General features: G+C 32.4%; 3 protein-coding genes, 1 long non-coding RNA gene and 1 pseudogene across 4 annotated transcripts in view; 3 read left to right on the forward strand and 2 right to left on the reverse strand.

Moving 5' to 3' along the window:
- Nucleotides 1–1,649: 1,649 nt before the first annotated feature.
- Nucleotides 1,650–5,389, forward strand: LOC148610733 (fucolectin-6-like). Its single transcript, XM_088596036.1, has 4 exons — nt 1,650–1,861; nt 3,580–3,651; nt 4,536–4,751; nt 5,119–5,389. Exons 1-4 carry the CDS (start codon nt 1,756–1,758, stop codon nt 5,328–5,330), a joined length of 606 nt encoding a protein of 201 aa, XP_088452162.1. The 5' UTR covers nt 1,650–1,755; the 3' UTR covers nt 5,331–5,389.
- An 11,663-nt stretch (nt 5,390–17,052) lies between these two features.
- LOC148610734 (fucolectin-like) lies at nt 17,053–20,789 on the forward strand. Its single transcript, XM_088596037.1, has 4 exons — nt 17,053–17,278; nt 18,976–19,047; nt 19,934–20,149; nt 20,519–20,789. The coding sequence occupies exons 1-4, from the start codon at nt 17,173–17,175 to the stop codon at nt 20,728–20,730; spliced, it is 606 nt and encodes a 201-aa protein (XP_088452163.1). The 5' UTR covers nt 17,053–17,172; the 3' UTR covers nt 20,731–20,789.
- Nucleotides 20,790–35,086: 14,297 nt separating this feature from the next.
- LOC148610735 (fucolectin-6-like) lies at nt 35,087–38,820 on the forward strand. The gene is made up of 4 exons (XM_088596038.1): nt 35,087–35,308; nt 37,006–37,077; nt 37,965–38,180; nt 38,550–38,820. The coding sequence occupies exons 1-4, from the start codon at nt 35,203–35,205 to the stop codon at nt 38,759–38,761; spliced, it is 606 nt and encodes a 201-aa protein (XP_088452164.1). The 5' UTR covers nt 35,087–35,202; the 3' UTR covers nt 38,762–38,820.
- Nucleotides 38,821–52,481: 13,661 nt separating this feature from the next.
- Nucleotides 52,482–54,369, reverse strand: LOC148610736 (uncharacterized; annotated as a pseudogene).
- A 13,327-nt stretch (nt 54,370–67,696) lies between these two features.
- LOC148610737 (uncharacterized) overlaps nt 67,697–72,089 on the reverse strand; it is a 6,439-nt gene continuing 2,046 nt past the window's right edge. Inside the window, exons 2-3 of the long non-coding RNA XR_015914613.1 lie at nt 70,676–70,774; nt 67,697–67,805 (exon numbers count right to left, since the gene is read on the reverse strand). This is a non-coding gene — a long non-coding RNA (uncharacterized LOC148610737). The remainder of the gene's footprint in view (nt 67,806–70,675; nt 70,775–72,089) is intronic.

Here is a 72,089-nt window from a genome sequence, read left to right on the forward strand (position 1 = left end):
CTTACTCAAATTTACCTTTAATCTAATTTTTATTTATGATTTCGGTGAAACAGTCCAAATTCGATGTAACTGGTGTAGAAATATAAACTGATTAACATTTTGTTTTTGTGTAATTTTGATACAATATCTAGTATATTCATTAATTTTTTTTTTATGTCCATATTTAATAACTATAAAAATATTTAAATAGATTTTTTTTAAACTCATATCAACTTGACGACTTGAATTTCCACGAAAATACCGAATATAAAGTATCTATATTGTTTAATGGTTTCCACTTGTATCATTTTATCGAAATACGTTTTTTTTTTCCATTCAATTTAAAGGTAACACATTATTACTTGAAATTTAAGCATTAGATATGACATAAATACAAAAAATACCAGTTTTGTATATCGTAAATTTCAATATGCTGTGCACGTGTTTCAAGGAGTAACCTCTCATCAGCAGCATTAAAATCAAATATGTAGGAAGATCATAATAAAACAAAATAGTTGTATATAAGAAGTACTCATAACCAAATCTATCGAAAGAGAAAGCCAAATCCATCACCAAGAGGTTTTACCCTATGCAGCAATGCAAGGAATGAAGCCTCGGTGTTTTACGTATTTTTAAATTTGGAATACTGCAAGATTTAATACAAAACATACCAACAAAATCTTTTGTATACGCAAAGTCGCTCATAGTCCATAATTGTCAAAATATAACTATAGAAATAAAAAAAGGTATCACGCCAAATATTGTGCTGCATCAGATTAAAGTGTCTCTACTTTTTATGTTCAATGCACGCACAAGGGTTCAAAGTTTTACATATTTATAAGTTATTTATTTTTTCGAATAAAACATAAAGATAAATGCAATTATAAATTAGTTGCATACTTTAGCCTCAATATTAATTACTTCATTTGATTGCATACAACCGTAAAATTAGGTGTTTGTTACAAGAGTCAAGGGAACCAAAGTTCTAGTGGGAATGAAATAATGTAATCCAGGGACAAAGACCAGATATGGAAATCAGACACACACAGCAAAGAACATAACATTATCACATAATAAAAGGAAACAAAAGTAAATGAGCAACTCGTACTAAAACTGGGGGCATTGACCAGGTGCATCGGTAGGGTAAACATCCTCTGCATTTTATAGAACCACCCGACGAGTTGCCCATAAAGTCAAGTTCAGAGGAGATTAAACTAGATAGAAAACTAAAACACGTTAAACAAATCCGTTTTTTATGGTGCAGATGGATACACCGTATCGATCCACGACTTCATGATGACGACCATAAAATTTCTGTAGTGATGTCTTCAATTTTGTAGCAACATAACCCTATTCAAGAAGTCTAATTGTAAGACGTCCAGCGCCAATCAAAAAAGTGGTTAGGACAAGCTCTTTCCATATGAAAACTCCTCACGCACGTCTTTAAAAAAAATGTACTGATATCTATATGACATATTTATTACTTACAAAAATTATCATCAGATCAATGTTAACTTTATGGAATTTGTTTAACACGGTGGGTAATAGATACTTTGAAAATAACCCGATTTCAATAACGCAGCATGTGTTCAAATTATATCATAGCTTAGTCTTCATTGAATCAAATGACAACAAAACATATAAATACAGCCAGTGCCACTCATTCCACGTGTAAGTTGTTTACCTTTTGGTGCTTGTAGTGCTAGTCTCAAATAAGGATTCCCTTTCTTGTTTGCAAGAAGCTTCATCCAAGAACGAAACGTCGTTGCAGAGATAATGTTAGGTTTAGTTTTACTGCAGCTTTCTGTAATAACACTTCAGTTATGTGGACAGTGCTTGTCAACAACAAACACGATAGGAGTGTCACACGGGCGGTATGGAGGTAAGTCAGGAGGTTGAAGTCAGTTTGTCCTATTACGCGTTATCAACAGGAGTTATCCAACAATTATCCACACGCTAAACACCAATATGACAATTCTGGTCTGCCAAATCAGAGTAAATTATTCCTACACCATTGTTCTATAACTATTACTATCTGTAACTTATTAACTTGCATTTCAGATACGAACCAGTTAAAATGGGTTCATGGTTGGAAATTCTATCAATTTCTTTTTTTTGGTGTTTTGTTTAAAATGTTATAAGTAACAGAAAATAACATGTTTTTTTATGTAACATTTGTCGTTAAGAGGTAAAACATTTTATAGAGTGTACTAGTACTAGAATTCAAAATTAGGGGAGTAAATGACATTTATATCCAATAGCAACTGTTGGATTTTCAATGTGGATTATCCCGAATAGCAAACAAATAGAATGAATAATTGTATACTTCATCTTATAGACATATAAAGGAACTTAATAACAGAAATAAAAACATGTGTTGCCTGCTTTGGGATGTATAGCATATTACAGAATTTGCTATTTAACATGACAAATACTCTTCTTTGATCTGTATAAATAACTATAAAGGTAAGATACGTACTATCAACAGGAGTTACCTGTTAACAAAGTATTGACATGAACAGTTATTGCTCTCAATTTATTTTGGCTGTAAATGTTGTCTCTTACTACACTAAATACTCTATTTGATCAGGTCTTTCAATTAATGTAGATGAAAACAACAGACAAATATTTGATTTTAATTTTGTAAAATAAATCAACATACAACAAGTACTTGAAACGATTTCTAAATTGGAAACAGAAAAGGGGTGGCCGAGGTGTTGAGAAAAAAAAAAGTTAATTATCCCTTTAAGGGTCATATGCCTTACATTTTTTATTCAAGATTTTGTCGTGTGTATTTTATATAAAAATCTCCATTTGCGATATTAATCATTGTATTATCTGAAAATATAATTTTAAATCCACAAATTTGTCTTAAAATGTAACAGTCATTTCTGCTTGTTTGTATGAGATAGTATTGCATTTAAGTAAATATAAGAGAACGATTTCTGTAGCACTAATGATATAAATATGTACTGTTTCAACCACAAAAAATAGGAATATTTGTCAGGATGTCAGAATGACACAAAGCTTTTGATATTCATAGACCCAGTTAAGGCGGGATACAAAAAAGCAGGTTTGAAACGGTAATCAAATCATAATCAAGGAATAATGACTAGACAACGAAAACAGTAATACACACAAAAGACATGAAATGAACAGAATAACATGCACATCTAAACCCAACCATGTAGTCATAAAATAATATTTCTGTTGTGGGTATTATTGACCATTTACTACTCTTACAGCATCGTAAGCATCCGCATAAATCTAGATATTCAAAGCTATACAATTGAAAAAACAGTTGTTTACCATTTTTGGGATATGTTAATGTTTAAAATTTGTGTCCGAAATGATCGCTTTCTGCAAACTTTATCATACAAAAACAATAATGATTTCAAGAAAATGTAATGACAAATACAATAATAATAAATATTTCAATTTATTTTTTATTTTCGAACCGTCACGTTGACCAGAAGCTGCAATATTTATTTTTCTTTTCAAACGAGAGCACTATTTCTTTTGGAAGACATTCCTGCCGTAGAAAATGAAGAAAGTTGAAATCGTATTTGTTTATATGCATTGTCTGTTTTATTAAAACAGATGATAAAATCATACACTTGCTGAAACGCATAGATACTAAAGTGGATGAGATGTTCCATGCACTTAATGGAGGTAATATATGAATACGATTTTATATTGTTTTAATATAAAAATCAATGAAAATCTAAACCATATTGCTGTTCATTGCTTTGTGCTTGCCTTGACTATTTACTGTGACCGTAAATATTTTTTGCGCAAACGTAGATAGAAAAAAAAACATCGAAAAATGGCAGGTACATATAACAGTATTTATCCAAGACTTGGAGTTAAGAAATTAAGAAATTTTGAAAACATGGAGAATAGTGGGGAAGGATTTTTCGTCCTATTGTTGACATACACAGATATCTACGGTCATCGTCATGGCTTTATCTACCAACAGAGTGTTCCTTTCTATTATGTGTTAGACCTCCAACTGCAATCAAAGTTAATTTTTCTCTCTATCGAACTAGACCTTGACTGCAATGTTGTTGTCTTTTGAACATCTAAGCTCACTTCAATGTTAATAAGGTTTGCGTTCTTTGTTTTTCGTGATAACTTTTAATATTTTTTTCCTGTTGTGTTCATTTTGTTTGTTCGTGTATTATAATATGCTGATGATCCTGGGTTGTTCCTTCGTCTGAAAAGACAATAAGTCTTTGTTGCTCGTATATTCTTTGAAAAATAATCTATAAATCATAAATACACTTTGATTATCTAATAACTGAGACACGCAACATTTAAAATAAAAAACATATTATGTGTATTTATGTATCGTTATGGTATAATAAAGTATATTTACAACCGATTTTCGGAAAAAATAAAAAAAAATGTATATGCATGATTAGATGTGATGCATTATTTGTTCAAGCACATTAGTTAAATATACTAGAACGAAAATTCAAAAGGCTATATATAAGTATTATGACTTTTGGTTTATGGTTAATGAAATTTTCCTGAAGCTGTTTTATCTTTTAAAGGCAATGGTTTAAAGCATCTGCGTGAAGTTGCATTCAGAAAAACTGCTCAACAAAGTTCTCAGTGGTCTGCTGCATATCCTGCAAAAAACGCATTGGACGGTAATTATAATAGTGTTCAACACACTTTAGAAGAAACAGGACCGTCTTTAACCATAGACTTGGGTCGGAACTATAAAATCGTTAGAATCGATGTATACAATAGAAAAGACTGTTGTGGTAAGTTTACCTACATTATGTCTTTCATGAAATGTATATTCCATTAAGAAAGGTACTTACCTCGTCAGACAAAAAAAAAGATACACATGATGTTTGATTCACAATACATGTATTTTTTTTCTTATTTCATAATTCATTATGTTTGTGTTTGAGTTCCTTTGACAATTAGATAAGTACATTGTTTATTTTTTCCTTACATTGCATTTATTATTCTTGATTTTTTTGAACGATTGTCTTCATCGTGAAGATTTAATTTCGAACGTAACTACGCTGTCAACCAAACAGAAAAACATATTTGTTAGTGCCTTAAGAAAAAAAAATTCACCTGAAGAAAGTAAACGAATTCTTGAATTTGATTTTTGTACAGGGGAAAGACTTCGTGATCTTGACATTTTGCTTGGTACGACGTCCAATGGACACATGTCATTATGTGCACATTACATAGGACCATCAGAAACTGGATCCCACTTAGTTTTCTATTGCAACAATACAAGATATGCACGATACGTAAAACTGAATATAAAAGGATTCGGGTATTTGCAAACCGCTGAGGTCAAAGTTTATGCTAGAGATAATTAGATTTTGTTTAATAATGTCTGAATATTTATTAAATAAATCCTTCGTTTATTTTGTCATCATTCATTGTTATGTATCTATCATCATGGGATAGTGTCTTTTATTATTGTAAACTGTCATATTTTCGTACAAAATTGTATTTTTTTTTTTGTGGTTTGTTCCAACCAATTTACTTCTGCATAGCATAAAATCTGTTGTTTTTGTCAAAATATACAATAATTAACATCGAAAACGATATTTGCGCAATCTTTATGCTTGGTTTAACCGCGAAAAGAGTGAAAATAAAACTGCTGCGAAAGTATCCCACTTCCGAGATATTTTTTTACGTTGGAAGTCCGGTTATCTAGACGGACTTTACAATTGAGTAATTTCAACTTGCACATTGATTGACACAAGATCTGTAGATCTGCAGGAATAACTGAACTCTTTTAACATTTGATTTGATACAGCTTACAAGAATCAATTTAATTGTCCACAAAAGTTATTTTATCTCGACCCCAAATAAAAATGCCGTCTGTTGAAAAGAAGTACTAGACCCCACTATTTTACGGAAACGGAGGTTTGCACTGTAAAAGCCTAGCCCATATTCTACCAATAACCTTACATGACAAATTTTAACAATATTCTCTAAAGATAATCTACCTTTATTTATTAGTGAGAATTGAGAGTTCAAAACATATATACAAAGTAAAAAAAAATGAGCAACCCTCAGGTGTACCGATATTTAATGGTCAGATACCAATAATTCTATGACAGATGGATAGAACTGGTGTAACTGTTCATTCTTAAATTATATGTGACACATTACATTGTATTTGCAGAAGCTATAAATGTTCCCATTTCAAGTATCACGAATCCTCTGCTAAAATATACGTTGAACGATAACCGATCGATCAATACCTTACAGTTTTGTTAAATATCCTTTTAGTCCTAGTAGGTAGTATGATTTAATCTAAGCGTTACACGATTTGACGGATGGATGAACGCTGATAAGTTGATCGCCGACGAATCGATAACCGATGACTGGGGACCGATCTTATTGCAGTTTTGTTATGTAAAGTGACGGATGATCTGTACAAAATAAAAAAAAAGTTAAATAGAAGTATTATTTGATGTTCAAATCTATGGCATCAAGAGAATATGTGTAAAATTGACCATGAAAACAACGAAAACTGTAAAATGAAGTGACAGATCTGTAGTCACATGATGTGATCGTCGGTTAAATGGATCAGTTTGACGGATCGATAATGGATCGGAAACAGATCGGTGATCGATGACCGATCGCAATTTGTGTTGCATGGATCTGTTCAGGTATTTTGAAAATAGGTTGTTAATAAACACGCTGAGAAATGTCATAAATTGCCATATTTTTATCAACGAAAACGAGCTACTTTTAAACTCAACTTAATACGTGAAAGGATAAGGGTACATAAGGTGATGTAGCGCCTACTAGAAGAAATGACTTTATCTCCTTTTAATAAACTCAAAATTGTTCCATTTTTGAAATTGAAAAAAAAAATTCACCTGCGTTATTAAAAAAAAATCAAAGGAGAAAATTCATTTTCGTTTATAAAAGAATTAAACAGTTATATGCATATTCAGTCAGTATATGTGGAATAAAGTAAAACAAAATAATTACACCTTAGTGTTATGTTTTATGCTATCTGTTAGATATATATATTAACAACCAGTTGACGCACTCCTAGACAGTTAGAGTCGGTAACCGCGCTCGCACCCACGTGGGGTCTGGGAGTACACAAGAGCGTCAACACAGCAGCCCAGCCGCTAGTAGGACATATTCTGACTGAGTAACTCGGTCAGGTATCCCGAAGACTGGGTTCCGCTTCCTTCTACCACTAACTGGCATCACTAACAGAATTCCAGTATGGGGTAGTAGTGCAAAATCCGTAAGGATAGTCAAGACCGTAAAACCCCTCTAATCATCATGTGGGGAAAATCTGGTCACAGAGGCATACGTATGATAACTTTTTCTTAGCCATGTGAAGAATGTTTGCATTCGTACCTTTACTTCTACATTTCATAAAGCTTTGGGCAATAAATCATTTTGTCTCCCCTTCCGTAAAAGAGCGTTTTACTTTACTCAAACTTATTTAAAAAATCGGTGATCATCGAGTCTACGAGTATGTTCCGCTGAAAACAGAATAAATAGAGATGGGGCAAATATACAAATCACGTGTTTCCGATTCTTTCTCAACTACATACAACAATATATGAGTGACTATATGTATATATATCTTCATATCCAGTTAGGAGTCACTAAGGCTTTTCGTGCTTAACTACAGCCAGACAGACAGATAGACAAACAGACAGATCCCTGAGCAATGCGTTAAAAAGTACAATAGCTGGAACATAAAAAGCACGTACATGCACAAATCATTGTTGATAAACTTATCATTACTTTAAGTTAAATCAACAATTCCTATAATATTTGCGAAGTTTTAAATGAGATATATAACAATAAAAATAAAACTTTTTCATAAAAGTTTATGATTACGCATAATAGTAAATTAATGTGGGAAAGTTTGAAGTAAATGCATCTATATAGGTTTTAAACCTCCCGCTATCGACCGCTTTCGGATAGAGCCTCCCGATATTTTATCATACTTTCAGTAATCTCCAACAGTCTTGTCCGCCTCCCGATGGGAGCTCAAATCCTGTCCTTTCGAAATGTTTGCTATTCATCAGTCATAGTAATGTGGATGAATTTGGGAAGTTAAGAAGCCCAGAAGTGACGTACTTCAATTTTGAATAGATATAACAGGGGTCTCCTTTTGTAGAGTTTCCGAAGATTAACATCAATGCTAATCGTAACTCCGCCAAAATGCATGAACGCTTGGCACATGTTTAATACAGGTTCGAAAACTAATTTCAATAAATGTCAGGTAGATATTCATACCATGCATCCATGATCCTCCTGAGCAGTGCATCATAGTACTTCCTTATGTAACAGGTTTGATATATGTACGGGTATTTTAAGTGTCTGCATGTTTTTGGCATATGTGTAGGTGAACATTAAATACGCAAGAAATGTTGGAAAATGTACTTTATATACAAGAAACTTAGCAACATTATTTTATACACCCAAAATTGCGTACAATTGACCAGTATTTTGCATACGTTAATTTTGCAACATTAAATCCAAATGAAAGGACAAGTTTGATATGTGCACATTGTTAATATATATGTATTGAAGATTTTTTTCCGGATAAAGAAAGCATTGTTGAAAGAACTTTGTTATATAGAACTTTGCTTCATCATTGCAATAACTACATACCCAGAGCCTGGATTTTTTACCAGCAAACAAAGCAAACGGCTCCTACTTTCAAAATGAAAACAGGAGCGAGTAAAAAGATTTATTCGCGCTTGATCTTAGAACAGTGTTTGCAACTTGCAGGTTCGCATAATGGAATTAAATGCATTGCAACATTTATTATAAACAAAATTATCATTAAACAGCGTGCTACAGGTTTCTATACATTAATGCTTTTACGAGCTTATTTAAAGCCTCTCATTTCTGTACTGCATTCCACGCAAAAGTAAATCATAATACAGAACGATTTTTCATCGAGGAGATTTAAACGGATATCAGAGAAAACACATATTGAAAACTATTAGATTCAAATATTAAATCTATGGAAAAAAAATCCCACGTAAATGACAGCAAAGCGGTTCAAAGTAAGTGCATTCACGTACATGCAAGCACGTTCATAGCAGTTCTTGGACCTTTCACATTCCAGAGAGAATATTTTTACTCCTGTTCTGTAGTCCTTCATCACTTACTTCCTTAACTTATCAGGCGCACCCCCCCAAAAAAAGCCAAAAAAAACCCCAAAAAAAAAAAAACAAAAAAACAAAACAAAACAAAACAATAAACAAAACAAAAACAAACAAACAAAAATGATCCCATGAGTCTCACATGGTTAAGGTTTTGCCTGTTGTTGTTAAACAATTTTGACTTGAAAAAAAAAAAAAAAAAAACTTTGATAAAACTTATCATGAGGATCATTTCATCAATTGAAAGTTTTTTTTTTACCTATTGTAGTTTTAAAGACATTAGTTGAAAACTGTAAAAATACTTCATTTTTCACCTTTCAAGGGCAATAACTCTAAAAAGGAGTGTGCTCGAGTTTTTAATAGATAACTTTTTTGTCCAGTATGGTGGACGTGTGTTTCAAAAAATGATCGGCATTTCAACGGGAACAAAGGGTGCTCCTCTACTCCCTGACCTATTCTTTCACTCTTATGATGCTGACTTTATAGTTGATCTGATCCGAAAGAAGGAATATAAATTAGCCAGATCCTTCTATCTCACTTTCCGCTATATAGATGACGTTTTATCGTTTAATAATCCGAATTCCAGTCATTTCATACACCGCATCTACCCTAAAGAACTTGACGTGAAAGACAGTACAGACACTGTGAAGTCAGCCTCATATCTTGACCTATACTTAGAGATCGATGGAAAAGGAAAACTATTGACTAAACTATACGACAAACGTGATGGCTTTTTATTCCGTCATGTCAACTTTCCTTTCATATGCAGCCATATCCCTAGCACCTGCGTGTGGATATTCCATATCACTAATCATACGTTATGCCAGAGCTTGTCGTAATTATGCAGACTTTTTTTTATCGCGCTAGACTTCTTATAACTAGACTTCTTGAAGTAGGTTATGTTGCTACAAGATTGAAGTCTTCTCTACTGTTATGGTCAAATTTTACCTTTTATGACGATCACATCTGGGGACAAAATTTATTTATTTATTTATTTGTAATTTGTGATGCTTAATTCCCCATCATAAAATTTTCACTTTAATAATCATGTGTTTACAAGTTCTTAACCAGTTAAAATGATTTGTTCTGTACTGATATTGGGAGAATACTTCTGTTTTTTGGTGAGTTAAACTTAGTTATAGATATAATATTTACCATTACGATATATTAACAAATGTGTGGGTTTATTGTGATTGAACTTTTCAAAGCTTTTTGAAGTTGTGTTATATTTTAAATACGTTGCAAATATCATGTTTTGCCTTGGAAATTCATCACGCATGATTTGTGATAGTGACAATGTCTGTTTTCGTAAACTCATACCATTGCAGTTTCAAGCAGTGACTACATAAAGAATATTTTGTAACAGTAGGAATTTTTTGTTGTGGCTACAAACACACGGTGTAGTACGACGATATGAAAAACCCCAAAAAATTATGGTATCATGTATTGCAACTTGAAATGTGTTTTACGTGAATTCTACATACAAATTCTTACCTGGTTTATGATTATAACCAATTCACCTTTTACTTATATCGATAAAATAACTTTTTGTATTTTGATAAAATATTTTCTAGCATTGTTATGTGTTATATTTTTCTAGGCAAATTAAGTGTTTTTTGTTATTCTTGTTTCTTTGGATGTATACATTGAGACGTATTCGATGTATCACCATTTCTAGATAACTCAAATAACTACACATAAACTGTTTAATGTTATTCTCCACATTCCACATTTCCTGGACAGTACAAATATTGAAATGGCCGTCATTATGAACTCGTGGATCGTTACGTAACGTTACATCTACACCATGAAAACCGATTTGTTCAACGTATCATAGTTTTCCTTCTTCTTTTGTCTTACCCAGACTTGACGTTTATTAGCAACTCGATATGTGTTTCTAGAAAAGCAGAGGACACTTACCCTACCTGTGCACATGGTCCATGCACCCAGTTTTTAGTGGAGTTGCTTATTTACTCTATTGTTTTGTACGTATTATATTGTCTATTGTACAAATGTATGCATTTTGTTCTTTTTTTTCTGTGTGGTCCGAATTATATTCTTTTGATTTCCGCTAGAATCTTGGTTCCTTTGATTACTGTTTCATCACATAATAATACAATACCTGAACCCGATCCGTGCAACAAAAAATTGCGATCGGTCATCGATCACCGATCAGTGTTCGGTCAGTCATCGATCCGTCAAACATATCAATTTAACTGTTGATCGCATCACGTGACCAAAGAGCGGTCAATGTATTTTACGCTTTTTGTTGTTTTCTTTGTCAATTGTACACATAGATTTAAACATCAATTTATACTTTCATTTAAAATTTATTTAAAACAGATCTTACGTCATGTTGCATAACAAAACTGCGATCAGATCGGTCACCGGTCATCGATCCGTACAATCGTCGCGCGGATCGGTTCAAGGACTGTATATGTCAACTTGCACAAATAGGTGAAAATGCATGCACTAAAAATAAGTTGATTGTACTCAAAACATTAAACATTAAAAAAAAACAAATAATAGACGAAAATGACTGGAATTGAAATTAAACAAAACACTTCATTCACAAAAAGGTGTAATATGGGTATATAATATGAGTATTATAGGTTAATAGAGTCAGAAATCGTGAGTAATTTATTAAGATCAGTTAATCTATAAGTAACACTAGTTGTATATATTAAAGCACAGTTCTGATTAAATTTTATAGCACGAGTAACATGAAAATAGTGTTTTTTTTATTTTCTTCTAATAAAAAAAAACCAAAGAAAATATTTATTCATGTTTTGACATTTTAAAAAATTGCGGAGATCATCTTTAACCTTAACTCGTTATATTGACAGAAACCTTAAACTCTTTTTACTAGCTTCTAGACTTCTATTTCAGAGACTTGACCAAAATAATTGGATCAGCTTTAGTTTATAGTTTTCCTACTTGTTCGATACCTTTGACTGCATCGGATTTAAAACACAACATTTGAATGAAAAATCACTCAATTAATGACTCCGTTTTTGTGAACACGATATACTCACTTGTATATGCAAATTGTTATTAAGTTACATACAAGTTTGTAACATTCAGTATATGAAATAAAAAAAAAATATCTCGCATAAAACTACATTTAAGAATATGTTTGCATTTAGATGCAGTAGTGCTTTACAGAATATCTTATTTTATTCAAGCCACCATTATAGAGTTGAAAATGAAGTTTAACAAGACAAAGTATAATCATCAGCCATTCGGGGCTTTTTGGAGGAAAGAGGGAAAAATCCAATCGAATCATTTCCGACATCGATTCTAAATTTACAATGAACTAATCAATGCATTTTCGCTCGACTGTTTCAAAGTGACTGTTTCATATATATCATTCTACTTTGAGAACTCTACATGTATCTGAAATAACGATTTTTTTATCCATACATTTTTCTTCGGAGGCTTACTTAAACTGAAATCATTAAGCTGTGTGACTTAAGTTCGATAAAAGATGTACAAAAGGCACCTGTTCAACGGACTTTTCATATTTAAATTAGAAAAAAAAAAAAAATATTACCAGCGCCGAATAAAAGAAAATGGATTAGGTAGGCGACATGAATTACACGCATACAATATAAGAAAAAAAATAAGCACATCATGTCTCAATAAAAATCTCAAATCATGAGTGACTTTCAATTTTCTACGAACATATGACCAGGTGAAATTCACAAGGTTAAAAAAGAAACATGATAACCTGTTTAATCCGTCACAACAGTAGGAGTTGGCTGTATTTTGGTTTAACTAATGTGTATACACATGTATGCAGTTTTGGTAGAGATTCCTCATACTTTGTAAAAACAAATTCAAATCATCCAAATTTACTGATGAAGATAATAACAAATACTGGATTTTGTGATCGACAACATATTTTTCCGGTGTTGAGGACGCGTTTTAACAAACAAGCTGCATTCAAATAAGATAAATTGGGCTCCTCTACTTGCTGACCTATTTCTTTTCTTTTATGCGGCTGTCTTTATAGCTGATCTGATCCAAAAGGAGGAACATCATTTAGTTGGATCCTTTATATTTTTGTCTTTGTTGTGTGTGTCCGTTTTCCATGTCTGGTCTTTGTCCCTGGATTTCTTACTTTTAATTTCTGTTAGAATGTTGGTCCCCTTGATTACTCTTAAGTCGCAGTGTCCGCTATATCGGTGAGGTATTATCATTAAACAATCATACTTCCAGGGATTGATACATCGCATCTATCCCAAAGAGCGTGATCATATGAGATAAAGGATACTACAAACTCTGTGAAGTCAGCCTTATTTCTGTACCAAGACTTAGAGATCGATCGATGGTAAAGGAAAACTATTGACCAATCTATACGACAAACGCAATGACTTTTCTTTCCGTATTGTCATCTTTCCTTTCATCTGTGACAACATCACTACATCACCTGCGAATGTTCATATCACTCATACGTGTTATGCCAGAGCTGGCCGTTACTACATTTTGTATTGCGCTAGACTTCTTACAATTAGGTTTTTTGAACAGGGTTGCTACAGGATTGGTCAATACTACTGAAGATTCATGGTCGTCATCATGAACTCGTGGACCGCTACGTTGTATCCATCTGCACCATGATTTGTTCAACGTGTCATAGTCTTCCTTTCATCTTTTGTCAACCCCTAACCGGACAATTATTAGCAACTCGGCGGGTGTTTATGGAAAAGCAGAAGACGCGTTCCTTACTGGTGCACCTGGTTCATGCTCCAAGTTTTATTGTTTTGTTTTTGTTGTATTTTTATTGTTGCTTAGTTATGGTTTTTACTTTGTATGTATTATTTTTGTTATTTTTTATTTTCTTTGTTGTGTTTGTCTGTTTTCCATATTTATTCTTTGACCCTGGATCACATTCTTTTGTATACCGCTAGAATCTAGGTTCCCTTGATTACTATCAGAAACGATTATTTATTTCATATTTATTAATAAAACCAAACATAATGTTACAGGCTATTTATTTCCTCAAATTTACACGCAGCTAGCTAGAGCGGTGTTTGACTCTGATAAAGAAGTAATGCTTGTTCAGTGATATAATGAAATCATTTCTTTTGAAAACTGAGATCTTAGCACGATGAATAAAATATGCATTAAGGAAAATAAATAAGATTTGCATATAAATTCAAATAAACAAAAAACATAAAAAAAAACAATCGACGAAGAAATATTCTTATAATTTCAAAAAAAAACAATTGTCAATAAAATATACAGAGTATTCCTAGGTAAACTATAGGGGTGAATAACATAAATATTTCTATATAACGAGAATAGGTATGGTGCATATATGTCAAAAAGACAATGACCCAACAAGGATTACAATGCCAGCCTAAGGTCACCCATTGGTCTTCAATGAAAGACGATAAAACATAATACAACTTGTATTTTCTTTGAGATATTATCGGTATTAATAAATGTTTGGTCCTTATAATGCCAGTGGACTTATGGAAGAATTCTTGTCAGGTACTTAAAAAATGTGATTAATAGACCATATCAGCAGCATTACAATAAAGATAGGAAATTCTAAGCTAGACAACATTGTATAAAAGAAGTCTTAAAACCAATTCCATCAAAATAGGAAGCCAAATCCTTCGGTGTTTTAGGCATATTGAATTTTGTAAAACTGCAAATTGTGATAAATATGAAAATAAACTTTGAAATGAATCGGGATCAGACAAGACTGACTACAGAATGGGTGAATACCAACAATATCGAAATAGGAAGCCAAATCCATCATCTAAATGCTTTATCATGGGTTATACAAAAGAAGGAAGCACCAGCCAGAAAGCCAAATTCATCACCTGAAGGTTATACCTTTGTTTTTACAAAAGAATGAAGCACCAGGAAGCCAAATCCATCACCTGAAGGTTCTACCATGGTCTTTCAAAAGAATGAAGCACCAGGAAGTCGAATCCATCACCTGAAGGTTCTACAATGGTATATATAAAAGAATGAAGCACCAGGAAGTCAAATCCATCACCTGAAGGTTCTACCATGGTCTATACAAAAAGAATGAAGAACCATTCTTCATTAAAGCTAAATATGATCATCTCATTTAAGTATTTATTGCTTGATTCAAGCATTTCTTCCACAAAGAAAGATTTCTTATTGCATGTATTATAATTCTGATATATATGTTCCCAGTACTATATAAAAATGCAGCTTTCAATTTTCTTTATGTTACAGCCGTGAGTAGTATAAAGTAGTAGTAGTTGTATAAAGCGTGAACTAATTACGATTGAGTTCGAATCTCTGTCTACTGTCTTAGTTACTTTGTATCGTATATTATATCAGAAACTTTTTTTAAATTTGGATTATCTCCCTTTTTTGAAAGGGGTAAATGTTTAAGTCGTAACGATTTTAATGCGTTTCTTTTTCTTGTAGTAAATTTCATAATTGTGTTAAAATATGAATTTATTATTAATGATCAATAATATAAGTCTATATTGATATCAAATCAAATCAATAATCAAAATAAAGACATCATTAACTTTAAAATGTCAGTTACATGCACACTTACTCAAATTTACCTTTAATCTAATTTTTATTTATGATTTCGGTGAAACAGTCCAAATTCGATGTAACTGGTGTAGAAATATAAACTGATTAACATTTTGTTTTTGTGTAATTTTGATACAATATCTAATATGTTCATTAATTTTTTTATGTCCATATTTAATAACTATAAAAATATTTAAATAGATTTTGTTTTAAACTCATATCAACTTGACGACTTGAATTTCCACGAAAATACCGAATATAAAGTATCTATATTGTTTAATGGTTTCCACTTGTATCATTTTATCGAAATACGTTTTTTTCCATTCAATTTAAAGGTAACACATTATTACTTGAAATTTAAGCATTAGATATGACATAAATACAAAAAATACAAGTTTTGTATATCGTAAATTTCAATATGCTGTACACGTGTTTCAAGGAGTAACCTCTCATCAGCAGCATTAAAATCAAATATGTAGGAAGATCATAATCAAAAAATTAGTTGTATATAAGAAGTACTCATAACCAAATCTATCGAAAGAGAAAGCCAAATCCATCACCAAGAGGTTTTACCCTATGTAGTAATGCAAGGAATGAAGCCTCGGTGTTTTACGTATTTTTAAATTTGGAATACTGCAAGATTTAATACAAAACATACCAACAAAATCTTTTGTATACGCAAAGTCGCTCATAGTCCATAATTGTCAAAATATAACTATAGAAATAAAAAAAGGTATCACGCCAAATATTGTGCTGCATCAGATTAAAGTGTCTCTACTTTTAAAAGCACTTTTACGTTCAATGCACGCACAAGGGTTCAAAGTTTTACATATTTATAAGTTATTTATTTTTTCGAATAAAACATAAAGATAAATGCAATTATAAATTAGTTGCATACTTTAGCCTCAATATTAATTACTTCATTTGATTGCATACAACCGTAGAATTAGGTGTTTGTTACAAGAGTCAAGGGAACCAAAGTTCTAGCGGGAATGAAATGATGTAATCCAGGGACAAAGACCAGATATGGAAATCAGACACACACAGCAAAGAACAAAACATTACCACATAATAAAAAGAAACAAAAGTAAATGAGCAACTCGTACTAAAACTGGGGGCATTGACCAGGTGCATCGGTAGGGTAAACATCCTCTGCATTTTATAGAACCACCCGACGAGTTGCCCATAATTGTACTGATATCTATATGACATATTTATTACTTACAAAAATTATCATCAGATCAATGTCAAATTGAATTTGTTTAACACGGTGGGTAATAGATACTTTGAAAATAACCCGATTTCAATAATGCACCATGTGTTCAAATTATATCTTATATCATAGCTTAGTCTTCATTGAATCAAATGACAACAAAACATATAAATACAGCCAGTGCCACTCATTCCACGTGTAAGTTGTTTACCTTTCGGTGCTTGTAGTGCTAGTCTCAAATAAGGATTCCCTTTCTTGTTTGCAAGAAGCTTCATCCAAGAACGAAACGTCGTTGCAGAGATAATGTTAGGTTTATTTTTACTGCAGCTTTCTGTAATAACACTTCAGTTATGTGGACAGTGCTTGTCAACAACAAACACGATAGGAGTGTCACACGGGCGGTATGGAGGTAAGTCAGGAGGTTGAAGTCAGTTTGTCCTATTACGCGTAATCAACAGGAGTTATCCAACAATTATCCACACGCTAAACACCAATATGACAATTCTGGGCTGCCAAATCAGAGTAAATTATTCCTACACCATTGTTCTATAACTATTACTATCTGTAACTTATTAACTTGCATTTCAGATACGAACCAGTTAAAATGGGTTCATGGTTGGAAATTCTATCAATTTCTTTTTTTGGTGTTTTTTTAAAATGTTATAAGTAACAGAAAATAACATGGTTCTTTTATGTAACATTTGTCGTTAAGAGGTAAAACATTTTATAGAGTGTACTAGTACTAGAATTCAAAATTAGGGGAGTAAATGACATTTATATCCAATAGCAACTGTTGGATTTTCAATGTGGATTATCCCGAATAGCAAACAAATTGAATGAATAATTGTATACTTCATCTTATAGACATATAAAGGAACTTAATAACAGAAATAAAAACATGTGTTGCCTGCTTTGGGATGTATCGCATATTACAGAATTTGCTATTTCACATGACAAATACTCTTCTTTGATCTGTATAAATAACTATAAAGGTAAGATACGTACTATCAACAGGAGTTACCTGTTAACAAAGTATTGACATGAACAGTTATTGCTCTCAATTTATTTTGGCTTTAAATGTTGTCTCTTACTACACTAAATACTCTATTTGATCAGGTCTTTCAATTAGTGTAGATGAAAACAACTGACAAATATTTGATTTTAATTTTGTAAAATAAATCAAAATACAACAAGTACTTGAAACGATTTCTAAATTGGAAACAGAAAAGGGGTGGCCGAGGTGTTAATTATCCCTTTATGGGTCATATGCCTTACATTTTTGATTCAAGATTTTGTCGTGTGTATTTTATATAAAAATCTCCATTTGCGATGTTAATCATTGTATGAACTGAAAATATAATTTTAAATCCACAAATTTGTCTTAAAATGTAACAGTCATTTCTGCTTTTAGTTTGTATGAGATAGTATTGCATTTAAGTAAATATAAGAGAACGATTTCTGTAGCACTAATGATATAAATTTGTACTGTTTCAACCACAAAAAATAGGAATATTTGTCAGGATGTCAGAATGACACAGAGCTTTTGATATTCATAGACCCAGTTAAGGCGGGATACAAAAAAGCAGGTTTGAAACGGTAATCAAATCATAATCAAGGAATAATGACTAGACAACGAAAACAGTAATACACACAAAAGACATGAAATGAACAGAATAACATGCACATCTAAACCCAACCATGTAGTCATAAAATAATATTTCTGTTGTGGGTATTATTGACCATTTACTACTCTTACAGCATCGTAAGCATCCGCATGAATCTAGATATTCAAAGCTATACAATGGAAAAAAAACAGTTTTTTACAATTTTTGGGATATGTTAATGTTTAAAATTTGTGATCGCTTTCTGCAAACTTTATCATACAAAAACAATAATGATTTCAAGAAAATGTGATGACAAAAATAATAATAATAAATATTTCATTTTATTTTTTATTTTCGAACCGTCACGTTGACCAGAAGCTGCAATATTTATTTTTCTTTTCAAACGAGAGCACTATTTCTTTTGGAAGACATTCCTGCCGTAGAAAATGAAGAAAGTTGAAATCGTATTTGTTTATATGAATTGTCTGTTTTATTAAAACAGATGATAAAATCATACACTTGCTGAAACGCATAGATACTAAAGTGGATGAGATGTTCCATGCACTTAATGGAGGTAATATATGAGTACGATTTTATATTGTTTTAATATAAAAATCAATGAAAATCTAAACCATATTGCTGTTCATTGCTTTGTGCTTGCCTTGACTATTTACTGTGACCGTAAATATTTTTTGTGCAAACGTAGATAGAAAAAAAAACACCGAAAAATGGCAGGTACATATAACAGTATTTATCCAGGACTTGGAGTTAAGAAATTAAGAAATTTCGAAAACATGGAGAATAGTGGGGAAGGATTTTTCGTCCTATTGTTGACATACACAGATATCTACGGTCATCGTCATGGCTTTATCTACCAACAGAGTGTTCCTTTCTATTATGTGTTAGACCTCCAACTGCAATCAAAGTTAATTTTTCTCTCTATCGAACTAGACCTTGACTGCAATGTTGTTGTCTTTTGAACATCTAAGCTCACTTCAATGTTAATAAGGTTTGCGTTCTTTGTTTTTCGTGTTAACTTTTTATATTTTTTTTCCTGTTGTGTACATTTTGTTTGTTTGTGTATTATAATATGCTGATGAACCTGGGTTGTTCCTTCGTCTGAAAAGACAATAAGTCTTTGTTGCTAGTATATTCTTTGAAAAATAATCTATAAACCATAAATACACTTTGATTATCTAATAACTGAGACACGCAACATTTAAAATAAAAAAAATATTATGTGTATTTATGTATCGTTATGGTATAGTAAAGTATATTTAGAACCGATTTTCGGATAAAACTAAAAAAAAATGTATATGCATGATTAGATGTGATGCATTATTTGTTCAAGCACATTAGTTAAATATACTAGAACGAAAATTCAAAAGGCTATATATAAGTATTATAACTTTTGGCTTATGGTTAATGAAATTTTCCTATAGTTGTTTTATCTTTTAAAGGCAATGGTTTAAAGCATCTGCGTGAAGTTGCATTCAGAAAAACTGCTCATCAAAGTTCTCAGTTTTCTACTGCATTTCCTGCAAAAAACGCATTGGACGGTAATTATAATAGTGTTCAACACACTTTAGAAGAAACAGGACCGTCTTTAACCATAGACTTGGGTCGGAACTATAAAATCGTTAGAATCGATGTATACAATAGAAAAGACTGTTGTGGTAAGTTTACCTACATTATGTCTTTCATGAAATGTATATTCCATTAAGAAAGGTACTTACCTCGTCAGACAAAAAAAAGGAACACATGATGTTTGATTCACAATACATGTATTTTTTTTTCTTATTTCATAATTCATTATGTTTCTGTTTGAGTTCCGTTGACAATTAGATAACGTACATTGTTTATTTTTTCCTTACATTGCATTTATTATTCTTGATTGTTTTGAACGATTGTCTTCATCGTGAAGATTTAGTTTCGAACGTAACTACGCTGTCAACCAAACAGAAAAACATATTTGTTAGTGCCTTAAGAAAAAAAAATTTCACCTGAAGAAAGTAAACGAATTCTTGAATTTGATTTTTGTACAGGGGAAAGACTTCGTGATCTTGACATTTTGCTTGGTACGACGTCCAATGGACACATGTCATTATGTGCACATTACATAGGACCATCAGAAACTGGATCCCACTTAGTTTTCTATTGCAACAATACAAGATATGCACGATACGTAAAACTGAATATAAAAGGATTCGGGTATTTGCAAACCGCTGAGGTCAAAGTTTATGCTAGAGATAATTAGATTTTGTTTAATAATGTCTGAATATTTATTAAATAAATCCTTCGTTTATTTTGTCATCATTCATTGTTATGTATCTATCATCATGGGATAGTACCTTTTATTATTGTAAACTGTCATATTTTCGTACAAAATTGTAATTTTTTTTTGTGGTTTGTTCCAACCAATTTACTTCTGCATAGCTTAAAATCTGTTGTTTTTGTCAAAATATACAATAATTAGCATCGAAAACGATATTTGCGCAATCTTTATGCTTGGTTTAACCGCGAAAAGAGTGAAAACGAAACTGCTGCGAAAGTATCCCACTTCCGAGATATTTTTTTACGTTGGAAGTCGGGTTATCTAGACGGACTTTACAATTGAGTAATTTCAACTTGCACATTGATTGACACAAGATCTGTAGATCTGCAGGAATAACTGAACTCTTTTAACATTTGATTTGATACAGCTTACAAGAATCAATTTAATTGTCCACAAAAGTTAGTATTTTATCTCGACTCCAAATAAAAATACCGTCTGTTGAAAAGAAGTACTAGACCCCACTATTTTACGGAAACGGAGGTTTGCACTGTAAAAGCCATATTCTACCAATTACCTTACATGACAAATTTCTAGAAACACCCGCTGAGTTGCTCATAAAAAGTAATAGGGATAAAGTGATTTTCACTGCAAAAGTCTAGCCTATATTCTATTACTGACCTTAATTTTAACAATGGTCTACATATAACATATCTTTATTATGAGTGAGAATCGAGAGTACAAAGGTAAATATAACTTCTTTTATTTGAAACCACTTTCATTAATCAAGAAAAAAACTAAAACAAGTTGTCAACTGTAGGTTTACATTTGCCTTCACAAAGGAAATAGGAACAACTGAAAAGTAGAATAAGTACTGTTCATCGAATAAACAAAAAAAGCAAAAAAACAAATGAAGGTTCAATTCATGTTATACTGATTCCGGAGTTGAATCCGGTTTTCGACAAACATTTATGACGTTAATGTCATTCATCTGTTACGTCATTGCCATCGCTCATGAATGGCGAACAGTTTTCTTGTAGTTTGTGATATTTGGAAATTAAGGAGTGAATCATTTAGATTCGTAAACGCTTTTTTTGAAACTATACTCAAAAGTTAAATCATCTTTAAAATTTGCAATAATACTATTGTGTAGGTAAACTATGAAATAAGTTTTGTTTCCGTCGAAGGTGGTGCAGGCGATTTTGCTGAGTTAAATGGGTATGTAGATTTTGCAAATGGATAATCTTTTTCTCTACATGTATGCCAAGCTGACATTTATCGTATATACTCTTTTAAAAGCAACAGTTGTGTTTCTAAAAACGTACACACGTGTCCGCATACATGTATGTGGCATTTACGGCCTTATTGCATTATTGGAATGTGACTTACTGGCCCACATTTGGCCTCTTCCAGAAGCCACTATGTAGTAGATATTTGGTTGTCGAAATAAAGCTGTCAAGTAGAGATTCCTAGTTTTCCCCTAGAGGATTGATGAAGAAATATGTATATGTTTTTTATCATCCGCAGAAGTACACATAACATGTTTTTTTTTAATGCCGGGAACCTGAGAGTTGTTCCCAAGATAAGAACTAGAAGCTAGGTATTGACTATCCCTATGGACTGGATCTAAAACCAAAAGGAAAAAAATGCAAAATTAGAAATTAAACTTACAACAGCATTTAAGGGAAAACATGATTATTTAAGGCTTTCCAATGTAAAGCTAATTCCTTCGGTGGACCCGTTTATTTTTAGAAGAGTGAACATAATGAAATGGGACTGAAATATTCGAAATACCTTATTTACAATTCAATTTGCCAGGTTCTTAATAGGTTAAATATTCTTTTGTCATTTCGTCACGTTATGAGCTTCTACAGTGGAATTCTCCTATTGAAGATGCAAACTTGGACACATCTAAGAAGTTAAGGAACGTTATAACTGTATAATGCGTAAAGAATGTTAGTTGTGATTTCACATGTTGAATTGTGCACGCATTTGTACGAGACTGTTTATCTTATCTAATATCTACTATGTTAGAAGAGGTGGGTAATTGAATATAATAATTTTCGGATTTGACATCTACAGATTCGAACAGACCTAGGGTGTTCTTACTTAGGTCTAAATTTCAATTGCTATTATATAGTTCCTTTTATTTATCTATTTATTTATTTTCGAACACAACAGTGACCTTGAACCAGATACTATCCAGAAAAATATGGTAATACTGCCCCTTTACAAAACATATAAATGAAGTAGCAGAGAAAATTGAAAAAAAAACAAAACAAAACAAAACAAAAACAAAACCAAAAACGAGTTAATTCAGTTGATAGAAATTATTAAACATTACAACAGTACGGAATATGGAAACAAGAAAATCAGTATTGCTTTCAAGAAGCAGCTTAGATATTTATGCTGCACTAAAACATATATTTTGTAGCAGAGAAAAACAATTGAGTAATGTCACTTGCTAAAGAAAATGAAAACGATGGCAAACACAAACATACATGTGATATGATAAAAAAGTTAGTGTAACTGGCTCTCTTTTCATGCGTTTTTGGAGATGAACATATTTGGAAATGCTGACCTTACGTTTGTGAGGATCGATCCACCTGTTCACCCAGTAATGAACGGATGAACTTCCTTGATCACTGTTAGCAGCGAAACGCCTACGTTAGCCAATGTATTTCATGACGGTTTGTACCACCTTGCCAGATTCCGTCTTTTCTGCAGCATTTCAAGTTTTATTGGATCTTTTTATTATATATAAAATGAACTATTTATTTTTTCTAGTTCTATAGATATTAAACCTTTGGTATTGACAATATTGTAACCATCATATTCATCATTTTCAGTCCTCTATAGTCATGATCTTGAACTGCTGTCGTACTTGAAGATTTGGAGTATCTACCAAGTAATGTACTGTCATTATTTTATGATTTAACATGACACACAAATAACCGAAATTTTAATATCCTATATTGTATATCTTCGTAGAATGTTATAAATAAAGGCATAATTTTCAGTATGAATACAATTTAAAGGGTTTTGTACATGTGAACATATTTTTATAGGGAATTCCTTTACATCCCGCTAGATCAATTTTCTTTGAGAAACAACAAAATACCTATTTGGGAATTTGTTTTTTGTGTTTCAATATTCAAAGTTATAGCAAAAGAAAACGTTTAGCTCTTACTGTGAATGCTCAGAATAAGTGGTATGAGATCAGTCGTTGTTTACTCTGATGTACACACACACATGAGCCAACATTCAATAGATATAATTGTTGGTTAAAGTTTGTCCTTTGGATATTTAATGGTCAGATACCAATAATTCTATGACAGATGGATAGAACTGGTATAACTGTTCATTCTTAAATTATATGTGACACATTACTTTGTATTTGAAGAAGCAATAAATGTTCCCATTTCAAGTATCACGAATCCTCTGCTAAAATATACGTTGAACGATAACCGATCGATCAATATCTTACAGTTTTGTTAAATATCCTTTTAGTCCTAGTAGGTAGTATGATTTAATCTAAGCGTTACAGTCTGAACCGATCCGTGCAACGATTTGACGGATGGATGAACGCTGATAAGTTGATCGCTGACGAATCGATAACTGATGACTGTTGACAGATCTGATTGCAGTTTTGTTATGTAAAGTGACGGATGATCTGTACAAAATAAAAAAAAAAGTTAAATAAAAGTTTAATTTGATGTTCAAATCTATGGCATCAAGAGAATATGTGTAAAATTGACCATGAAAACAACGAAAACTGTAAAATGAAGTTACCGATCTGTAGTCACATGATGTGATCGTCGGTTAAATGGATCAGTTTGACGGATCGATAATTGATCGGAAACAGATCGGTGATCGATGTCCGATCGCAATTTGTGTTGCATGGATCTGTTCAGGTATTTTGAAAATAGGTTGTTAATAAACACGCTGAGAAATGTCATAAATTGCCATATTTTTATCAACGAAAACGAGCTACTTTTAAACTCAACTTAATACGTGAAAGGATAAGGGTACATAAGGTGATGTAGCGCCTACTAGAAGAAATGACTTTATCTCCTTTTAATAAACTCAAAATTGTTTCATTTTTGAAATTGAAAAAAAAAATTCACCTGCGCTTTTAAAAAAAAAATCAAAAGAGAAAATTTATTTTCGTTTATAAAAGAATTAAACAGTAATATGCATATTCAATCAGTATATGTGGAATAAAGTAAAACAAAACAATTACACCTTAGTGTTATGTTTTATGCTATCTGTTAGATATATGTATTAACAACCAGTTGACGCACTCCTAGACAGTTAGAGTCGGTAACCGCGCTCGCACCCACGTGGGGTCTGGGAGTACACCAGAGCGTCAACACAGCAGCCCAGCCGCTAGTAGGACATATTCTGACTGAGTAACTCGGTCAGGTATCCCGAAGACTGGGTTCCGCTTCCTTCTACCACTAACTGGCATCACTAACAGAATTCCAGTATGGGGTAGTAGTGCAAAATCCGTAAGGATAGTCAAGACCGTAAAACCCCTCTAATCATCATGTGGGGAAAATCTGGTCACAGAGGCATACGTATGATAACTTTTTCTTAGCCATGTGAAGAATGTTTGCATTCGTACCTTTACTTCTACATTTCATAAAGCTTTGGGCAATAAATCATTTTGTCTCCCCTTCCGTAAAAGAGCGTTTTACTTTACTCAAACTTATTTAAAAATTCGGTGATCATCGAGTCTACGAGTATGTTCCGCTGAAAACAGAATAAATAGAGATGGGGCAAATATACAAATCACGTGTTTCCGATTCTTTCTCAACTACATACAACAATATATGAGTGACTATATGTATATATATCTTCATATCCAGTTAGGAGTCACTAAGGCTTTTCGTGCTTAACTACAGCCAGACAGACAGATAGACAAACAGACAGATCCCTGAGCAATGCGTTAAAAAGTACAATAGCTGGAACATAAAAAGCACGTACATGCACAAATCATTGTTGATAAACTTATCATTACTTTAAGTTAAATCAACAATTCCTATAATATTTGCGAAGTTTTAAATGAGATATATAACAATAAAAATAAAACTTTTTCATAAAAGTTTATGATTACGCATAATAGTAAATTAATGTGGGAAAGTTTGAAGTAAATGCATCTATATAGGTTTTAAACCTCCCGCTATCGACCGCTTTCGGATAGAGCCTCCCGATATTTTATCATACTTTCAGTAATCTCCAACAGTCTTGTCCGCCTCCCGATGGGAGCTCAAATCCTGTCCTTTCGAAATGTTTGCTATTCATCAGTCATAGTAATGTGGATGAATTTGGGAAGTTAAGAAGCCCAGAAGTGACGTACTTCAATTTTGAATAGATATAACAGGGGTCTCCTTTTGTAGAGTTTCCGAAGATTAACATCAATGCTAATCGTAACTCCGCCAAAATGCATGAACGCTTGGCACATGTTTAATACAGGTTCGAAAACTAATTTCAATAAATGTCAGGTAGATATTCATACCATGCATCCATGATCCTCCTGAGCAGTGCATCATAGTACTTCCTTATGTAACAGGTTTGATATATGTACGGGTATTTTAAGTGTCTGCATGTTTTTGGCATATGTGTAGGTGAACATTAAATACGCAAGAAATGTTGGAAAATGTACTTTATATACAAGAAACTTAGCAACATTATTTTATACACCCAAAATTGCGTACAATTGACCAGTATTTTGCATACGTTAATTTTGCAACATTAAATCCAAATGAAAGGACAAGTTTGATATGTGCACATTGTTGATATATATGTATTGAAGATTTTTTTCCGGATAAAGAAAGCATTGTTGAAAGAACTTTGTTATATAGAACTTTGCTTCATCATTGCAATAACTACATACCCAGAGCCTGGATTTTTTACCAGCAAACAAAGCAAACGGCTCCTACTTTCAAAATGAAAACAGGAGCGAGTAAAAAGATTTATTCGCGCTTGATCTTAGAACAGTGTTTGCAACTTGCAGGTTCGCATAATGGAATTAAATGCATTGCAACATTTATTATAAACAAAATTATCATTAAACAGCGTGCTACAGGTTTCTATACATTAATGCTTTTACGAGCTTATTTAAAGCCTCTCATTTCTGTACTGCATTCCACGCAAAAGTAAATCATAATACAGAACGATTTTTCATCGAGGAGATTTAAACGGATATCAGAGAAAACACATATTGAAAACTATTAGATTCAAATATTAAATCTATGGAAAAAAAATCCCACGTAAATGACAGCAAAGCGGTTCAAAGTAAGTGCATTCACGTACATGCAAGCACGTTCATAGCAGTTCTTGGACCTTTCACATTCCAGAGAGAATATTTTTACTCCTGTTCTGTAGTCCTTCATCACTTACTTCCTTAACTTATCAGGCGCACCCCCCAAAAAAAAAAGCCAAAAAAAAACCAAAAAACAAAAAAAAAAAAACAAAAACAAAACAAAACAAAACAATAAACAAAACAAAAACAAACAAACAAAAATGATCCCATGAGTCTCACATGGTTAAGGTTTTGCCTGTTGTTGTTAAACAATTTTGACTTGAAAAAAAAAAAAAAAAAAACTTTGATAAAACTTATCATGAGGATCATTTCATCAATTGAAAGTTTTTTTTTTACCTATTGTAGTTTTAAAGACATTAGTTGAAAACTGTAAAAATACTTCATTTTTCACCTTTCAAGGGCAATAACTCTAAAAAGGAGTGTGCTCGAGTTTTTAATAGATAACTTTTTTGTCCAGTATGGTGGACGTGTGTTTCAAAAAATGATCGGCATTTCAACGGGAACAAAGGGTGCTCCTCTACTCCCTGACCTATTCTTTCACTCTTATGATGCTGACTTTATAGTTGATCTGATCCGAAAGAAGGAATATAAATTAGCCAGATCCTTCTATCTCACTTTCCGCTATATAGATGACGTTTTATCGTTTAATAATCCGAATTCCAGTCATTTCATACACCGCATCTACCCTAAAGAACTTGACGTGAAAGACAGTACAGACACTGTGAAGTCAGCCTCATATCTTGACCTATACTTAGAGATCGATGGAAAAGGAAAACTATTGACTAAACTATACGACAAACGTGATGGCTTTTTATTCCGTCATGTCAACTTTCCTTTCATATGCAGCCATATCCCTAGCACCTGCGTGTGGATATTCCATATCACTAATCATACGTTATGCCAGAGCTTGTCGTAATTATGCAGACTTTTTTTTATCGCGCTAGACTTCTTATAACTAGACTTCTTGAAGTAGGTTATGTTGCTACAAGATTGAAGTCTTCTCTACTGTTATGGTCAAATTTTACCTTTTATGACGATCACATCTGGGGACAAAATTTATTTATTTATTTATTTGTAATTTGTGATGCTTAATTCCCCATCATAAAATTTTCACTTTAATAATCATGTGTTTACAAGTTCTTAACCAGTTAAAATGATTTGTTCTGTACTGATATTGGGAGAATACTTCTGTTTTTTGGTGAGTTAAACTTAGTTATAGATATAATATTTACCATTACGATATATTAACAAATGTGTGGGTTTATTGTGATTGAACTTTTCAAAGCTTTTTGAAGTTGTGTTATATTTTAAATACGTTGCAAATATCATGTTTTGCCTTGGAAATTCATCACGCATGATTTGTGATAGTGACAATGTCTGTTTTCGTAAACTCATACCATTGCAGTTTCAAGCAGTGACTACATAAAGAATATTTTGTAACAGTAGGAATTTTTTGTTGTGGCTACAAACACACGGTGTAGTACGACGATATGAAAAACCCCAAAAAATTATGGTATCATGTATTGCAACTTGAAATGTGTTTTACGTGAATTCTACATACAAATTCTTACCTGGTTTATGATTATAACCAATTCACCTTTTACTTATATCGATAAAATAACTTTTTGTATTTTGATAAAATATTTTCTAGCATTGTTATGTGTTATATTTTTCTAGGCAAATTAAGTGTTTTTTGTTATTCTTGTTTCTTTGGATGTATACATTGAGACGTATTCGATGTATCACCATTTCTAGATAACTCAAATAACTACACATAAACTGTTTAATGTTATTCTCCACATTCCACATTTCCTGGACAGTACAAATATTGAAATGGCCGTCATTATGAACTCGTGGATCGTTACGTAACGTTACATCTACACCATGAAAACCGATTTGTTCAACGTATCATAGTTTTCCTTCTTCTTTTGTCTTACCCAGACTTGACGTTTATTAGCAACTCGATATGTGTTTCTAGAAAAGCAGAGGACACTTACCCTACCTGTGCACATGGTCCATGCACCCAGTTTTTAGTGGAGTTGCTTATTTACTCTATTGTTTTGTACGTATTATATTGTCTATTGTACAAATGTATGCATTTTGTTCTTTTTTTTCTGTGTGGTCCGAATTATATTCTTTTGATTTCCGCTAGAATCTTGGTTCCTTTGATTACTGTTTCATCACATAATAATACAATACCTGAACCCGATCCGTGCAACAAAAAATTGCGATCGGTCATCGATCACCGATCAGTGTTCGGTCAGTCATCGATCCGTCAAACATATCAATTTAACTGTTGATCGCATCACGTGACCAAAGAGCGGTCAATGTATTTTACGCTTTTTGTTGTTTTCTTTGTCAATTGTACACATAGATTTAAACATCAATTTATACTTTCATTTAAAATTTATTTAAAACAGATCTTACGTCATGTTGCATAACAAAACTGCGATCAGATCGGTCACCGGTCATCGATCCGTACAATCGTCGCGCGGATCGGTTCAAGGACTGTATATGTCAACTTGCACAAATAGGTGAAAATGCATGCACTAAAAATAAGTTGATTGTACTCAAAACATTAAACATTAAAAAAAAACAAATAATAGACGAAAATGACTGGAATTGAAATTAAACAAAACACTTCATTCACAAAAAGGTGTAATATGGGTATATAATATGAGTATTATAGGTTAATAGAGTCAGAAATCGTGAGTAATTTATTAAGATCAGTTAATCTATAAGTAACACTAGTTGTATATATTAAAGCACAGTTCTGATTAAATTTTATAGCACGAGTAACATGAAAATAGTGTTTTTTTTATTTTCTTCTAATAAAAAAAAACCAAAGAAAATATTTATTCATGTTTTGACATTTTAAAAAATTGCGGAGATCATCTTTAACCTTAACTCGTTATATTGACAGAAACCTTAAACTCTTTTTACTAGCTTCTAGACTTCTATTTCAGAGACTTGACCAAAATAATTGGATCAGCTTTAGTTTATAGTTTTCCTACTTGTTCGATACCTTTGACTGCATCGGATTTAAAACACAACATTTGAATGAAAAATCACTCAATTAATGACTCCGTTTTTGTGAACACGATATACTCACTTGTATATGCAAATTGTTATTAAGTTACATACAAGTTTGTAACATTCAGTATATGAAATAAAAAAAAAATATCTCGCATAAAACTACATTTAAGAATATGTTTGCATTTAGATGCAGTAGTGCTTTACAGAATATCTTATTTTATTCAAGCCACCATTATAGAGTTGAAAATGAAGTTTAACAAGACAAAGTATAATCATCAGCCATTCGGGGCTTTTTGGAGGAAAGAGGGAAAAATCCAATCGAATCATTTCCGACATCGATTCTAAATTTACAATGAACTAATCAATGCATTTTCGCTCGACTGTTTCAAAGTGACTGTTTCATATATATCATTCTACTTTGAGAACTCTACATGTATCTGAAATAACGATTTTTTTATCCATACATTTTTCTTCGGAGGCTTACTTAAACTGAAATCATTAAGCTGTGTGACTTAAGTTCGATAAAAGATGTACAAAAGGCACCTGTTCAACGGACTTTTCATATTTAAATTAGAAAAAAAAACAAATATTACCAGCGCCGAATAAAAGAAAATGGATTAGGTAGGCGACATGAATTACACGCATACAATATAAGAAAAAAAATAAGCACATCATGTCTCAATAAAAATCTCAAATCATGAGTGACTTTCAATTTTCTACGAACATATGACCAGGTGAAATTCACAAGGTTAAAAAAGAAACATGATAACCTGTTTAATCCGTCACAACAGTAGGAGTTGGCTGTATTTTGGTTTAACTAATGTGTATACACATGTATGCAGTTTTGGTAGAGATTCCTCATACTTTGTAAAAACAAATTCAAATCATCCAAATTTACTGATGAAGATAATAACAAATACTGGATTTTGTGATCGACAACATATTTTTCCGGTGTTGAGGACGCGTTTTAACAAACAAGCTGCATTCAAATAAGATAAATTGGGCTCCTCTACTTGCTGACCTATTTCTTTTCTTTTATGCGGCTGTCTTTATAGCTGATCTGATCCAAAAGGAGGAACATCATTTAGTTGGATCCTTTATATTTTTGTCTTTGTTGTGTGTGTCCGTTTTCCATGTCTGGTCTTTGTCCCTGGATTTCTTACTTTTAATTTCTGTTAGAATGTTGGTCCCCTTGATTACTCTTAAGTCGCAGTGTCCGCTATATCGGTGAGGTATTATCATTAAACAATCATACTTCCAGGGATTGATACATCGCATCTATCCCAAAGAGCGTGATCATATGAGATAAAGGATACTACAAACTCTGTGAAGTCAGCCTTATTTCTGTACCAAGACTTAGAGATCGATCGATGGTAAAGGAAAACTATTGACCAATCTATACGACAAACGCAATGACTTTTCTTTCCGTATTGTCATCTTTCCTTTCATCTGTGACAACATCACTACATCACCTGCGAATGTTCATATCACTCATACGTGTTATGCCAGAGCTGGCCGTTACTACATTTTGTATTGCGCTAGACTTCTTACAATTAGGTTTTTTGAACAGGGTTGCTACAGGATTGGTCAATACTACTGAAGATTCATGGTCGTCATCATGAACTCGTGGACCGCTACGTTGTATCCATCTGCACCATGATTTGTTCAACGTGTCATAGTCTTCCTTTCATCTTTTGTCAACCCCTAACCGGACAATTATTAGCAACTCGGCGGGTGTTTATGGAAAAGCAGAAGACGCGTTCCTTACTGGTGCACCTGGTTCATGCTCCAAGTTTTTATTGTTTTGTTTTTGTTGTATTTTTATTGTTGCTTAGTTATGGTTTTTACTTTGTATGTATTATTTTTGTTATTTTTTATTTTCTTTGTTGTGTTTGTCTGTTTTCCATATTTATTCTTTGACCCTGGATCACATTCTTTTGTATACCGCTAGAATCTAGGTTCCCTTGATTACTATCAGAAACGATTATTTATTTCATATTTATTAATAAAACCAAACATAATGTTACAGGCTATTTATTTCCTCAAATTTACACGCAGCTAGCTAGAGCGGTGTTTGACTCTGATAAAGAAGTAATGCTTGTTCAGTGATATAATGAAATCATTTCTTTTGAAAACTGAGATCTTAGCACGATGAATAAAATATGCATTAAGGAAAATAAATAAGATTTGCATATAAATTCAAATAAACAAAAAACATAAAAAAAAACAATCGACGAAGAAATATTCTTATAATTTCAAAAAAAAAAACAATTGTCAATAAAATATACAGAGTATTCCTAGGTAAACTATAGGGGTGAATAACATAAATATTTCTATATAACGAGAATAGGTATGGTGCATATATGTCAAAAAGACAATGACCCAACAAGGATTACAATGCCAGCCTAAGGTCACCCATTGGTCTTCAATGAAAGACGATAAAACATAATACAACTTGTATTTTCTTTGAGATATTATCGGTATTAATAAATGTTTGGTCCTTATAATGCCAGTGGACTTATGGAAGAATTCTTGTCAGGTACTTAAAAAATGTGATTAATAGACCATATCAGCAGCATTACAATAAAGATAGGAAATTCTAAGCTAGACAACATTGTATAAAAGAAGTCTTAAAACCAATTCCATCAAAATAGGAAGCCAAATCCTTCGGTGTTTTAGGCATATTGAATTTTGTAAAACTGCAAATTGTGATAAATATGAAAATAAACTTTGAAATGAATCGGGATCAGACAAGACTGACTACAGAATGGGTGAATACCAACAATATCGAAATAGAAAGCCAAATCAATCATCTAAATGCTTTATCATGGGTTATACAAAAGAAGGAAGCACCAGCCAGAAAGCCAAATTCATCACCTGAAGGTTATACCTTTGTTTTTACAAAAGAATGAAGCACCAGGAAGCCAAATCCATCACCTGAAGGTTCTACCATGGTCTTTCAAAAGAATGAAGCACCAGGAAGTCGAATCCATCACCTGAAGGTTCTACAATGGTATATATAAAAGAATGAAGCACCAGGAAGTCAAATCCATCACCTGAAGGTTCTACCATGGTCTATACAAAAAGAATGAAGAACCATTCTTCATTAAAGCTAAATATGATCATCTCATTTAAGTATTTATTGCTTGATTCAAGCATTTCTTCCACAAAGAAAGATTTCTTATTGCATGTATTATAATTCTGATATATATGTTCCCAGTACTATATAAAAATGCAGCTTTCAATTTTCTTTATGTTACAGCCGTGAGTAGTATAAAGTAGTAGTAGTTGTATAAAGCGTGAACTAATTACGATTGAGTTCGAATCTCTGTCTACTGTCTTAGTTACTTTGTATCGTATATTATATCAGAAACTTTTTTTAAATTTGGATTATCTCCCTTTTTTGAAAGGGGTAAATGTTTAAGTCGTAACGATTTTAATGCGTTTCTTTTTCTTGTAGTAAATTTCATAATTGTGTTAAAATATGAATTTATTATTAATGATCAATAATATAAGTCTATATTGATATCAAATCAAATCAATAATCAAAATAAAGACATCATTAACTTTAAAATGTCAGTTACATGCACACTTACTCAAATTTACCTTTAATCTAATTTTTATTTATGATTTCGGTGAAACAGTCCAAATTCGATGTAACTGGTGTAGAAATATAAACTGATTAACATTTTGTTTTTGTGTAATTTTGATACAATATCTAATATGTTCATTAATTTTTTTATGTCCATATTTAATAACTATAAAAATATTTAAATAGATTTTGTTTTAAACTCATATCAACTTGACGACTTGAATTTCCACGAAAATACCGAATATAAAGTATCTATATTGTTTAATGGTTTCCACTTGTATCATTTTATCGAAATACGTTTTTTTCCATTCAATTTAAAGGTAACACATTATTACTTGAAATTTAAGCATTAGATATGACATAAATACAAAAAATACAAGTTTTGTATATCGTAAATTTCAATATGCTGTACACGTGTTTCAAGGAGTAACCTCTCATCAGCAGCATTAAAATCAAATATGTAGGAAGATCATAATCAAAAAATTAGTTGTATATAAGAAGTACTCATAACCAAATCTATCGAAAGAGAAAGCCAAATCCATCACCAAGAGGTTTTACCCTATGTAGTAATGCAAGGAATGAAGCCTCGGTGTTTTACGTATTTTTAAATTTGGAATACTGCAAGATTTAATACAAAACATACCAACAAAATCTTTTGTATACGCAAAGTCGCTCATAGTCCATAATTGTCAAAATATAACTATAGAAATAAAAAAAGGTATCACGCCAAATATTGTGCTGCATCAGATTAAAGTGTCTCTACTTTTAAAAGCACTTTTACGTTCAATGCACGCACAAGGGTTCAAAGTTTTACATATTTATAAGTTATTTATTTTTTCGAATAAAACATAAAGATAAATGCAATTATAAATTAGTTGCATACTTTAGCCTCAATATTAATTACTTCATTTGATTGCATACAACCGTAGAATTAGGTGTTTGTTACAAGAGTCAAGGGAACCAAAGTTCTAGCGGGAATGAAATGATGTAATCCAGGGACAAAGACCAGATATGGAAATCAGACACACACAGCAAAGAACAAAACATTACCACATAATAAAAAGAAACAAAAGTAAATGAGCAACTCGTACTAAAACTGGGGGCATTGACCAGGTGCATCGGTAGGGTAAACATCCTCTGCATTTTATAGAACCACCCGACGAGTTGCCCATAATTGTACTGATATCTATATGACATATTTATTACTTACAAAAATTATCATCAGATCAATGTCAAATTGAATTTGTTTAACACGGTGGGTAATAGATACTTTGAAAATAACCCGATTTCAATAATGCACCATGTGTTCAAATTATATCTTATATCATAGCTTAGTCTTCATTGAATCAAATGACAACAAAACATATAAATACAGCCAGTGCCACTCATTCCACGTGTAAGTTGTTTACCTTTCGGTGCTTGTAGCGCTAGCCTCAAATAAGGATTCCCTTTCTTGTTTGCAAGAAGCTTCATCCAAGAACGAAACGTCGTTGCAGAGATAATGTTAGGTTTATTTTTACTGCAGCTTTCTGTAATAACACTTCAGTTATGTGGACAGTGCTTGTCAACAACAAACACGATAGGAGTGTCACACGGGCGGTATGGAGGTAAGTCAGGAGGTTGAAGTCAGTTTGTCCTATTACGCGTAATCAACAGGAGTTATCCAACAATTATCCACACGCTAAACACCAATATGACAATTCTGGGCTGCCAAATCAGAGTAAATTATTCCTACACCATTGTTCTATAACTATTACTATCTGTAACTTATTAACTTGCATTTCAGATACGAACCAGTTAAAATGGGTTCATGGTTGGAAATTCTATCAATTTCTTTTTTTGGTGTTTTTTTAAAATGTTATAAGTAACAGAAAATAACATGGTTCTTTTATGTAACATTTGTCGTTAAGAGGTAAAACATTTTATAGAGTGTACTAGTACTAGAATTCAAAATTAGGGGAGTAAATGACATTTATATCCAATAGCAACTGTTGGATTTTCAATGTGGATTATCCCGAATAGCAAACAAATTGAATGAATAATTGTATACTTCATCTTATAGACATATAAAGGAACTTAATAACAGAAATAAAAACATGTGTTGCCTGCTTTGGGATGTATCGCATATTACAGAATTTGCTATTTCACATGACAAATACTCTTCTTTGATCTGTATAAATAACTATAAAGGTAAGATACGTACTATCAACAGGAGTTACCTGTTAACAAAGTATTGACATGAACAGTTATTGCTCTCAATTTATTTTGGCTTTAAATGTTGTCTCTTACTACACTAAATACTCTATTTGATCAGGTCTTTCAATTAGTGTAGATGAAAACAACTGACAAATATTTGATTTTAATTTTGTAAAATAAATCAAAATACAACAAGTACTTGAAACGATTTCTAAATTGGAAACAGAAAAGGGGTGGCCGAGGTGTTAATTATCCCTTTATGGGTCATATGCCTTACATTTTTGATTCAAGATTTTGTCGTGTGTATTTTATATAAAAATCTCCATTTGCGATGTTAATCATTGTATGAACTGAAAATATAATTTTAAATCCACAAATTTGTCTTAAAATGTAACAGTCATTTCTGCTTTTAGTTTGTATGAGATAGTATTGCATTTAAGTAAATATAAGAGAACGATTTCTGTAGCACTAATGATATAAATTTGTACTGTTTCAACCACAAATAATAGGAATATTTGTCAGGATGTCAGAATGACACAGAGCTTTTGATATTCATAGACCCAGTTAAGGCGGGATACAAAAAAGCAGGTTTGAAACGGTAATCAAATCATAATCAAGGAATAATGACTAGACAACGAAAACAGTAATACACACAAAAGACATGAAATGAACAGAATAACATGCACATCTAAACCCAACCATGTAGTCATAAAATAATATTTCTGTTGTGGGTATTATTGACCATTTACTACTCTTACAGCATCGTAAGCATCCGCATGAATCTAGATATTCAAAGCTATACAATGGAAAAAAAACAGTTTTTTACAATTTTTGGGATATGTTAATGTTTAAAATTTGTGATCGCTTTCTGCAAACTTTATCATACAAAAACAATAATGATTTCAAGAAAATGTGATGACAAAAATAATAATAATAAATATTTCATTTTATTTTTTATTTTCGAACCGTCACGTTGACCAGAAGCTGCAATATTTATTTTTCTTTTCAAACGAGAGCACTATTTCTTTTGGAAGACATTCCTGCCGTAGAAAATGAAGAAAGTTGAAATCGTATTTGTTTATATGAATTGTCTGTTTTATTAAAACAGATGATAAAATCATACACTTGCTGAAACGCATAGATACTAAAGTGGATGAGATGTTCCATGCACTTAATGGAGGTAATATATGAGTACGATTTTATATTGTTTTAATATAAAAATCAATGAAAATCTAAACCATATTGCTGTTCATTGCTTTGTGCTTGCCTTGACTATTTACTGTGACCGTAAATATTTTTTGTGCAAACGTAGATAGAAAAAAAAAACACCGAAAAATGGCAGGTACATATAACAGTATTTATCCAGGACTTGGAGTTAAGAAATTAAGAAATTTCGAAAACATGGAGAATAATGGGGAAGGATTTTTCGTCCTATTGTTGACATACACAGATATCTACGGTCATCGTCATGGCTTTATCTACCAACAGAGTGTTCCTTTCTATTATGTGTTAGACCTCCAACTGCAATCAAAGTTAATTTTTCTCTCTATCGAACTAGACCTTGACTGCAATGTTGTTGTCTTTTGAACATCTAAGCTCACTTCAATGTTAATAAGGTTTGCGTTCTTTGTTTTTCGTGTTAACTTTTTATATTTTTTTTCCTGTTGTGTACATTTTGTTTGTTTGTGTATTATAATATGCTGATGAACCTGGGTTGTTCCTTCGTCTGAAAAGACAATAAGTCTTTGTTGCTAGTATATTCTTTGAAAAATAATCTATAAACCATAAATACACTTTGATTATCTAATAACTGAGACACGCAACATTTAAAATAAAAAAAATATTATGTGTATTTATGTATCGTTATGGTATAGTAAAGTATATTTAGAACCGATTTTCGGATAAAACTAAAAAAAAATGTATATGCATGATTAGATGTGATGCATTATTTGTTCAAGCACATTAGTTAAATATACTAGAACGAAAATTCAAAAGGCTATATATAAGTATTATAACTTTTGGCTTATGGTTAATGAAATTTTCCTATAGTTGTTTTATCTTTTAAAGGCAATGGTTTAAAGCATCTGCGTGAAGTTGCATTCAGAAAAACTGCTCAACAAAGTTCTCAGTGGTCTGCTGCATATCCTGCAAAAAACGCATTGGACGGTAATTATAATAGTGTTCAACACACTTTAGAAGAAACAGGACCGTCTTTAACCATAGACTTGGGTCGGAACTATAAAATCGTTAGAATCGATGTATACAATAGAAAAGACTGTTGTGGTAAGTTTACCTACATTATGTCTTTCATGAAATGTATATTCCATTAAGAAAGGTACTTACCTCGTCAGACAAAAAAAAGGAACACATGATGTTTGATTCACAATACATGTATTTTTTTTTCTTATTTCATAATTCATTATGTTTCTGTTTGAGTTCCGTTGACAATTAGATAACGTACATTGTTTATTTTTTCCTTACATTGCATTTATTATTCTTGATTGTTTTGAACGATTGTCTTCATCGTGAAGATTTAGTTTCGAACGTAACTACGCTGTCAACCAAACAGAAAAACATATTTGTTAGTGCCTTAAGAAAAAAAAATTTCACCTGAAGAAAGTAAACGAATTCTTGAATTTGATTTTTGTACAGGGGAAAGACTTCGTGATCTTGACATTTTGCTTGGTACGACGTCCAATGGACACATGTCATTATGTGCACATTACATAGGACCATCAGAAACTGGATCCCACTTAGTTTTCTATTGCAACAATACAAGATATGCACGATACGTAAAACTGAATATAAAAGGATTCGGGTATTTGCAAACCGCTGAGGTCAAAGTTTATGCTAGAGATAATTAGATTTTGTTTAATAATGTCTGAATATTTATTAAATAAATCCTTCGTTTATTTTGTCATCATTCATTGTTATGTATCTATCATCATGGGATAGTACCTTTTATTATTGTAAACTGTCATATTTTCGTACAAAATTGTAATTTTTTTTTGTGGTTTGTTCCAACCAATTTACTTCTGCATAGCTTAAAATCTGTTGTTTTTGTCAAAATATACAATAATTAGCATCGAAAACGATATTTGCGCAATCTTTATGCTTGGTTTAACCGCGAAAAGAGTGAAAACGAAACTGCTGCGAAAGTATCCCACTTCCGAGATATTTTTTTACGTTGGAAGTCGGGTTATCTAGACGGACTTTACAATTGAGTAATTTCAACTTGCACATTGATTGACACAAGATCTGTAGATCTGCAGGAATAACTGAACTCTTTTAACATTTGATTTGATACAGCTTACAAGAATCAATTTAATTGTCCACAAAAGTTAGTATTTTATCTCGACTCCAAATAAAAATGCCGTCTGTTGAAAAGAAGTACTAGACCCCACTATTTTACGGAAACGGAGGTTTGCACTGTAAAAGCCATATTCTACCAATTACCTTACATGACAAATTTCTAGAAACACCCGCTGAGTTGCTCATAAAAAGTAATAGGGATAAAGTGATTTTCACTGCAAAAGTCTAGCCTATATTCTATTACTGACCTTAATTTTAACAATGGTCTACATATAACATATCTTTATTATGAGTGAGAATCGAGAGTACAAAGGTAAATATAACTTCTTTTATTTGAAACCACTTTCATTAATCAAGAAAAAAACTAAAACAAGTTGTCAACTGTAGGTTTACATTTGCCTTCACAAAGGAAATAGGAACAACTGAAAAGTAGAATAAGTACTGTTCATCGAATAAACAAAAAAAGCAAAAAAACAAATGAAGGTTCAATTCATGTTATACTGATTCCGGAGTTGAATCCGGTTTTCGACAAACATTTATGACGTTAATGTCATTCATCTGTTACGTCATTGCCATCGCTCATGAATGGCGAACAGTTTTCTTGTAGTTTGTGATATTTGGAAATTAAGGAGTGAATCATTTAGATTCGTAAACGCTTTTTTTGAAACTATACTCAAAAGTTAAATCATCTTTAAAATTTGCAATAATACTATTGTGTAGGTAAACTATGAAATAAGTTTTGTTTCCGTCGAAGGTGGTGCAGGCGATTTTGCTGAGTTAAATGGGTATGTAGATTTTGCAAATGGATAATCTTTTTCTCTACATGTATGCCAAGCTGACATTTATCGTATATACTCTTTTAAAAGCAACAGTTGTGTTTCTAAAAACGTACACACGTGTCCGCATACATGTATGTGGCATTTACGGCCTTATTGCATTATTGGAATGTGACTTACTGGCCCACATTTGGCCTCTTCCAGAAGCCACTATGTAGTAGATATTTGGTTGTCGAAATAAAGCTGTCAAGTAGAGATTCCTAGTTTTCCCCTAGAGGATTGATGAAGAAATATGTATATGTTTTTTATCATCCGCAGAAGTACACATAACATGTTTTTTTTAAATGCCGGGAATCTGAGAGTTGTTCCCAAGATAAGAACTAGAAGCTAGGTATTGACTATCCCTATGGACTGGATCTAAAACCAAAAGGAAAAAAATGCAAAATTAGAAATTAAACTTACAACAGCATTTAAGGGAAAACATGATTATTTAAGGCTTTCCAATGTAAAGCTAATTCCTTCGGTGGACCCGTTTATTTTTAGAAGAGTGAACATAATGAAATGGGACTGAAATATTCGAAATACCTTATTTACAATTCAATTTGCCAGGTTCTTAATAGGTTAAATATTCTTTTGTCATTTCGTCACGTTATGAGCTTCTACAGTGGAATTCTCCTATTGAAGATGCAAACTTGGACACATCTAAGAAGTTAAGGAACGTTATAACTGTATAATGCGTAAAGAATGTTAGTTGTGATTTCACATGTTGAATTGTGCACGCATTTGTACGAGACTGTTTATCTTATCTAATATCTACTATGTTAGAAGAGGTGGGTAATTGAATATAATAATTTTCGGATTTGACATCTACAGATTCGAACAGACCTAGGGTGTTCTTACTTAGGTCTAAATTTCAATTGCTATTATATAGTTCCTTTTATTTATCTATTTATTTATTTTCGAACACAACAGTGACCTTGAACCAGATACTATCCAGAAAAATATGGTAATACTGCCCCTTTACAAAACATATAAATGAAGTAGCAGAGAAAATTGAAAAAAAAACAAAACAAAACAAAACAAAAACAAAACCAAAAACGAGTTAATTCAGTTGATAGAAATTATCAAACATTACAACAGTACGGAATATGGAAACAAGAAAATCAGTATTGCTTTCAAGAAGCAGCTTAGATATTTATGCTGCACTAAAACATATATTTTGTAGCAGAGAAAAACAATTGAGTAATGTCACTTGCTAAAGAAAATGAAAACGATGGCAAACACAAACATACATGTGATATGATAAAAAAGTTAGTGTAACTGGCTCTCTTTTCATGCGTTTTTGGAGATGAACATATTTGGAAATGCTGACCTTACGTTTGTGAGGATCGATCCACCTGTTCACCCAGTAATGAACGGATGAACTTCCTTGATCACTGTTAGCAGCGAAACGCCTACGTTAGCCAATGTATTTCATGACGGTTTGTACCACCTTGCCAGATTCCGTCTTTTCTGCAGCATTTCAAGTTTTATTGGATCTTTTTATTATATATAAAATGAACTATTTATTTTTTCTAGTTCTATAGATATTAAACCTTTGGTATTGACAATATTGTAACCATCATATTCATCATTTTCAGTCCTTTATAGTCATGATCTTGAACTGCTGTCGTACTTGAAGATTTGGAGTATTTACCAAGTAATGTACTGTCATTATTTTATGATTTAACATGACACACAAATAACCGAAATTTTAATATCCTATATTGTATATCTTCGTAGAATGTTATAAATAAAGGCATAATTTTCAGTATGAATACAATTTAAAGGGTTTTGTACATGTGAACATATTTTTATAGGGAATTCCTTTACATCCCGCTAGATCAATTTTCTTTGAGAAACAACAAAATACCTATTTGGGAATTTGTTTTTTGTGTTTCAATATTCAAAGTTATAGCAAAAGAAAACGTTTAGCTCTTACTGTGAATGCTCAGAATAAGTGGTATGAGATCAGTCGTTGTTTACTCTGATGTACACACACACATGAGCCAACATTCAATAGATATAATTGTTGGTTAAAGTTTGTCCTTTGGATATTTAATGGTCAGATACCAATAATTCTATGACAGATGGATAGAACTGGTATAACTGTTCATTCTTAAATTATATGTGACACATTACTTTGTATTTGAAGAAGCAATAAATGTTCCCATTTCAAGTATCACGAATCCTCTGCTAAAATATACGTTGAACGATAACCGATCGATCAATATCTTACAGTTTTGTTAAATATCCTTTTAGTCCTAGTAGGTAGTATGATTTAATCTAAGCGTTACAGTCTGAACCGATCCGTGCAACGATTTGACGGATGGATGAACGCTGATAAGTTGATCGCTGACGAATCGATAACTGATGACTGTTGACAGATCTGATTGCAGTTTTGTTATGTAAAGTGACGGATGATCTGTACAAAATAAAAAAAAAGTTAAATAAAAGTTTAATTTGATGTTCAAATCTATGGCATCAAGAGAATATGTGTAAAATTGACCATGAAAACAACGAAAACTGTAAAATGAAGTTACCGATCTGTAGTCACATGATGTGATCGTCGGTTAAATGGATCAGTTTGACGGATCGATAATTGATCGGAAACAGATCGGTGATCGATGTCCGATCGCAATTTGTGTTGCATGGATCTGTTCAGGTATTTTGAAAATAGGTTGTTAATAAACACGCTGAGAAATGTCATAAATTGCCATATTTTTATCAACGAAAACGAGCTACTTTTAAACTCAACTTAATACGTGAAAGGATAAGGGTACATAAGGTGATGTAGCGCCTACTAGAAGAAATGACTTTATCTCCTTTTAATAAACTCAAAATTGTTTCATTTTTGAAATTGAAAAAAAAAATTCACCTGCGCTTTTAAAAAAAAAATCAAAAGAGAAAATTTATTTTCGTTTATAAAAGAATTAAACAGTAATATGCATATTCAATCAGTATATGTGGAATAAAGTAAAACAAAACAATTACACCTTAGTGTTATGTTTTATGCTATCTGTTAGATATATGTATTAACAACCAGTTGACGCACTCCTAGACAGTTAGAGTCGGTAACCGCGCTCGCACCCACGTGGGGTCTGGGAGTACACCAGAGCGTCAACACAGCAGCCCAGCCGCTAGTAGGACATATTCTGACTGAGTTATTCGGTCAGGTATCCCAAAGGCTGGGTTCCGCTTGCTTTTACTACTAACTGGCATCACTAACAGAATTCCAGTATGGGGCGGTAGTGCAAAATCCGTAAGGATAGTCAAGACCGTAAAACCCCCCTAATCATCATGTAGGGAAAACCTGGTCACAGAGGCATACGTATGATAACTTTTTCTTAGCCATGTGAAGAATGTTTGCATTCGTACCTTTACTTCTACATTTCATAAAGCTTTGGGCAATAAATCATTTTTGTCTCCCCTTCCGTAAAAGAGCGTTTTACTTTACTCAAACTTATATAAAATTCGGTGATCATCGAGTCTACGAGTATGTTCCGCTGAAAACCGAATAAATAGAGATGGGGCAAATATACAAATCACATGTTTCCGATTCTTTCTCAACTACATACAACAATACATGAGTGACTATATGTATATATATCTTCATATCCAGTTAGGAGTCACTAAGGCTTTTCGTGCTTGACTACAGCCAGACAGACAGATAGACAAACAGACAGATCCCTGAGCAATGCGTTAAAAAGTACAATAGCTGGAACATAATAAGCACGTACATGCACAAATCATTGTTGATAAACTTATCATTACTCTAAGTTAAATCAACAATTCCTATAATATTTGCGAAGTTTTAAATGAGATATATAACAATAAAAATAAAACTTTTTCATAAAAGTTTATGATTACGCATAATAGTAAATTAATGTGGGAAAGTTTAAAGTAAACGCATCTATATAGGTTTTAAACCTCCCGCTATCGACCGCTTTCGGATAGAGCCTCCCTATATTTTAACATACTTTCAGTAATCTCCAACAGTCTTGTCCGCCACCCGATGGGAGCTTAAATCCTGTCCTTTCGAAATGTTTGCTATTCATCAGTCATAGTAATGTGGATGAATTTGGGAAGTTAAGAAGCCCAGAAGTGACGCACTTCAATTTTGAATGAAAATAACAGGGATCTCCATTTGTAGAGTTTCCGAAGATTAACATCAATGCTAATCGTAACTCCGCTAAAATGCATGAACGCTTGGCACATGTTTAATACAGGTTCGAAAACTAATTTCAATATATATCAGGTGGATATTCATACCATGCATCCATGATCCTCCTGAGCGGTGCATCATAGTACTTCCTTATGTAACAGGTTTGATATATGTACGGGTATTTTAAGTGTCTACATGTTTTTGGCATATGTGTAGGTGAACATTAAATACGTAAGAAATGTTGGAAAATTTACTTTATATACAAGAAACTTAGCAACATTATTTTATACACCCAAAATTGCGTTCAATTGACCAGTATTTTGCATACGTTAATTTTGCAACATTAAATCCATGAAAGGAGAAGTTTGATATGTGCACATTGTTAATATATATGTATTGACGATTTTTTTTCCGGATAAAGAGAGCATTGTTGAGAGAACTTTGTTATATAAAACTTTGCTTCATCATTGCAATAACTACATACCCAGAGCCTGGATTTTTTACCGACAAACAAAGCAAACGGCTCCTACTTTCAAAATAAAAACAGGAGCGAGTAAAAAGATTTATTCGCGCTTGATCTTAGAACAGTGTTTTCAACTTGCATGATCGCATAATGGAATTAAATGCATTGCAACATTTATTATAAACAAAATTATCTTTAAACAGCGTGCTACAGGTTTCTATACATTAATGCTTTTACGAGCTTATTTAAAGCCTCTCATTTCTGTACTGCGTTCCACGCAAAAGTAAATCATAATACAGAACAATTTTTCTTCGAGGAGATTTAAACGGATATCAGAGAAAACACATATTGAAAACTATTAGATTCGAATATCAAATCTATGGAAAAAAATTACACGTAAATGACAGCAAAGCGGTTCAAAGTAAGTGCATTCACGTACATACAAGCACGTTCATAGCAGTTCTTGGACCTTTCATATTCCAGAGAGAATATTTGAACTCCTCTTCTGTAGTCACTTACTTCCTTAATTTATTAGGCACCCCCCCAAAAAAAAAAAAAAAAATCAAAAAAAAAAAAAAAAAAAAAAAAATTAACACAAACAAAAAACAAAAACAAAACAAAAAACTAAAAACAAAAAAACAAAAAAAAAACAATAAACAAAACAAAAACAAACAAACAAACAAAAATGATCCCATGAGTCTCACATGGTTAAGGTTTTGCCTGTTATTGTTAAACAAACTTTGGTAAAACTTATCATGAGGATCATTTCATCAACTGAAAGTTTCTTTTTTACCTATTATAGTTTTAAAGACATTAGTTGAAAACTGCAAAAATACTTCATTTTTCACCTTTCAAGGGCAATAACTCTAAAACGGAGTGTGCTCGAATTTTTAATCGATAACTTATTTGTCCAGTATGGTGGACGTGTGTTTCATAAAATGATCGGCATTTCAACGGGAACAAAGGGTGCTCCTCTACTCCCTGACCTATTCTTTCACTCTTATAGTTGATCTGATCCGAAAGAAGGAATATAAATTAGCCAGATCCTTCTATCTCACTTTCCGCTATATAGATGACGTTTTATCGTTTAATAATCCGAATTCCAGTCATTTCATACACCGCATCTACCCTAAAGAACTTGACGTGAAAGACAGTACAGACACTGTGAAGTCAGCCTCATATCTTGACCTATACTTAGAGATCGATGGAAAAGGAAAACTATTGACTAAACTATACGACAAACGTGATGGCTTTTTATTCCGTCATGTCAACTTTCCTTTCATATGCAGCCATATCCCTAGCACCTGCGTGTGGATATTCCATATCACTAATCATACGTTATGCCAGAGCTTGTCGTAATTATGCAGACTTTTTTTTTTATCGCGCTAGACTTCTTATAACTAGACTTCTTGAAGTAGGTTATGTTGCTACAAGATTGAAGTCTTCTCTACTGTTATGGTCAAATTTTACCTTTTATGACGATCACATCTGGGGACAAAATTTATTTATTTATTTATTTGTAATTTGTGATGCTTAATTCCCCATCATAAAATTTTCACTTTAATAATCATGTGTTTACAAGTTCTTAACCAGTTAAAATGATTTGTTCTGTACTGATATTGGGAGAATACTTCTGTTTTTTGGTGAGTTAAACTTAGTTATAGATATAATATTTACCATTACGATATATTAACAAATGTGTGGGTTTATTGTGATTGAACTTTTCAAAGCTTTTTGAAGTTGTGTTATATTTTAAATACGTTGCAAATATCATGTTTTGCCTTGGAAATTCATCACGCATGATTTGTGATAGTGACAATGTCTGTTTTCGTAAACTCATACCATTGCAGTTTCAAGCAGTGACTACATAAAGAATATTTTGTAACAGTAGGAATTTTTTGTTGTGGCTACAAACACACGGTGTAGTACGACGATATGAAAAACCCCAAAAAATTATGGTATCATGTATTGCAACTTGAAATGTGTTTTACGTGAATTCTACATACAAATTCTTACCTGGTTTATGATTATAACCAATTCACCTTTTACTTATATCGATAAAATAACTTTTTGTATTTTGATAAAATATTTTCTAGCATTGTTATGTGTTATATTTTTCTAGGCAAATTAAGTGTTTTTTATTATTCTTGTTTCTTTGGATGTATACATTGAGACGTATTCGATGTATCACCATTTCTAGATAACTCAAATAACTACACATAAACTGTTTAATGTTATTCTCCACATTCCACATCTCCTGGACAGTACAAATATTGAAATGGCCGTCATTATGAACTCGTGGATCGTTACGTAACGTTACATCTACACCATGAAAACCGATTTGTTCAACATATCATAGTTTTCCTTCTTCTTTTGTCTTACCCAGACTTGACGTTTATTAGCAACTCGATATGTGTTTCTAGAAAAGCAGAGGACACTTACCCTACCTGTGCACATGGTCCATGCACCCAGTTTTTAGTGGAGTTGCTTATTTACTCTATTGTTTTGTACGTATTATATTGTCTATTGTACAAATGTATGCATTTTGTTCTTTTTTTTTCTGTGTGGTCCGAATTATATTCTTTTGATTTCCGCTAGAATCTTGGTTCCTTTGATTACTGTTTCATCACATAATAATACAATACCTGAACCCGATCCGTGCAACAAAAAATTGCGATCGGTCATCGATCACCGATCAGTGTTCGGTCAGTCATCGATCCGTCAAACATATCAATTTAACTGTTGATCGCATCACGTGACCAAAGAGCGGTCAATGTATTTTACGCTTTTTGTTGTTTTCTTTGTCAATTGTACACATAGATTTAAACATCAATTTATACTTTCATTTAAAATTTATTTAAAACAGATCTTACGTCATGTTGCATAACAAAACTGCGATCAGATCGGTCACCGGTCATCGATCCGTACAATCGTCGCGCGGATCGGTTCAAGGACTGTATATGTCAACTTGCACAAATAGGTGAAAATGCATGCACTAAAAATAAGTTGATTGTACTCAAAACATTAAACATTAAAAAAAAACAAATAATAGACGAAAATGACTGGAATTGAAATTAAACAAAACACTTCATTCACAAAAAGGTGTAATATGGGTATATAATATGAGTATTATAGGTTAATAGAGTCAGAAATCGTGAGTAATTTATTAAGATCAGTTAATCTATAAGTAACACTAGTTGTATATATTAAAGCACAGTTCTGATTAAATTTTATAGCACGAGTAACATGAAAATAGTGTTTTTTTTATTTTCTTCTGTTAAAAAGAAACCAAAGAAAATATTTATTCATGTTTTGACATTTTAAAAAATTGCGGAGATCATCTTTAACCTTAACTCGTTATATTGACAGAAACCTTAAACTCTTTTTACTAGCTTCTAGACTTCTATTTCAGAGACTTGACCAAAATAATTGGATCAGCTTTAGTTTATAGTTTTCCTACTTGTTCGATACCTTTGACTGCATCGGATTTAAAACACAACATTTGAATGAAAAATCACTCAATGAACGACACCGTCTTTGTGAACACGATATACTCACTTGTATATGCAAATTGTTATTAAGTTACATACAAGTTTGTAACATTCAGTATATGAAATAAAAAAAAAATATCTCGCATAAACTACATTTAAGAATATGTTTGCATTTAGATGCAGTAGTGCTTTACAGAATATCTTATTTTATTCAAGCCACCATTATAGAGTTGAAAATGAAGTTTAACAAGACAAAGTATAATCATCAGCCATTCGGGGCTTTTTGGAGGAAAGAGGGAAAAATCCAATCGAATCATTTCCGACATCGATTCTAAATTTACAATGAACTAATCAATGCATTTTCGCTCGACTGTTTCAAAGTGACTGTTTCATATATATCATTCTACTTTGAGAACTCTACATGTATCTGAAATAACGATTTTTTTATCCATACATTTTTCTTCGGAGGCTTACTTAAACTGAAATCATTAAGCTGTGTGACTTAAGTTCGATAAAAGATGTACAAAAGGCACCTGTTCAACGGACTTTTCATATCTAAATTAAAAAAAACATATATTACCAGCGCCGAATACAACAAAATGGATTAGGTAGGCGACATATAAGAAATATAAGAAAAAAAAAATAAGCACATCATGTCTCAATAAAAACCTGAAATCATGAGTGACTTTTAATTTTCTACGAAAATATGACCAGGTGAAATTAAGAAGGTTAAAAAAGAAACATGATAACCTGTTTAATCCGTCACAACAGTAGGAGTTGGCTGTATTTTGGTTTAACTAATGTGTATATCATTTTCAAAACAAAAAAAAACAAAACAAAACAAAAAAAAACATATAGAAGATATGAAGATAAGTTTACCCAAGATTTTTATTACATATAAAATATTGTTTATTGTTCATGACCATACCAGGTATTCAGAGAAAAAAAGAGTGGGAAACACTTTATTTTTTGTAGTTATTTTAAAAAACACAACAGGATTTTATGTGTTTTCCTATTTTTTTTCTTTTTGTTTCTAAATAATTGGCATGATGTGATGGCTGTTAAAGAATTGAAAGGTATCAAGGGTCCCTTGGTTCAGGTTTATGTGTGATTGTTTTATTGGGACACTTGAAAGTGCATTCAAATGGTAATGAACACATTCCACAAATGGTGAAAATAGAAAAGGCATTCATAAATATATTTTTGTTGTATAGTATACTATTAAAATTCTTGATACATCCATGATATTGATTTTAATTGGTATAATCAGAGGACGTGGATTGATAAATCAGTATACATCATTTTGGCACACTTATTTTGTTTGGGGTCTTCAGACCGCAATTAAAATAATTCCAAACAAAAATATAAGGCTTTGATGATGGAACAAATCTTATTTTGACATAATCGATTAGAAAATGAATTATATGGATAGTTTTTAATTTTTGGCCACTCTATACTCGCATAACAAACTTTGAGGCAGTTAACGCTTGTTCATAAATCACTTCGAGGTTCATAAAGCAAAACCTGCCCGAAAGTCGGTTATTACGCATAACCGGGTTAAAAAAAATATCATTACAAAATCATGAATAGGTTAAAGTTTGATTCCTCTAACTTGTATGGATATTTACTGTTTAAAAACTTACTCATTGGCTTTTCCCTGATCATCTACAAATACAAAAAAAAACCTTGAATAACAATACAGACAAGAGAATCTTGATTTTCTCTTTACCTTGTTCCGACATAATAGTTTTGTAAACATCTGAGTAAACACACATTAAAGACTTATTTGCTGGTTTGTTTATTTGGATAAGTTAAAAAAAAGAATTTCAAACAAATACGCGAATGATCGTTTATTCATTCTTATGAAACTGGAATAGGTGAAGATTAACGATCGAAATCAATAAAAGTGTCCATAAATTGTATCTATGTGAACAGCATAAATATCATAAAACATACATGGCAGGCTATGTAAACATTTAGATTGACACAGGAATCCTTCAAGGCATCAATGATATCACCGACAGTTCCATCTGTTTTCTGTTTCCATTGCCGTAAACAGAGGAATGCAAAGTTCAGTGAATTGTCACCTCTGTCGAGTCTAGTTCGTTCAAGTTCTTCAACTGTTAGCACTAGTCTGATGACGAATGAATAGACATCTTCTCGGAAGAAGAGTTGTAGTGCCAGCTTTGAAAGGTGTAAGTCTGTAGGCTTTTCCTGTAAATCAGTTCCACCAAAGCCTGTTTTGAAATTGAAAAGCAAAATTTATCATCGATACATAGATACAAGTATGCCAATGTTAAGACAGAAAAAAATAACGTTAAATGAAAGAAATAAAAGAACACATAGACCATTTTTTGGTGCCATCTAATACATTTAAAATCATAATTATTTTGAATATTTAAAACCGCTTTAAGTAGAAAATACTTTAATTACTTTATACAAGATATGAAGTCATATCATGACCTACACTCGGAGCGTCTTGTCGTAACTACGCATACGTTTGGTAGCTCTCTAGACTTCTTACAATTAGGCTTCTGAAACTGGGTTATGTTGCTACAAGATTGAAGTAATCACTACAGAATTTTTATGGTCGTCATCATGAACTCGTGGATCGTTATTGTGCATCCATCTGCGCAATGAAAACTTATTTGTTCAATTTGTCATAGCTTTCCTTTCCTCTTTCGTTTACCCAGACTTGAGATTTGATGAGCAACTGGGCGGGTTACATAGATAAAACTAGATAGGCAACACTTGAGGTGGTGTAATACTAAACATGAAAATATGTGGCAAAAAAATATAATTGTGGCAACAAAGTTCGGACTACCCCGGACTTAACTTTTTATGAACAACTCGGAGGTTTTTTCTAGAAAAGCAGAGGACTCTTACTCTACCGGTACACCTGTTCCATGCTCCCAGTTTTTAGTGGAGTCAGAGTTGCTCATTTACTTTTGTGACTTTGTATGTGCTATTTTGGTTAGTTTATGTCCTTTGTTGTGTTTGTCTGTTTTCCATGTCTGGTTTTGCCTCTGGATGACATTCTTTTAATATCCGCTAGAATCTTGGTTCCATTTATTATGTTTAATGTCCGATAGAATAATCATAACAAACGTAAAAATATTGTCCGATAAAAATATTTGCATTCTTGGTAGGCTGAAGGCAGTTATGTTAGTCTTTGTGGCTGTTTTTTTTTCTGTTATATTTTTAGAAATATATCAAAGATTCTATTTGTTTGCATATATTGCATATATACCTTCACATTCTTTTGCACCACATGACTCCTTCTGAAAACAACCAAAATGAAATTAAAATCAACAATAATATAACAAAAATATATGTCAGAGATGATAACCCCAACGGGATGAAAATGTCAGCCCAAGGCCATCCATTAGTCTTCAGTGCACGACAAGGAGATACCACAGGCCAGGTTGCAGCTTGCCCCAAATTACTATTATGCAGAGATACAACGGAAGTACATTTATATATTACAGTTAATAACGAATACTTCATGACTAGTTTAGTTAAAACACTTATTTCCTGATTTTCTTTAGTTATTACAACAGTTCGACAAATCAAAGCTGGATAAAGACCTGAAATATACTTTATTCCACTCATTTTCGAGTCTATATATTCAAAACAACAGCTAAGAATACGGTTATCAATCATATACTTTATAATTTTGTAATTGACAACCATGTCAAGTGCTTTGTTGAATGCAGCCGTTGACAATGCCCTTTTTAGTTTTTACTGAATTAGATTTTCAAAGACAAAAAAAAAAAAATAAAAAAAAAACAAAAAAATTAAAAAAATTAAAAAAAAACAAAAAACAATGAATACATTTCAGATGGTATGGAATAAAATAATTAGGATAAAACGCTGCTTTCCAAAATTCATCGATGTTATCCTTTTAATTTGGGGGTGGGGGCAAATTTTTTAAAACAAAAGTTCTACGTTTTGAGTTGGGAACAATACCAGAAATTGCGCCTGTATTTTTAAAGCAACGAAATAAAGTGATTGCCTTTCAGTACTGAAAAAAACCACACACTTTTAAAACTTTCTGGAGAAAACATTATAAGGGTTTGTGACTGAATATTACTTCTGCTGGAAATAATGGTTTCTATAGAAACTGACGCTGCCCTTGCTTGTATATTACTATAAAAATCTACCATGTTTACACGCCACTGCTGTTTTATATTGCTGCCTATTGTGTGTCCGTGTTTGCACACCCACTCAGTCTGAGTGTCGTCATAGCAGGGGGGTGACATTTCAGGGCAAGCAAATTAAGAGTGGAATGGAACTGTATGTTTATTAACTTCTTCTGATGACGTCAGTCTACAGCACTCAAGAATGTCCCCATAAGTGTGAAATTCCAGCAGCAGTATCACGAATAATCTCAAATCTAGACGAGCTGTATACAAGAAATATGTCAACTCTACCAGGTCTCAACATGACAACAAGTTCCAGGTTTTTCTTTACCCTTAAAACGACCATTCCAGAAAACAGCATGTTCGTATCACTGAACTTCTTTATCTCATGCATGTCTATACAGGACGCGATCAATCTGTATCCAATAGCCGACGGTATAACCATGGAGTTAAATTTGATCGAAAGACCAAGAACTCTAGTTTTCATGCATTCTGTGAAATAATTTGTGTTGTCAACAGTCTTCACAAGGCTTGGCACATAAAAGATATCAGATTTCATAAGGAACCCCGATTCCGTGTATCGCCTAGGTATTACAAGGATATCAAGATGATTCATGAGAGACAATAAATACAGCTTGTGTTCCAAAAATTGATTTTGTTCTTTCCATATGCCTTCGACGTCCACGCGTTTCAAAAGCCCATATTGATTCATTGACATTAGACGGCGTCCACCACAAAACATCTTGTCTGTGATTAAAGATCGTAATGCATCAACCAAAAATTCTGGAGAAATAACGATATAATCACAAAGTCCCGGAAGTGGAAAATAAATGATTTCTCCCTGAGCGTGGTGTAGTTTAAGAAAGATTTGCAAGTCGTTTTCTGATAAGACCTGAATTGGATTTCTCATGTTGATTTGTTTCAAGGCTTCTATTGATATAATTTTATCTCCCTTTTTCACTCTTCTTTTGATCAAGTAAAAATTACAGTCAACGAAAATGTTATTTATTTACCTCTAGAAGTTGGTTTTCCGTGTCGTCCTGGTATAAAGCTTTCAGTCTCTATTTCTTCAGTTCCATCAATCACTAAGATGTATATTCCTCTGTATGTAAGGAAGGACTGGTGAGTCGAGTAAAAAACTGTTTGACTATGGTTCTATATCATGTATATGTATACGCCTCTGCTCAATACACGTTACACCAATGACCTTTTCAGCGCACCTGGCCATCACTATGAATCCGTTGTCGTCGTCCGTCGTCGTTGTCGTCGTCGTTAACAATTTTTTCAAATTTTTTCTCCTCTGACACCACTTGACCGATTGGAACAAAGCGGTATGAATGTCCCTTGAGGGGTCCTGCATAGAACTGATGTGAAGATTATTGATCCGTCGAAAAATATGGCCGCCGCTACTAAAAATCGAACATAGGGGTCAGACAGTAGTTTTCCGCACATGTATACAAAACCGTTAGGTTTAGCCAAATTCGGACATTGGATTAAAAATGTTCAGCATGATGAGATCTATTTGTGGTTAAATTTTCGTTTTAATCTGTCATACCATGCTGGAGTTATTGCCCTTTTTAGATGTTTTTTTGCTATTTTGAATGTTATTTCTTTCAAAAACCTTATTCATAGGGTTGAATATTTGTTCATATTTGCATTATGAAATAAAAAAAAATAGTCGATTTCAGTATACAAAACATATTCAGAGTAATATGTTACTGGGTCCGACTCTTTCACGAATGCAACCATGAGACAGCACATATTACTAGTCAGTTTTAAGTAAGTTATATAAATAAAAAAACATCCAGACTGAAGTTAAACGACAATTTTGACATACACATAATTTGCACACTTATAGACGGTCGACATACCTGAGTGTGTATTATGATTCTCATTTCAAGTAAAATTACAGTCAACGAAAATGTTATTTATTTACCTCTAGAAGTTGGTTTTCCGTGTCGTCCTGGTATAAAGCTTTCAGTCTCTATTTCTTTAGTTCCATCAATCACTAAGATGTATATTCCTCTGTATGTAAGGAAGGACTAGTGAGTCGAGTAAAAAACTGTTTGACCTCCGAAGTCCATCATCCATTCTCCTCTGACACCACTTGACCAATAGGAATCAAACTTAGTATGAATGTTACTTAAGGTATCCTACATAGAACTAATGTGGGGGTTTTGATCCGTTGAAGAACGTGGCCACCATTACTAAAAATAGAACATAGGGGTCAGACTGTGTGTTTTTCGCATACATCTCCAAAACCGTTAGGTTTAGCATAACTATTTCAATTGCTGAAATGACCCTTATAATGAAGCTTTCAATTGTCTTAAGGGATCAAAGTAGTCAAGCGACTCTTTATTTTGTACTGTTTTCAGCCAATATCTTGATAACTATAATAGACTTTCAATCGGAAATGATCCTACTTAAGTCGTGTTGAGTCAAACTTGTTGGACAACTCCTTGTTAAATTTATTCCTCTTGAAAGACAAACTTTAACAAGGTGAGTGATTCAGGCTTCTAAGAGCCTCTTGTTTTGATCAAAATCCAAAACATACACAAGCAAACACTGTAAGTCATAATTAAATCATTAGCCAAGTAGCTTTAGCATCAAACTGATATCGTTCCAGTCAGCGCTGGAAGTGTGTACAGATGTTTCGATTGAATAACTAAGAAATCGGTATACTTGGAGTTTCTAAGGTAAATCAAGTTTGAGTTACTATGTTACATCATTCACGCTTGTCTTAAAAAATTATTTGTACAAAAATCGGTTAAGGAAACCAATACTCCAACATTTAAACCGGATAGTGTGCTTCATAGGTTAGACATTCACAATTTGAAAAACAAAAAAAGATTGTTTAAAGATAATTCGTCATCTATATAGCGGAAACTGAGATTGGAGGATAGTTTGTTGAAAAACACGTCCACCACACTGGACAAATATGTTGTCGATTAAAAAATGCAGCATTTTATAAACATCTTCCTCTGTATATTTGGAAGATGATTTGGAATTATTTCTTACAAAGTATGAGGAATATCTACCAAGAACTATATATTTGTATCTAGGTGTACCATCTGTTTTTGAGAAACAACGATGTATAATGTTTTTAAGTCGGGATTTAAACTGAGTATGGGGAATAGAAGTATACAGTGTTGAAAAATCATAGGTTTTAATGCTTTTATATTCGGATAATAGTCTTGAACTGATTGTCTCCAAAAAATCTTCGAATTTTTCAGGATCCACATTGAATTAATACCACTACCGGGGTAACGAGTGTTGTGGTAAGACTGCAGACCCTCTTTGACAGTTGTGAGTATAGAAGTTAAAAGTTTTGAAAGAGGTTTGGTGGTACATTTTGCAGATCCAGCTATGAAACGTTGTTTGTATGGATTCTTGTGGTGTTTAGGAATCCAGTACATAGACGGTAAATTACAATCATCGTCCTTGGTAGAGAGACCAAAAGAGGATAGCACAGATTTATGGTTTTCCACAATCTCTTCTTTGGGGAGAGGGGTAGCAGCATAGGTCTTTTCACTGCTATTATTTTCTACGTCTACTTCTGATAATAAACATTCGATGTAGAACGTTTTGCAGAAAAAACAATGTTGTTTTGGGCTTTGTCTGCAGGTACGACATCATATTTGTCATGTATAGTAGAACAATGTTCTTGCTAAATCGGGTTTTTTTGAAAAAATGATGTAGCCTTGGCACCCATTGACCTACTTAAAACTTTCATTCGTTTCAAAATTAAAGACCCCACGGCCTTTAACCACTCTAACAGAGAATCAATGTCTTCTTGTTCTCGTTTTATCCATTTTCTTGCATAGTCCTCGACGGCATCCATAAGAACTTTAAAGTATTGAAAAATCATAGATTCTAATGCTATTATATACAGATAATAGTCTTGAATTGATTGTCTCCAAAAGATCTTTCGAATTTTTCAGGATCCACATTGAATTAATACCACTACGTCAGTAACAAATGGTGTGGTAAGACTGCAGACCCTCTTTGACAGTTGTGAGTATAGAAGTTGAAAGTTTTGAAAGAGGTTTGGTGGTACATTTTGCAGATCCAGCCATAGTATGTTTAGATACGAGTAAACAAACCTTTTATCATTAGCTTAGCGCTAAATAAAGTTAGAATGAATTATTTGTGTTATCACGACGATCGAAGATCGAGATCGGAACAGTTTAAATCTTAGAATGTGAAATTAATTTACTTTATGTAAAAAGTTATATCGAACATGCCAGAACATAATGAAATACAATGTACTTCTATGTAATCTTCGAAAAGAAGTGGTGTATTTTCATGGACTCTAGTCTTCACAAATGTAATAGTTAAATGTTTTTGTCATTGTTTGTTATTTGCTTTTCGTAGTTGTTTAAATTGATACAACTGTAAGTATATATTCGCTGGCGAATCAAAACTTTAAATTTTTTCGCCCTCTGTTGTAGAAATCATACAAAAAGTGCAGATACCCAACGCATTTCAACCACCCGATCAATGAATTGAGAACCAATTACGTAGCACCGCCACGTAAACACATGGCTTATTAAAATTCGTATGGCTTGGGTTATCGTCGATTTTGAATCAATTTATATTCAATTAAAAGACGTAAGTGACTACAAGGGGTGTTTTTATGATATATTTTTGGTGTAATAATTCAAATTGACAACAACAAAAAAAGTAATAATAATACAAAATAAAAAAAAATCATAATACAAAAATAAACAAAAATCATAATACAAAAATATAAAAAAATAATAATACAAAAATAAATAAATAAAAAAAAATTATAATAAAAAGAAATAATTGTTTGTGTCATGTCTCCTTTAAGTCCTATTTGAAATTTGTGTTTGCTCACCTTTTGAAATCCAAATCATCTTTTCCTTATCAATGGCCGCCTTGTACGTGTGCAGTTCTATACTTTCGGTTGGTGTTCTTGTCTTATTGAGTTTTTTATCAATCAGAACAGACGTTATTGCCGTTTTGCCAACTGCCACGTTACCAACGCACATGATTTTCCCGACAAACGACAAATAGAACCCAGATCTTAGATTTGATGTAAATGCTGAACTGTCTTGAATGGAGAGATATACAAGCTCTTTCGGCAACCCTGAAATACAGTCAAACGAGCAATTATCCAACTAAAGATTATGCCTACAACAATATAACAACTCATGTTTAAATCTTTTTCGCTGAACAAATGTAAACAAAATGTTAAAATGTGTTGTTACTACACATTGCGAAATTATCATACATATTATTTTAATTTAATTTAGTTGTGTTTTTGCTAATTTGACAAACGTATAGGTTATGCATGTTACAATCAAATGCACATGTTTCTGCTTAAGCTAAACTAACAAAAGATATTTGCAGAGTAACTTGTAATAAAGATTTCTGTAAACTTCCGGTAATAAATTTTCTTTGACACGAGTATGTCATATAAAACTCACTTCTGTACTTCTGTCGATATAAATTCGAACAGATACACCATCAGATATAAAAAGCCACATCTCGAGAAAATTTAACAAAAATGATTCAGCAAATGTAACCATTTCTATATTTTAAGGCAAAAAAAATTTTTAAAAAAATTTTAAAAAAATGGTCTATGGAAGTTTCTGACAAATATCTACATTGTCATTTACCTGATGACAAAATTTGCTGGAAAAGAAAAAAAATAATGAAAAAAACCATTTAGCTTACTTTGATATTATTTTGTTTTTTTTTTACGTAATGAAAGAGTCGAAACCCGTAATGTTGCTGCGTAGAAATATTCAATCATTTCATGCTAAATTTCAAAGACTTGACATTATTTTCTTAATCTACAATTCATGTCTTCAATGCAACAGATATCCAATCATCTCATGCAAAATTGCTCGTTCATAGACGACATCATCAAAAATGTAAAAATACGCATTTTACATGAAACAATTTAAAAGTTTGGGTTTATTTCATGATTTTCATCGTTAAAAGAAACCTTTTAACAAATCACGTCTCCTAGTTTTATTTTTCATTATTACTGATCCTCATTGCTGGAAACCAAAATTTATTGGAAGCCTACCCAGTTGAAGACGTGTATATGTATTTTCAAAATTGGAATCATTTAGCATCGTATTTTTCTTTTTTTTGGCTTGAATGTTTATGTTGCATTTATCAAAATTATGAAAATTAAAAGCGACTTAAAGCAGTTTCAGCTGAATCATTCTGAGAAAAACAATATTAACCTAATGTTTTACTTGATTACTTTGAATAAATTTGAAATATTTTGGGCATTGTGTTCTTCTGCAATATCAAGCGGCGTCTTACCTTATTAAAAAACTTTGCAAATAGTGCGAAAGTAACAACAAAATGATCACATTATTGAAAATTAATAAAATATTCAACGCACACAGACAGACAGACAGACAGACAGACACACACACACAGACATAAACACACACACACACACACACACACACACACACACACACACACACATCCAAGCAAAACCAACAAAGTAACTTGAACAGATAAAACATTTCATAGCTATAGGTCATCAGCATTATAGATACACACGACTTAAGCTTGTATTGACAAAGTAGGTAATAAATTTAATGACAAAATATAGAGATGAACATGTTAGGTTTCGAACAGCTGGGAAATGCGGTGATGTGTTACAAACCGGTTGAAACCAAACTCGTATATGAAACTGATTGTACAATACTGTAATTTGAATGACTTGTGAATAAGATTTGGAACGGTTTTGGCCAGAAGCGGGAAATAATCTTACGAAAAAAAGAAATGATTTTGACTTGTTACTTTTACGATAAACATTTTTGTTCAGATACAATAAGTTGTATAGTGACTGATACCATTTGCTGATCAGTTGGTGGTTCTATTTTATTTAATTGTGAATTATTAAAAATTTAACATACAAGAACAGACACAGGAAATGAAAAACTACCTAAAGACGAAAAGTATACAACGAAACAACATTTTAAAATAAATTTGTTCGATGGATACTGTTTTTATTCAAATGTATATCAAACCCACACCCGTGAATCTCTTTCATCCAAAAAGGCACCATTTCTAAGTAGAAACTTCGTGTATGACAAGTCGCCAAGTTTTGCACACAGATGAAGAGGAGTCCTTCCCTGATGAATAAAAAATAATTCGAAAACAAGTTTAAAAATAGTAAACTATGTTTTTAACAAATGATTAAGTTGTATATTTTCAAAAACTAACATCTACAACAACATACACAATTTAAATCATATGAAACAGACATCAAAGTAAAGCATACTCTTTCCATTTTTGCAATCATAATCATATTAAAAGTTTAAAAAATATCGTTGTGGTTAAAAAGAACCAGGTTCACGATCATATACTAAAAATACTAATTCATGACAGGAGATTTGTTATTGACAATTATCGAATGTTGTAGCATATCAAAATAATCCAAAATTAGCTTCTAGAAATTTATTGCATTTAAAGAATGTTGCTAGCGCTTTAACATTAGAACTTTTTTTTCAAGTCAAACAGCTGTATTTCTATTGAACAAACAAAAGAAACAACAGGTCGATAGTAAGTTACAAATACAAACGGAATTTACTACAATGTTCATCACGTAGAAATGAACAACATGTACTTCACCATAAACAGGATGTTACGTAAGGTGTTCCAAAAGGATAAATGGTTAGTTTCTACACTACTCTATGGAGCAACAAGAAATCTGCTTTGATAAGGAAGTCAAATGGAAAATGTTAAACAAATGCCGGTCATTAACTATAATAAAGCCACTCAAATATCAAAAAAATTCAGGTCACTCAGAGAGCTAAAAAGCTTTAAAAAGAATTCTGATCCATCAGGAACGTAACCTTGAAGTTTTTGTTTAAAACGTAGATATTTGCCTAAATTTGTCAGGTCATGATATTAAATATTGAAACCAGAAATGTTCTAACAATACGTTTGGTTTAAATATGTAATTATTGACTTTCAAGTTGTATACTAAATGTAGCAAGAAAACATTCCACATAACCTGAAACGCGTCACATATTTCTACTGAGTTCTTAAATCAATACATTCTGCACATTCTAAAATGAATGTTTCATGTACGATTTAGATAAAGTGCTTACCAATTCGATATGTTGTTAACCGCCTTTTAGATGTAATCTAAGTATAACTTATAACTGTATATTTAACTCTGAATCTGTTTTATTCACAAACTCATCAAAATCAAAAAACTCTGATAGCGTGTCAATCTCAATACCAAATGTAATTGCAGAATGAAATTGTGTCTGTTTAAAGTACAAAAATAGCACAAATTTGTAAATAAATTGCTTTACAACTTCTAGGTTTTTAAGTTTCACAACGTGAAGAAATAACGATTTTTTATTTTTTTTACACAATTATTTAGTGCTTTCATATCAAATCCAGTTTAAATGAAAATGTGTGTAATAAGCTTAAAACATTGTTAGAAAAATATTCTTACAGAACCGCCTTTTGGATTCATGATAAGTGAATATCATTCAGATACATTGATTCAAGTTTGCAAATCATTTGTTCACAGACCTATAATATAATTCAATATATAATATGTTTTGCGTCAAAGATGTTTTTGGAAGATTTGCCGCGACAAAAAATAATACAAATTAAGGTTTGATATTTGATTCAAGCACTAAATTCTTAAGGTTCTCTTTTTTCTCAAGCCATTAGATATTTATAACGCGCAATGTTAATTTCAATAAATTTGTCATTCCTTTTTATTTGTTTCGTAATAAAACTGCATGTGGCACAAGTAACAAAGTAACAGATATTCTCAAAAGCTACACCTAGCAAAACATTTTCTTATGCTGCCTCCTCCCTAACCGATGCAGAAATGGTTAAAATTACCCCGAAATTATCAATATCCCATTTTGTTTGTCAGTCGAAATATGGGCCAAGACCATTCACTTTTCCACTGCATTGCAAGATACTTTAATTTCCCAGAGATTTTCTGCAGCGAAAAGATGTAGGTCCAAACCTTGATAAGACATGAAAAATTAATCGACATCTTTCCATCATCATTGATACTTTTCTACGCTTTCCCAATACACTGTATTCATGTTCTGTTTGCACTAGATATAAACATTTTACGGAATCGCGATATTTCTTTTAACCATTCAAAACAGTTCATGTCATTAAGTGTAATTTTTTGAAGATGTTTTCATGTTGATCGCCATGACGGAAACCGTCTATCAAAGGGTGAAAAAACAAATACCATTTGGTATCATAATATTTATTAGGAAGCTATGTGAGCTGACTGATATAAAAAGTTTCCGTAAAAACGCCAACTTTGCCACTATTAGTGGTTTCATAGGATTCTCACCCGAATTTAAGGGACTATGTTTCAAGACCAGACAATTAATTGAAAGTTCTACAGTTCAACAAGACAATTCTTGCAGATGTTATAGAAATATTGATGAAAACAATAGATTATAACTGCTAATGGTAACGATGGAGGCGTTAAGGACCGCAACATTGAGCATGAGACTGGACAAGGGGTAGCTCTTGTGGCTGGGGATTCAATTGGTTCAGGGCTCCACACATAAATAAGATACTTTAATATTAGATTATTGTCTTCTACTATCAATTGTGCTCAGTAGTTTAGTTGTTTTTGTTTCATCAGTCTACGTTGTATTTTTCTACTTGTCCAGTACAACAATTAAAGGTAAATGTCACACCTGGGTAATTTTCTATGATTTCTTGTGATTTATATATGTATTAGTTCTCACAAATGGGAGATATCTTAAATAGTTAATGGAGACTTCTTTAAACATTTATTCGACTATCATGGATAGTTTGTATATGAGAATGAAATTCTCAGCTTTAAAGTTTTTCTTTTCAAATTCAGCACTAAGCATTAGTATATTCCAAGAAGTGTTGAAGTATTGAGGCACAGCGCTTTATCTGGTAAGAATTTTTCTACTACAGATACTGTAAAGTCAGCCTCATATCTTGACCTACACTTAGAAATCGATGGTAAAGGAAAACTATTGACCAAACTTTACGAGAAACGTGATGACTTTTCATTCAGAATTGTCAACTTTCCTTTCATCTGTGGCAACATCCCTTAGGCTCCTGCGCATGGAGTGTTCATATCACAATTCATACGCTATCCCAGAGCTTGCCGAAACAATGTAGACTTTTTGTATCGCGCTAGAAGTCTAACAAATAGGCTTCTGGAACAGGGTTATGTTGCTACAAGATTGAAGTCATTACTACAGAAGTTTTATGATCGTTATCATGAACTCGTGGATCGTTATGATGTTCTCAGCATCATGAGAACTGATTTATTCAACGGGTCATAGTTTGCCTTTCCTCGTTTGTCTACCCCGGACTTGACTTTTTATGAGCAACTCGGCGGGTGTTTCTAGAAAAACAGAGGACGCTTACCCTACCGTTCACCTGGTCCGTGCTCCCAGTTTTTAGTGGAGTCCGAGTTGCTCATTTACTTTTGTTACTTTGTATGTATGATTTTAGGTACTTTATGTTCTTTGTTGTGTGTGTCTGTTTTCCACACGAGTTCGAGTCCCGCGGAGGGAACGACCAAAAATCTGCATCGCAAATTTGAGAGTTCTAACACCGTTGGGAATTTTTCAGACCTTTTTATATTTTTTTCCCCTCCCATCGGTTTCACTTCTTCTGCGGATTATCATGGTAGAAAATGTTGTTAAGGGTTACATGGCGATAAAAATTAAGCGTAAGTAAATACAAAACAGTGAATTTCCAACGTTTTTGTTTTTCACTATTCTATTCAACCCGTGTGGATAAATCATAAAATCAAAAATCAAAATGTGGACATGAAACGGTGCTTAAGTGTCCCCTTTGATGTTATCGGAAGAGTGAATGAAAATTGGCAAAATTGAAAAAAAAAAACATATATTCTTTAATAATTTGATACTTTCAATATTCAAATGAATTGTGTTTAACAAATAAATAATAACCACCTCACTATCAGTGATTGTTGCACTGGCTCTATGCTCAAGCAAACATAAAATCGCAGGATCGATATGTTCTGTTACAGCAAACTGTAAAGGTGTTTCTCCCTTCAATATTAATCATTACATGAACTATATAACCTACACCATAAGTAGACGTGAGAATATAATTTCATTAAATGTTTAATCGTATCATAAAGTTTTTTCTCATGGACAGTTTGTTTAGTTAACAGTTTTACGGGTTGAAAGTAATTTCTACTGAAACGTTATCTTTAACTATACACTTTAATTTGTTAAAGAAACTATATCCGTATAGCCAATCACATTTTAATTTCTTCATATTTTGTTGCTATAATTTGTTTTTCTTTCTAATTTATAATTTTATCGTAAGAAAAGTTTAGATGAACCGCCTCAAAATACTCGCTTTGTTGTCTTGTTTAGACATACAGTTTTATCTTTTAGGGCAAATAACATTATACTCACCGAATTTGACTTTTCATCGACCGATGCCCTGTTTTTAATTAAGCACTTAATGATTGGCACTGACATTATCCGCAAGATGGAGAGGTGTGTTACCCTAAAAAAGGTCGATTATAAATTGAAAGCGAATTAGATGACTTCGTTAATTGTCTACTTTTCGAGGAAATTTGCCTTCTTTTTACATGTTTTACAGATAAAAAAAAATGCATACATATTAGATATTGTTAAAAAAAAAGATACAAATTAGTATCTACTTTGAGCATATTTGCTAATCATTTAGCATGATTTATTACTCTGTTATATCAAGTTCAGAATCAAATCAAGGCGTTTTTAAAAGTATATCTGAAATATCCCATTGTTTGTTGATGACTTTTATATTTTTTTTCATTTGTCGATTTCGAATAATTTCGTCTTTTTCGCAATATATATACCCTTTGTTTACGTCATAGTTTTTTTGTAAAATTGACAAATATCGACAAACTGTGAAAATTTTTGTGGCTGCTTTATTGATGCCAGACCATTACCAGATTAAAAATAAGGAACAAGTGAATAATAGCAACGTTTAATAGGTTGAACGAATCTACATACGAATGAAACATAAAAAATCGTAAAAAATTAAATAATATAGGGCGTAAACCCGACAATTTTGTCTTATAATATTTATTTTGATACATTTTATTTATATTTTATTTGTATGTTGTTCTTTTTTGCCGTTTATAAGTGGGTATTGTTCACTTACTCATTATTCTTATTAAGTTTAATTTGAGGCACTCCACAACAGATTTTATTTTTATTATCGGATTAGACTAACTTTGCATATGACGAGTGCCAATGAAGGAGCTGGATAAGCTAGCGTTTTCCGGATTATCTGATGTCGCCTCCTTGAGAAGTTCATATTGCTTGTGTTTTAGTTTTGTGTGAATTGTTTTCTGTATTGTTATGTTATATATTTCATTAGATTCGCTATATTGTCTATGTTATCGTCTTTTTTCTGTTTTCACGTTCAGTCCTTTATTTTCCTTACCTCTTTATTTTCCTTACCTCTTTCGTCTACACTGGACTTGAAATTTTATGAGCAACTCGGCGGGTGATTCTAGAAAAGCAGACGACGCTTACCCTATCGGTGCATTTGGTCTATGCTCTATGTTTTTAGTGAATTCGAGTTGATCATTTACTTTTGTTTTTCTTTGTAGTTGTTATATTGGCAGTTTCATTTTCTTTGTTGCGTGTGTGTGTCTGTTTTCCCTATCTAGTCGTTATCCCTGGATGCACTCTTTTGCTTTATGTTAGAATATTGGTCCCCTGGACTACTTTGTCAAAATATATTAACGTATACTTTTAATAAAATTGAAAGGACGTCCGATGGAAGTTAAAACATTACTTCAGAATCCTTTTTCATTGAATCGGCATTCTTTTTCAGCAAACTTGAAACTTCAGTGTAATTGTTACTGTTGAAGACGTGTTTCATCCTATAAAATCAAGATACGTGTTTCAACATTTGAGTTTTTAAAATCTGGGGCTAGGAATCAGACGTATAATTCAAATCCAATATAATCGAATATTGGTTCATGTTGTCTAAATACCTTTTTTGATTGGCTATAAAATTGATCATTTTTCAAAATGAAGATGTGAACATATTTTCTTTGGTCAAGATGGTTGACTAATTGATTGATTATGATTAGGCATCCTATGGCAAACATTTAATGCATTCCTGGACGAAAACGATTGGTAAATTGGACAGACCTTAATTTGTAGAAGTCCGACATGTGTACTCCTTGTTTGTACCAGCTATTGGTAACAACAGTTCTCAGATAGGCGAATATGTTTTATGATACATTTTTCTGACTTGAAAAACCAGTCGTCAATCATTTATATAAATACTGCGACAACCAGTTTTATAGTCTGTCGTGTGACTATAAAACTATAGTCTATAGGCAACATACTGAACCAGTTTAAGCATATGGAAAAAATGTTTTGATACCTTTAACATTCAGACAACAACTTGTAGAAAATACAAATATAATACTTTGTAAAACACTTCAAGCCATTGGTGACGTTTAAGGATCTGAAACAGTATTTTGTTCAATTCAAGTATTTCGCATTGGGTCAGCAATTTGTTGTATTTTGTTGTCGGAAAGTCTCTCAGTTGGTTTTTCCTTTGTTCACAATAAGATATACTTATATACTTAGAATACTTAGAATGGTTACATGTCAATTACACACATTTAAATAAAACAGAGAGTTATATATATATATGGTCTAGGGCGCTGGACTTTGTGCCGGCGGTGTTGCCATAGATGTCACAGCAGTACGAGTTCGAGTCCCGCGGAGGGAACGACCAAACATTTGCATCACAAATTTGAGCCTGCACAAAGTCCAGCGCCCTAGACCACTCGGCCAGCTAGGCTATAAAAATATAGCTTTCGCTGGCCGGGTGATTCCTCCTCATAGGATTAACGTTTTTTTTCATATAGCATTTAACAAGAATTCGTTATATAAATCAACATACATGTTCTTATCAAATATATATAACAAATCTTCGTGTAGTATGCATAAACCTGCTAAGTCGCCATCAAAATCATTCGGATACTGACATTATCAACGACGGCGACAACAGCTGTCGTAGCAAATTTTAAATGCATCATAAATGTTTTTATTTTTATTCTTTTCAATTATTCATGTCAAATTCTTGTTTGAACAATTTATGAAAATTTTGATAAGATTTCACGTTTCGAAAGATTAACCTCCGAGTCCTTGTCCACTAGACATGCCCCATTTTCAACAAAACATAAAGTTGCTTGTTTATTATTCTCTTTGGCTGCAACATGCAAAGGTGTCCTTTCCTTTGAAAATTTACACAATATTAATTTTATAGTAAAACTTTATATTTTGACTTGTAACACTAGCGAAATAAAATGCAATATCACTCAGTCAACGTTTGATATTTGTTCACCTAAAGCACATATATCTATGACTATCGAAATGAAAGCCCGAGATTTTCTGAAGAGCATTCCAGAATCATAGAACTTTTGAAAATATTCAAAATGCAGCACGAAATTTTTACTTTTTGCATTTACTGGGTCTTTTACTGATTTTTTGAATGTCCAGAGCATTTGTCGCTCGCACATTTTTATTTAAGGTATAGTCATGAAAACACCCCCCCCCAAAAAAAAAAAACAAAAACAAAAACAAAAACAAAAACAAAAACAAAAAAAAACCTCATCTTTCTGCACTTGTTATTTTGTTTAAAATGAATTCCATTGTTTTAAAAACAATTGATTAATTTGCCTTTTAACGCAATTAGGATTTGTACCTATGTGCTATGTTTAATTCTGACATAGGTGATAAAATAAATTGTGTTGTTAAATCCATTGACTGAACACAGCTTCAAAATTGCCGTTAAAGCCATTTAAATAAAGGGAAAATTTGATAGCCGAGTGTATCAAATAGAAAAAAATATCTGTTCTGGAATAGCCTTGTTAAGGCATGTTTTCTAATACTTTTGATATCTTAATATAAAAGATAGAATAGAAACTAAAGTAACCATTGCACTTTTGTCATTTTTCCTACATTTGTTTGTGCAAAAGAAAACCGTTGTCAGTGCATATGCATTATTGCCAATATATTTTCATAGACCCGTTCGGTATACTGTGTTACAATATTGAACTACGTTACAGTCGATTTTCTTTCATTTTTTTAGTTGGTTCCTTTCTTGCACGACACAATTCGGTGGTTTACTTAATTTTGGTTCAATCTGTTCCTTATCAAAATATCCATTTAAACATAAACATTGCTTTTTTTGTATAAAAGATGTAGACTAAAGGTAGAAATTTACAACTTATACACGGTTAAGATGTTCCAGTGAAGCAACTGCTGACGTACGATCATGAAAACGGTTGCATTTATTCAAATCCATTTTTTACCGACTATTAAGATAGGAATTACATTTCATAGGAAAACATACATACCAAATAATTCTTCATATGTATCTGGTCTTTGCACTGTAGTACTATTTTGTCAAAAGACTCATTTTAACAATGGGCTGCAATATGTAGTAAGGTGTTCCCTTCAGGTAGATTCAACTATAAGTAAGAATAAGTATATATTAAAGTAGTACTACCTTCTTTGGTATTCATTTGTTTCATTAGACGGGTTTTTCAGCGTGTTTTGAAGTTTGACATATTTCATTCAAGCATATCAATCATATAGCATTTGACTTTGTGTAGAAAAATGTTTTTCTTTCTTGTTCTTTTTGTCTTATCATAATTGGATGAACTGATATAAAGTTTCGACCTGACTGGTCAGAAAAGATGTATTTCACGTTTTATATGAAGTTGACGTTTTCCACATTAATTTGGTTATCGCGTTTAAGGGAAAAGTAAACTCTCCCCATAAGGAGCACCTGATGTCACTCATATTTTTTTGTGGGTGTGTTTATATTGCAAGTGCTATTTGTCTGACCATATTCAGAATGTGAAGGTAAAATATAGAACTTAGAGTTTTACTTTTTCAACCTTAATTAAATATACTTTGCATCATAATAAGGTTTTGTAACAATTTTTTACTGTTTCATGATAGAATTTTGTCACTAGCTTGACAAAAACCTTCCTCTTCTTAAAAGAGTAATCAAGGGAATCAAATTTTAGCGGAAATCAAAAGAATGTATTCTAGGGACACAGAAAACAGACAAACACAATGGAGAACATAAAGTAACTAAAAAATACATACAATGTAACAAAGGTAAATGAGCAACTCGGACTCGACTAAACACTGCGAGCATGGACCATGTAAACCGGTAAGTTAACCGTCCTCTGTTTTCTAAAAAAACACCAGCTGAGCTGCTCATAAAAACGTCAAGTTCAGAGTAGATGAAATAGGAAAGGAAAACTATGACACGTTGAACAAATCAGTTTTCATGATGCAGATGGACAAACCATACAGATCCACGAATTCATAATGACGACCATAAAACTTCTGTAGTGATGACTTCAATCTTGTAGCAACATAACTCTGTTCTAAAAGCCTAATTGTGTGAAATCTAGCGCGATTCAAAAAGTCTGCGTAGTTACGGCAAGCTCTGGTTTAACGTATTAGTTATTATATGAAAACTCAATACGCAGGTGCTGAAAGGATGTTGCCAAAGATGATAGGAAAGTTAACAATTCTGAATAAAAAGTCATCACATTTATCGTAACGTTTGGTCAATAGTTTTCCTTTACAAATGCTATCTAAATGTAGGTCAAAATATGAGGCTGACTCCACAGTGTCTGTGGTATCCTTTATCTCAAATTCCTTGGGGTAGATGCCAGGCTTGAAATCCCAGAAACTAGAATTGTTGAAAGATAAGGCGTCATGTATTTAGCGAAAATTGAAAATAAAGAATCTAGATAAACGATATTCTTTCGTTCGGATCAGATCAGCTATAAAGTCAGCCTCATAAGAGTGAAGGAACAGGTCAGCAAGAAGAGGAGCACAATTTGTTCCCATTTGAATGTCGATCCTTTGTTGAAAAACTAGTATGAACTCTTAAACGATTCAGATTTCGGGAGACAAATATAATTGCAAGTTATATTAAACGTAAAACTGACTAAATAATTTGAACATATGGTCAATTCAGAATTAAAGTGCTCCTTTATACAGTAAAATGTTAATGTTGGAAGAATATTCAAAATTTTAAGAAAATCATTTCGATATTTCGTATAATAGGGTAATCAAGGGAACCAAGATCCTAGCGGAAATCAACAGAATGTAATCCAGGGACAAAATCCAGATGGGGAAAACAGACACACATAACAAAGAACAAAACTTGAAAAATGGAGGGGTGTACCCCGGGGTAGACGTAAGAGAAAAAAAAAACATGACGTTGAAAAAATCGGTTCTCATGGTACAGATGAATACAACGTAACGATCCACTAGTTCATGATTGCGAACATAAACCTCTGTAGTAATAATTTTGTCGCGTAAACATACAATTATTAAGACTTTTAAACCTTTTGATCATTTGATGCTTCATTAGACAATAAAAGGAACATAACTGAAAGATGATTTTGGACATATGCTAGTTGTAGTGCTGTTTTTCCCTGTAGTAGAATGTAAAACATTGTTAATATTATAAAACCAAAACATAACGAAACGTTGTTGAAGTTTTGTCAAATTGAAATATTCGTATCAATATATACATATTACAAGTATTGCCAAATACACCTACACAGATGTGACAAGCTAGAGTACTTGTCGTATATCAATGACGTTCCCAAGAATAAAGAATGATTTATATTAAATATCCGTATTTGTACCACTTGAAATATTAAGAATGCAATGATAGTATATCTAATTAGACCTTGAAGTACATGTACAATAACATCGGGGTATTCATTAAGGTGGTAACATTCTTAATGGCGATTTACAGCATTAAAATAGACTATCTTTTATAATTATCCTTACATTATCACTTATGCTCCCTTCTAATTTATCTGAAATACCAAGAGCATCGCGGTTTGAACAAAAAAAATCTTGAAATGGTCCTTCTTAATGACATGTATGTTTAGTAAAACGAGGAGCATACGCAATAAGACCATTTTCTATTGACATAAAACTATCTGCAGATAAACTCTGGAACCCTCGAAAAAGAATCCTTAGATTTTCATAATATTGCCTATGAAAGAGAAATAAAGGGAACTAAGATTCTGGCAAAAATCAAAAGAATGTAATCCAGGCGTGGAAACAAAGAACAATAAAAAACCAACACAAAATATGCATACAAAGAAACGAAAATTAATGAGCAACTCGGACTCCACTAAACACTGGGAGCATGAACCGGTAGCACCGGTAGGGTAAGCGTCCTCTGCTTTTCTAGAAACAACCTCCGAGCAAATTAGATAAGTTCAATGCAAACCGAACTTTATCAAAAGTAAAAGATTAAAAATGTGTTGTATAGTATTAATACATATACCAGTTTATTCTTTGTATTTGGTTTGGCACCTTTTTCCAGCAAAAAGGAAGTAATACGTTCATGTCCATGCCTTGCAGCAAGATGTAATGGAGTGTGTCCCTGAAATAAATTAACGATCAATGTGTGCATAATTTGCGTACCCGATGTAATATATTATTCCTAACGCATTCTTGTGGCACAAATTCGAATATACATAAAATGATTCAAGCATAAAAGTACCCAAATAATTACATCTCTTTTCGACTTCAATTTCTTGTTTTGCAAACTATGATGCCATTATTATAAGATTTAAATAACTATGATATTCGTACCAGGAGACATTGGAAGTTCGTATCTGCTCCATTATTAACTAATTTTGTCGCATCAGAAGGATTGCGTCGGGTCTTCTTTTAACCCCAGGAAAATAAACTGTCAACCGTACTTTCAGGTGATAAATATTTATTTCAATTGTGTCATCATTTGAAAACTGAATAGGGAATTTTCTAAGAACTAACAAATTGCTTAAAAAAAAAAAACAAAAATACTTAACTATGGTTCATATAGTAGAAGCCTACAAAAGTTCGGTTGAATTTTTATTTATTTTAGAGTAATCAAGGGAACCAAGGTTATAGCAGTAATCAAAATAATGTAATCGTTTTGAATAGACAAAAAGGAGATAAATTACCGTTATTTTTACGAACTAATACTGAAAGCTACAAGTATTTTACCAGTCTTAAAATAATTTGAATTATTGTCATATAACAAGTGTTATAGAGAACTTCAATATCAACTAGAAGAAATCGAAATGCCAGTCTGTATAGGATTACTTATTGATTCCAACTTTGCCTATTTGCCTTGTTTTATATACATACACTATGTTGATTCAAAATTGCAATAAATATAGATTATAAACGCGTTTTCCACATTGATCCGTGTATCAACATGTGACCGCCATCTCAAGGACGAGAATACTGCCATAGGGCGGAGATGGGTTGAAGGTCATCGTCCACATGACGATATGGACCATTGCAATAGCATTATACCCCGTATTACACAATAAGATAATTAAACAAAACTGAAAATCACTCTTTTAAGTCATATTCGAACATAATTGCTCAATTTACGAACATATCATTTAATTAAAAGTTGCTTTCTTTTCCAAAGACGTTTGTATTGACGATGATTATGTTGTCACTGTGACGAAAAAATAGTCAATCATGAGCATGTGGCTAATGTTGGATTGCAACTTCCTGCGGTTTCAAAGGTACAAAAACTTCCACATCATTTTCAAAAATGTGAAAAGTGCAATAGTAATTGTTAATTTTGTCTATTCAGCAAAACAATCGATAGTGAAATTAACAATATTGAATCGGAAATGAATGGCAATTACATAATTTTAAACTTGTCAAATTTTAGGTAATTACTACAGCATACT

Source organism: Perna viridis, chromosome 8, assembly GCF_037379345.1.
Source record: "Perna viridis isolate PV_CMFRI_1.1 ecotype Kerala chromosome 8, ASM3737934v1, whole genome shotgun sequence".
Taxonomy (NCBI): Eukaryota; Metazoa; Mollusca; class Bivalvia; order Mytilida; family Mytilidae; genus Perna; species Perna viridis.

Bases quoted from the DNA above. Each gene is read 5' to 3' on its own strand.
- LOC148610733 (XM_088596036.1), top strand. From the start codon at position 1,756: ATGTTAGGTTTAGTTTTACTGCAGCTTTCTGTAATAACACTTCAGTTA. The intron at 1,862-3,579 runs GTAAGTCAGGAG...TTATTAAAACAG, and splicing joins GTCACACGGGCGGTATGGAG to ATGATAAAATCATACACTTG. The intron at 4,752-5,118 runs GTAAGTTTACCT...ATTTTTGTACAG, and splicing joins CAATAGAAAAGACTGTTGTG to GGGAAAGACTTCGTGATCTT.
- LOC148610734 (XM_088596037.1), top strand. From the start codon at position 17,173: ATGTTAGGTTTATTTTTACTGCAGCTTTCTGTAATAACACTTCAGTTA. The intron at 19,048-19,933 runs GTAATATATGAG...TATCTTTTAAAG, and splicing joins GTTCCATGCACTTAATGGAG to GCAATGGTTTAAAGCATCTG. The intron at 20,150-20,518 runs GTAAGTTTACCT...ATTTTTGTACAG, and splicing joins CAATAGAAAAGACTGTTGTG to GGGAAAGACTTCGTGATCTT.
- LOC148610735 (XM_088596038.1), top strand. From the start codon at position 35,203: ATGTTAGGTTTATTTTTACTGCAGCTTTCTGTAATAACACTTCAGTTA. The intron at 37,078-37,964 runs GTAATATATGAG...TATCTTTTAAAG, and splicing joins GTTCCATGCACTTAATGGAG to GCAATGGTTTAAAGCATCTG. The intron at 38,181-38,549 runs GTAAGTTTACCT...ATTTTTGTACAG, and splicing joins CAATAGAAAAGACTGTTGTG to GGGAAAGACTTCGTGATCTT.